This window comes from Scyliorhinus torazame, chromosome 11 (assembly GCF_047496885.1).
Source record: "Scyliorhinus torazame isolate Kashiwa2021f chromosome 11, sScyTor2.1, whole genome shotgun sequence".
In the NCBI taxonomy this organism is placed as follows: Eukaryota; Metazoa; Chordata; class Chondrichthyes; order Carcharhiniformes; family Scyliorhinidae; genus Scyliorhinus; species Scyliorhinus torazame.
This window is the reverse complement of record NC_092717.1, coordinates 85,956,591-86,028,679: the sequence shown is the minus strand read 5'-3', so window position 1 is coordinate 86,028,679 and position 72,089 is coordinate 85,956,591.

Here is a 72,089-nt window from a genome sequence, read left to right as displayed (position 1 = left end):
AGCAACATGGGGACAAGCACCGGCCCGTAGCATATTACTCTTCCAAACTCGACCCAGTGGCGTTAGGCCACCCTGTTTGCACCCAGATCTTGGCAGCGATATACAATAGTTTGCAGGCTGCTGCCAATATAACTCTCCAACAGGATATTACGGTGTATAGCTCCCACTCGGTAATCGCACTATTGGGGCAACTTCAAACTCAACATCTTACCGCAGCTCGTCAGAATAGGTGTGAGATATACCTTTTGAACAATCCACGTCTGACATTTAAATACTGTACCACTATCAATCCAGCCTGTTTTCTTAGCGGTCCCAATGTCCATGAGGACGCACCTGTTTCGCCTTGATTCAGGAAACTACCACAATAAGGGACGATCTGAGTGATATTCCGTTAGAACAACCTGACATGATTATGTATGTTGATGGCAGTGCATTAGTAAGCCCCACTGGCCGCAGATTGTCCGGTTATGCAATCGTAGAACAAGATGGTCTGATTCTAGAAGCGGCAGCTTTCCAGACCCCTTATTCAGCTCAACAAGCCAAACTTTTTGCCCTCACCCGTGCATGTATACTTGGGGTAGATCGTCGGGTAAATATTTACACTGACTCCCGATATGCTTTCGAGGTAGTTCATGACTTTGGACAACTCTGGAAGAATAGGGGATTCCTTACCTCGGCAGGCACGGAAATATCCCAACGGGGTTTAGTTAATGACCTACTGCAGGCCCTTCTTATGCCCGCGCAGATTTCCGTTATTAAATGCGCTGCCCAGACAAATGGTAAAACCCCAGTTGACGTTGGTAATGAACAAGCAGATTGTGCAGCGCGGACAGCCGCGCAAATTCAGCAAGTGATGGTGCCTAAAATGTTAAGTCAGACTAAACGATCTACTATAAATATGTCTGCTTCTGACAAGTCAATGCCAACCATCCAAGACGTCATAAGGTTACAGGAGGACGCTCCTGAGAATGATAAACAAATGTGGAAACGGTTAGGTTGTACATATGATTCTGTTTCCTCTTTATGGACCACGTCAGCACATCAGACTTGTATGTCTGATGTTCTGGCTTTATGGGTCATCGGATGTGTACACTTTGCAACTCATTGTGGGGCTCGGGGGACTAGTGATTTGTTGCTGGACACTTGGTGGCACCCTAAAATGCAGGGGTTGGCCCAGAGTATCAGTAATCGGTGTTTGATTTGTCAGCAATATAACACCGGAAAAGGTATCCCTTGTGGGATGGGGCAAACCCCGTTGCCCAGTGGTCCCTTTGAGACGCTCCAAATGGATTACATTGAGTTGGAAAGGTGTCAATGTTATAAATATGTTTTGGTCATTGTGGATGTGTTCAGCAGATGGGTCGAGGCGTATCCGACTATCGATAATAAAGCTGCTACTGTGGTTAAAGTTTTGATGCGGGAAATCATTCCCCGGTACGGTATACCAGCTCAGTTAAGTTCTGATAATGGGCCTCATTTTATTGGACAAATTAACAAGGAGTTTTGCTCCCAGTTGGGCATACGCCAGCAGTTACACTGTGCTTACAGACCGCAGGTGGCCGGGTTGGTTGAGAGACACAATCAGACCCTCAAAACTAAATTGGCTAAATTAAGAGCAGACACGGGACTGACATGGCTTAAGTTGCTCCCCGTTGCCTTCTTCTAGCTGCGGGTTACACCTGCGGGACCAGCCCATCTCTCTCCTGCCGAGATTCTTTATGGCAGGCCTCTTAGAACTCCCTGGGGCCTGCATGCTTCCAGACTGGTTCAGTTTCACCATATGACTGAAGAGATGACCACCTATGTTCTAGCCCTCACGCAGGTGCTCAAGGAGCTCCATGGCCAGGTCCGCGCGGCTCACCAGCCATCGCCCCCAGTACTTAGCTCACTTTCAGTCCAGCCCGGCAGTTATGTCATGGTCAAAAATTGGACGAGGAAGGGGTCGGAGCCGCGATGGGACGGGCGCTTCCAAGTTCTCCTTACCACCCCCACAGCAGTTAAAGTGGAGGGGCGAAGAGCTTAGGTCCACCTCCATCACTGTAAATTGGGTCCATCTCCACTACTGTAAAAGGTCGGTTACTAACCTGCCTCCCTTCTCCAGTGCCATTTTACAGGTGTGGAATATGATGGGGTGGCTACGCACCGCCTGTGTGATCTACGGCCTCACCTCGCTTGGAGTGTTATTGGCAACGGACATGGAAAAGGGGAATATTATCTAAATTTGTAACCCCAACCAATCTACAAGGATATTTCATCTATGCAAAGGGGATGTTCTTCGCTGCCCCCATATACGAGGACATGGTATCGACTCATGGAAGGTCGTCAAAGTTAAGGAGAATGCAGGACTCATGAAGCAATTGCACCGGTCCCGGCGATGGGAAGGGAACATTATATGGACATTGCCTTGTTTTTGGAATACATGTAAATTTGATTTTGGATGTGTTAAGATTGGTGCAATAAAGGTAACATCAGGCCGTCAGGAGAGCATAGGAAGAGGCTGTGAGAGAGAGAGAGGGACTAGAGAGAGGACGGGGCGTGTGAGAAGGGAAGTACAGCTAGAATGTAGGTATCGGGAGATACACTTAATTTAGTTAAAGGCCAAACTGAGGAAAACCTGGGTAGTATGAATCTCTTCTACCAGATTTACCACCGCTTGTATGGCCACGGACGGGTTGTCTGCGACCCGAACCCCGCAGCGGTGTCTAGGTTATTTTCTGTTTCACCGCTTTGGGGCACTCCCCAAACGGTGGTTCATTGTCAGCATTCCGAGCCACCGCCTGAGCAAGTCACTCTTCCTTACGATCCGGGTTCAGCACCACCGGCTATTTGCCTTCCCCTTCCTCGGGATAATTCCCACTCACAGTATGATAGGCTGCAACGGTGGAGGGCGTATATACCTAGCCATTTCACTCCCAATAGGGATTCCCGGCCGTACGAGAATTGTTTCAGCAGTGAAGGATACGGCTGTTTGCTGGTAGAGGTGGAAACGAAAATAACATGTCTGTTCCCCACCTGTACGGACAGGAGGTGTCATATCACCCAGGCGTCTGGCCAATGCGTTTGTTACAACACCACTTGCGTTCCATTGAACGCCGGCCTCCAGCTCCTTTGTGGCTGGGCGAATGTCTCTCATATCACTGTTGGGACTAGGGCTTTCCGCATTGCTAGGCGGCCCGAATGGGCGTTTCGAAGCTGGATAAACTGGGCTACTGGGGGATCCTTATGCAACCGATATACTGATTGTGATGCTAGCCTGCACACGGAGCAAGGATACTACTTTTTATTTAATGGCACAGCCACCAATGTTTTGTCACCCCCATTTCCCCGCCAAATTGCTATTGGGACTCTAGGCCCTACCACAGTCCCCTGCCCTTCGGCGTGGATGCTGCATAATCAGTTAGCACGCCGGGCAGTCTCAGCTGAATTTTGCGAGACCTGGAAAAAACCTCAGGTTCTCGCACCCAACCGGGGCCACTCAGCCGGATGGTGGGATTTTGAGCGTCTTGACACTGGGAGGTGTGAGGGGTTCCTTGGCTGTCAGCGATAGGAATTATTTTATTTGTGGCCTTACCATCTTGGGAAATGAAACCTTGGGAGCCCTCGGGGCAATAACCAAGGAATTGTCTCAGCTACGGTTGTTTGCAATGCAGAACCGGTATGCTCTTGACTATCTTCTGGCCCGTGAGGGTGGGGTATGCGCCATAGTACAGGGCAAGTGTATCATGGGAGTTCAGGACTTGACCGCGAACATCACTAAATTTATGGATCAAAACGGGATCACCTGGACGGAATGCAGGATCCTGACTCTTGGGGTAACTGGGGATTTGGAGGTTGGAAGGACTGGTTGATAAATATGGCCATGTATTTAGTGGTGGCTATCGGCTGCATCTTTGTGGGCCTAGCCATCCTTAAATGTGTGATGGGTAGAATGCGGGGTGCACTGGAACAGATCAACGCCCCAAAAATCTTAGCTGTCAAAATCCATGAGGGTGCAGCAGATGAAGGGGGGCTACGCCAGGAATTGGAAATGTAGCGACGGATCCTTTTAGATGAGAGACCATAGCTATGGATTGGATAGTTCGGTTATCATGGAATGATAATAGGAGGGAATGACGAATGTGATATAAAATAGTTACTTTAGAGATATTAATTAATGTAATGTAGAGATAGGCCAGTCTCATCCTGGTGAGTTCACAGACAAAGGATTTCAGACCGCATGGCAAAGCAAAGGAAGAGGTGTGTCCACCAAAGGAGGAGAAAAGGATGCTGGGTAATAGGGGCCAGAGGAAGGGATTGGAAGTGAGCTAATTAGAGTGTATGGATAGGTCAGGAGGGATATAGGATGACCTATGGGAATCGTGTATGTGAAACTTGATGCCAGTTGTGTGAGTAGTAGAGATCCCTTTGTTCTACGGACTCACTTGATTCCAGAGGTATACGAAGCAAGATGTGTTTTGTACCGCTGTGAACTGAGTCAGGCTTGCAAGTCAAATAAAATAACTAATGCTGAACCTGCAAATCCATCTCGACTTTTATTGAGGCCAGACTGACGGGTAAAGAAGTTTGGGATTTGTCACAGGCGCCCATCGTGTGGCGACAAGGGGATTTTCACAGCAACTTAATTGCAGCGTAATATAAGCCTACTTGTGACACTGCTAAAGATTATTTTTATGGTTCTGATTCTGTTAAAAACCCAAGCACAAATGTACATCATGTTCTTGTTTTGTATAACCCAAGACCAGGATGGCATCAACGGTGATTTCACAAGATTGCACTGCAAAGTGCTGTTCCATAGATCATTGGAAGACATCACTCCCAGAGGAGATACCAAAGGGTGTGTGGAGGAATCTGTATCTGCCCATCAGAGACATGAATATAATGAGCTTTGAAGAAACTTCACCCAGCGGGATTTGCCAAAATTCGCACTTTGAATACGGGATGCTAAATACCTCAGCATTGGGCATGTCGGCTATGACTTGTTCAACCATCTCAATAATAATAATAAACTTTATTGTTACAAGTAGGCCTACATTAACACTGCAATTAAGTTACTGTGAAAATCTCCTCATCGCCACACTCCGGCGCCTGTTCGGGCACAATGAGGGAGAATTCAGAATGTCCAATTAACCTAACAAGCATGTTCTTCTTGGACGATGGGGTCTCGGAGTGCTTTGTTTAGGTGAACTGGATTGATGCAGATCCTGACTGTGCCATCTTTCTTTACCACAACTACCGGCGCAGAAATCCACTCTGTGGCCTCATCTATGTTGGTTATAACACCCAGTGTTGTCGTTCTATCCAATTCATCCATTACCTTCAGTTTCATGGCGAGGGGTACTCTTCTTGGAGCACAGACTGCGGGCATTACCGAGTCGTCCAGACTCATGTGATATATGACAGGCAGTTTCCCAATAATATCACAGTTGAACAGGCCTTTGTACTCCAGCACCTCTGGGGCTTGGTGTTGTAGGATGTGTGCATCCAGCCCAAGATGGATTAGTCCCAGTACAATGCTTTCCTAGACACCCGGCAGTGGTTTGGCATCCTTATTGACATGATGTGGAGATGCCAGCATTGGACTAGGGTGGGCACAGTAAGAAGTCTTACAACACAAGGTTAAAGTCCAACAGGTTTATTTGGAATCACTAGCTTTCGGAGCACTGCTCCTTCGTCACCTGATGAAGGAGCTACGCTCCTTAAGCTAGTGATCCTTATTGACTACATGGAACTGGAACATGCCTATGTGCAGTGCAGGTGACTATACCTTCCATGCGTCTGGTTTGTCCACCATACGTAACAAGATTTACTTTATTGGTGCAATCTAGAACAGCACAGGACTTGATTTCTCACAGAACCGACTTCGACAATACATAACATTGGCATTGCTGTGAGCAATATTTAATGTTGTGAATATTTCACTTTTCCAGTGATAAGACCCACACTCGCAGTGGAATGGTTTAAGGGGTTTGATGCTCTGCTTGTTTTGATTTGCCTCCAGCTCATTCACTTTGCTCATCTTCTGAACTTCGGAATGGTAGCCGGGAGCAACGTGACTTGTGGTAGTGGCAAGTTGCTGTGGCTTTAACCTGCAACATTTGGCAAAGTGATTCAATTTGCCAGTTATTGCAACACTTATTAAATGCGAAGCACATGTTTCTTTTTGAAGCTCTGGCTTCTGCAGTTCGGGTAGGGTGTGTTCTCTACCGAGAAAATTTCCATTTCTTTCCTTAATTCCTTGATCTCCTCTCAGACTGCTCATTCAGCATGCAAATGCTCTTGCCGTATTCTCACGTGAGGTTTTCTTCTTGGAGCAACTGCTTGCGCACAGCATCACTGTGTATTCCACACATGATATAGTCTCTTACATGTTCATTGGTGAGAGTGCTGAATACACACTTTTTCACCAGACTTTGAGGCAAATGATTGTACCAATTCACTGAGTTTCTGGTTAGTGGTGTTAAAATGTGTCTGTCCATGATGACATTTTTTACGGGCACGCATGTCTGTTCAAAATATTTTAATAGTACCTCAGGATCCTATTGGTCTTCCTCGCTTTGGATGATGATGGATTGAGATTTTTTGACCACCTCCAGGCCCACAAGGATCAACAGCATTGTACGCTTGTACTCTCTTTGATTTATTGGAGAGAAGGGCATTGCAGTTCATGCACCATTCCTTTTCAAACTTCTTTCTAATCTCTGCGATGCTCTGGTTGAAGATAAGCGGGTCAATGCGCCAAAATCTTTGATCCATCTCGTCCAACTCCTGACATCATGTAAAGTTGCTGGGTTCTGCAGGAATGATGATAAAGAACTACAATTTAGTGGTTGACTATAAGATCCTCAGCCACTCTTACATGCCATGCTTATTGTCATACCGGTGAGAACTCCTGCGCTACCAACATGTCACTCCCTCTGTAAAGGTCATGGCAAGAAATATATTTATAGACATTCTACACTGACTTGACTACATTATCTACCCTCCTACATGATCTGACAAAAGGGATCACTAAACATGAGTGGACTACATCATTCCTGTATGCCAGATCAAACAACAGTTATGATTAATTGCTCAAACAGCGATTTCAGCCCCAAGAATACAACTCAGCTAGCCGTGATTACAAGCCTGCCTTGTTTATGTGCAGCTTTCTTGCAGAGGTTCAAGTCAGAAGGTCCATTAAGGTGACAAGCAGATCACTCATTCCCATGGTGCAGCATCATTCAAAAACAGAGAATGATGCACTCTCAATCGCATTGGGCATCTTATACTTCCATTTGTACTTGTATGGAAGCGAGGTTAAAGTACTAACTGATCATAGACCACTAATAAGCTTGATCAACAATCCACATGGCTAATTGTACTTGAATATAGTGTTGTGTTGTATCTGTCCAATTCAGGTACTTCAACCAGCTCCTTGATTAAAGTTTACCCAGATGTCTTTATTTATGAGTAGAACAAATTAGGGACACGAATATAATGCAACACACTTTATTAAATATCGTTAACCCGTACATTACTCACTATACATATATCCCTGAGTCCCTCTGGTTCCTCTTTGCAAAGGTGATTCTCAAAGAACAAAGAACAAAGTACAGCACAGGAACAGGCCCTTCGGCCCTCCAAGCCTGCGCCGACCATGCTGCCCATCTAAACTAATATCTTCTACACTTCCAGGGTCCGTATCCCTCTATTCCCATCCTATTCATGCTCGCTGGCTGTTTCTTGCTTGCTTGCTTCCTTCTGGTCTGGTCAGGGTCACCTCACACATCGAGTCTTTGCTTCGAGTCTTTGCTTCGAGTCTTCTGTTAGTCTTCTGCTTCTTCCGCTTACTCTGCTCCTTCTGCCTCTGGTGTCTCTGAGGTGCCTACTTTTATCCCCATTCGCTTTTCCAGAAAATTCTCTGGCTTCTGGCAAATGAGGTCTCAGGAGGGGAGTCCCAGCAGCCAATGGTCCCGTTGATGCTGTTTAACAGGCCACATGAGCCCGCCCCAGGTGTCCCATCTCTGGTGGTGTGGGCTGCACATGACTTGTTTCTATATAAGGTAACAATAGATACTCTCGGTGACGGAAGGTCTGGCTCGATCTGGGCTACGAACAACAGACTTCCTGAGGTTTACTGCTGTATGATTTTAAAATGACCACCGTTGGATATTCAAACTATATGAGTACGCGTTCCATGCTTAATGTCAATCAGGCAAGTAAAATTCACGCCACACAAGTGAAAGGCAATGACGCCTCAATAAGAGAGAATCTGACCATCTGCCCTTGACATTCAATGGCATTCCCATCACTAAACCGCCACTATCAACATCCTGGGTGATCAGAAACTTAACTGGACCAGCCATATAAATACGGTTGCTGCAAGAGCAGGTAAGATGCTGGAGGTTCTTGTGGTGGTATGTATTAAGGGTAATACGGTACACCACGTGCCGACAGGCTATTGGTGGAGGGATGCTGGGTCCTGATAGGATCTGCCACCTACTGGACTCCACCCAGAAATGCCGGTACAAGAACCCAGCTTTTCCCTCCATTTCCCTCAGCGGCTGCATTCTGTAACCACGCTGCTGGGGATAAAGTTCTGCTTAATAAAGCCTTCAATTGACATTACCTCAACCTGCCTCGCGTCATATTGACGGTGCTACAGTTCTCTGGATAATAACTCACCTTCTGACTTCCCAAAGTCTGTCCTCTATCTATAAGGTACAAGTCAGGAGTGTGATCGAATACTCTCCACTTACCTGGATGAATGGAGCTCCAACAACACTTAATAAACCTCAACATTTAATAAACCTCAACACTTTTATGCCTTGGAACTACATTGCCATTCATTCACTGTCGCTGGATATACCTACACCACATGGACTGAAGCAGTTCAAGAATGTGACACACTACCACCTTCTCAAGAGCAATTAGGGAAGGGCAATAAAAATGTTGACCTATTCAGTGACACTCACATCCATGAAATAATTTTTTAAAACTCAAATCAGTGGGCTGTCTTTCATGACATCCATTGTCGACAGTCAGTCTTACTTGTAGTGACGAAAATGTTGCCGAACAGCATCTTTATTATTCAAGCCAAAAGATGAGACACTGCAGCTATGGAAACATGAAACATGAAAGATGTGATCAAGAGAGCATCTACAAGCTCACATACTTCAAGGTCTTCACAGTGTTCCAAATGAGCTCACCATTGCAATCACACTGATCTTGTGATATGCAGCAACTGCATTTTCACTGTTTGGCTTGGAGGGGAGTTTGCAGATGGTGCTGTTCCCATTCATCTGCTGCCCTTGCTTTTCTAGATGGTAGAAGTCATGGGGTGGGATGATTCTGTTGAGGCAGACTTGGTGAGTTGCTGCAGTGCTTATTGTAAATTGTACACACTGCTGTCACTGAACCCCATCGGTGAGGATTTTATGTTGAAGGTGGTGGATGGAGTTTGTCATAACCCACAGGGGGCTTACAAGGTGGCAAAGGTTAAACTCTCTGTAAGCCCTGCCGAATATGAGCTCCCCTTGTTAAAAGGGGCGGGGAACACCAAACCATGTCGGCCATTTTGGTTAATGACAATGTTAGCACCTCTGACGGGGAGTCCACAGTACAGCTGCCTCCAGCAGAGAATCCGCCTCAAAATTCCAGTCGAAAGCGACATTTGCCTTCCCGTTACACACCACCTGATCCTGGGTACATGACGCACTGCCAGATAGGAAATGAGTCTAGCACCCTCCATATCTATAGTCGTCAGAGGGTTCTTTGAATTTTGGGGGAGAGGGGTGTCATAACGCGCACGGGACTTACGAGATGGAAATGATTAAACTCCCCGTGACCCTCATCAAAAACGAGCTCCCCAGTTAAAGTGGACGGGAACCCTAAACCATGTATAGTTAGCTTCTGTACAAAGTTTGATTACCGACAAGAGAGACCGGTTGGGATCTTTCGTGCTGTGTAAATAATAGTTAACGTAATAAACCTTTATTTCCTTTGAACATCTCAGTGTAGGCTCCTTCGTGGTCTACAAGAGTTCTAATCAAGCGGGCTGCTTTGTTCTGGATGGTGCTGAAGTTTCTTGAGTGTTTTTGGAGCTGCACTCATCCAGGTAAGTGGAGAGTTTTCCATTACACTCACTGAGAGAATGTGTTGGAGATATAACATATGTATGTTCCAGGGAAAAGAAAAAATTAAACTGCTCCTTTGGGATTGATATGGTTCAAGGGAATTGGCTGCATTGTAGAGCACAAAATAAATGTTTGACTAGTCAAGCAACCATTATGTCAAATCTTCGTGATCTTCTCAAGATATCTGAACTACCTTGAATACCGTGGATTGAATTTTGCGTTGATTTTACACATCTTCCCACTGGTAGACACTTGTTTATTGTCACTGATAACGACAGCAGATTTCCAGTCATGGAAATAGTTATGTATCCTCAACGAAAACTGTCATCCCAAATCTTGACCATATTTTTGTTTTGTTTGTCATCCCTCAAATGATGAGAAGTGACAATGGATCCGCATTCAGCAGTAATGAATTCAGTAAACTTGCGAATTACCTGGGCTTCACTCACCAAAGATTCTTACACATTAGGCCAAGAACTAATGGAAGAGTTGAGAGATGTGTCCGTACCTTTAAAGGAGTGATATGTACATTTTGTAAGGGCCACGAAGAATCCAGCATGAGTTTTAAGGATACAAAGTAATAACATTTATTTACTGTAACATATATACACAACAGTAGCAGTAACTTCCCTTGCTACATACTCATTCCTGCTGGTTCCTGAACTGGCCAGCTTATTTATACTCGGAGTTTACTAGTGGTTTCTCCGCCCCCCTCATTGGGGAAGCTCATACTCCCACAGGATTGTGGGATAGTCATTAGTCCCCAGCCAATGGTACGTAGGCAGGTTATAACATCCCTCCCCCCAAAGTCCAAGGAATCCACCGAAGACCCTGGCGGAGGAGGGCGGAGGACTCGTTTGGCCGCAGACCGGACACCATTTGCACATGGCGCAGGATCAGGCGGCGTGTAACGAGATGGAGACCGGCGCTTCCGTGATGAACGGCGCAACGGTTGTACATCCACGGTCCGTGGACCCGAGGAATCCCCCTCTGATGCATTCTGTGTCTCCATCTCGGAGGCAGAGTCTGCTGCCTCCGTCATGTCAGCGTCTCTATCTCCATTCGGTCCCGTAACGACCTGCGCAGGCTTCGAGTGAGGCACCAGTGGAAGATTGTGAGGACTACCTTCCCTTGTCTCTGGTCTCTGTGGCTGTTGAAATGAGCTCCGGGGGCGGGGAATCTTGCGAGGGGATGGTCTTCTGGACCGAACGTGGTCTACATGCTTTCGCTGGAGACGACCCTGGGCTTGCACTTGGTAAGATTTAGGGCCCGTTTGGCGAAAGATTACACCAGGAACCCATTGGGCACCACCAGCAAAATTCCGAACGAACACTGGGTCACCGGGCACAAACTGCCGAATCGGCCGATGCCGAGAAAATCCTTGTCCCTGCCGTTCTTGTGTGCGGCGTACTTTTGCGCCAATGTCCGGGAAAACCATACTAAGGCGGGTGCGAAGTCTCCGGCCCATTAGTAGTTCTGCGGGAGCTACCCCAGTCACTGCATGGGGGTGGTCCTGTACGTAAACAAAAAGCGAACCAGTCTCGTGTCCATTGATCCAGAAGACTGCTTCTTTAGGCCTCTTTTGAATGTCTGCACTGCGCGCTCTGCCAACCCATTTGAAGCCGGGTGGTAAGGGGCAGTACGGATATGGCGGATGGCGTTCATCTTCGTGAACCTCGCAAACTCCTCACTCGTGAATGGAGTGCCGTTATCCGTGACCAGCACCTCGGGGAGGCCATGCGTACTAAACGATAAACGCATCTTTTCAATTGTTGCGCAGGACGTTGTCCCCTGCATCTTATGCACCTCTAGCCATTTGGACTGGGCGTCAATTAGTAGAAGGAACATGGATCCTTGAAAAGGGCCTGCAAAATCTGCATGCAAGCGTGCCCAAGGCCGCCCTGGCCATTCCCAGTGATGTAGGGGCGCGGCCGGCGGAAGCTTCTGATGCTCCTGGCAAATGGAGCAGTTTTGGGCCACCTTCTCAATGTCGGTGTCGAGGCCTGGCCACCAGACATAACTCCGGGCCAACATTTTCATTTTGGTCACACCTGGATGCCCATTGTGCAGTCTGTTAGTATCAGCTCCTGGCCTTTTTCCGGGACAATCACACGCGTCCCCCACAAGAGGATGCCGTCTTCCACGCTGAATTCTGACAGCTTGGAGGAAAATGCCCACAACTCGCCTGGGAGCTGTCTATGCTGCCCACCATACAGGACCATGTGCCGACCCTTTGACAGGACTGGCTCCGCCTGGGTCCACTCACGGATCTGTGATGCCGTGACAGGCAAGGTGTCCATAAAATTTAGGGTTGCAACCACCTCACCGGTCGTGGGGGTCGACATGGGGCCGGTCGATAAAGGCAATCGGCTCAGTGCGTCGGCATTTGCTATCTGCGTACCTGGTTTGTGCTCCAGAGAATACTCGTATGCAGCAAGCAACAAAGCCCAGCGCTGGATCCGTGCAGAAGCAATGGGCGGTATTGGCTTATCCTCTCTGAAAAGTCCCAGCAGGGGCTTATGATCAGTCACGATAGTGAAATGGCGGCCATACACGTACTGGTGGAAGCGTTTCACCGCAAAAACCACTGCCAGGCCCTCCTTCTCGATCTGCGCGTACTTCTTCTCCGCTGCAGTCAATGTGCGGGAGGCGAAAGCTATCGGTCGTTCAGCCCCGTTCTCCATCTTGTGGGACAGGACGGCCCCAATACCATACGGGGATGCATCACATGTGACGAGCAAAGGCTTTCCAGGATCATAGTGGGTTAGTAACCCAGACAACGACAATTGTTGCTTTACCCGCCGGAAAGCGGTTTCTTGTGGAAGACCCCAAACCCAGGTGTGATTTTTCTTTTGCAGAAGGTGCAACGGGGCCAGCGTAGTTGCCAGATTGGGGAGGAACTTCCCGTAATAGTTTACGAGACCGAGAAAAGAACGAAGATGCGAAGTGTCAGTCGGGGCGTGGGCATGTTGAATTGTGCGCACCTTCTCTGCGACGGGGTGCAGACCTTCGCGGTCCACCCGATAACCTAGGTAGACAACTTCCTTTGCCTGAAATACGCACTTTGTGCGACGTAAACGGACTCCAGCCTCCGAAAGGCGTCTAAGGACAGCCTCCAAATTTTCCAAATGTTCCTGCTCCGACGTCCCTGTAATCAAAACGTCATCTAGGTAGACAGCCACATGTGGTAAACCTCTCAAAATGCCCTCCATAACACGTTGAAAAATTGCGCAGGCAGAGGATACTCCAAAGGGCAACCGTGTATATTCATACAGGCCCCGGTGTGTATTAATCGTTACATGGGGTTGGGAGGCAGGGTCCAGCTCCAACTGCAGGTAGGAGTGACTCATACCTAATTTTGTGAACGAGAGTCCACCTGCAAGTTTCGCGGAGAGATCCTCTATGAGAGGCATTGGATATCGGTCGAGTCGGGAAACCGTATTCACTGTAAGTTTATAGTTTCCACAGAAGCGAACTGTGGCATCTGGCTTCATTACAGGTACAATTGGTGCTGCCCAGTCAGCAAAACGGACGGGCCTGATAATACCCAAACTCTCCAAACGAGTGAGCTCCCCTTCTACTTTCTCGAGCAAGGCGTAAAGCACTGGGCGCGCCCGGAAATAGTGCGGCGTGGCTCCTGGTTCAACTTGGATATGGGCTACGGCCCCTTTTATTTTCCCCAAACCAGGCTGGAATACATCTGGGTATCGTCCTAGCACCTCAGTCAACCCTTCAGAAACTGTTTGGAGGATGTGCTGCCATTGCAACCGCAAATGGTGCAACCAGTCCCGACCCAACAGGCTGGGCCCATGGCCGCGCACCACGATAAGTGGGAAACGTCCCTCCTGGCGTCCATAGACAACAGGGGTCATTGTAGTTCCTGCAATGTCCAGTGGTTCCCCCGTGTAGGTGGCCAACCTGGCCTGTGAGTCAGTTAATGTAAGGGTCTGTATACCCTGCTTGATGCGGTCGAATGTCCTCTGGGCGTTCACGGAGACCGCTGCGCCAGTATCCAACTCCATCTCAAGTGGGTGGCCATTGACCCGTACTGTCACCTTAATGGGGGCCACACGGGGAGCTGCCACACAATGCAGCTGCAGGCAGTCGTCCTCCGTCTCCACGTCCTCAGGAGTAGTCACCACAGGTTCATCCACATGGAAGGTACGGCCTTTGGGCTGGTCCCAGTTACGGCCCCTGGGCTGGTCCCAGTTTCGGTCGGAATGATGGCGCCTCTGGCGCCCCAGGACCGCCGTCCGCGACGGGGTCGGCGCCTACAAGTCTGACACGGACATGGCTCCTCATCCATTGGCTCTGGAGAAGGCTCCCTTCGGGGAGGAATGTCCGACGGCCACTGGCGTCGGTCCGGACGTTGCCTCACCCAAGGTATCGCAGGAGTGCGGGGGGACATTTTCGGACGGAAGGGGTTGCGCCCCAAGGCATGCACTTCCATTCCCTGTAGCTCCTGTACTCCTCGCTCTGTGCTCTCTCGGGACAATACTATTTGAATGGCCTGTTGAAAAGTCAATGTTGGCTCCGCTAACAACTTTCTCTGGGTGGCCGCATTGTTAATACCGCAAACCAAACGGTCGCGTAACATTTCTGACAAGGTCTCACCATAGTCACAGTACTCCGCAATCCTGCGTAGCCGGGATAGAAAATCGGCAAGGGATTCTCCAGGGGTCCTCTCAGCGGTATTAAACCGGTAACGCTGGACTATCGTGGACGGGGTTGGGTTAAAATGTTGCCCCACTATATTCACAAGTTCATCAAACGTTTTGGTGTCCGGCGCAGCTGGGTACGTAAGGCTCCTAATCACCCCAAACGTATGCGGGCCGCAGGCGGTGAGCAATATGACCACCTGGCGCTCGTTTTCGGTGATATTGTTTGCCCGGAAATAGTAACGCATCCGTTGTGTGTACTGGTTCCAGCTTTCCAGCGCAGCATCAAAAACATCCAAACGTCCATACAGAGGCATGGTATAATAGAAAACAACTTCCAGCCTGTATCCAACAAAAATCCAGGGAGGTGGCTTCAGCAGTGTAGACAGCTATTCACTTTAACCTTCGTCACCAATTTTGTAAGGGCCACGAAGAATCCAGCACGAGTTTTAAGGATACAAAGTAATAACATTTATTTACTATAACATATATACATAACAGTAGCAGTAACTTCCCTTGCTACATACTCCTTCCTGCTGGTTCCTGAACTGGCCAGCTTATTTATACTAGGAGTTTACTAGTGGTTTCTCCGCCCCCCTCATTGGGGAAGCTCATACTCCCACAGGATTGTGGGATAGTCATTAGTCCCCAGCCAATGGTAAGTAGGCAGGTTATAACAGTACAGTTACAGCTGAGAGCAAGTAGTGAAAACAGGAATGGTATTGCCTTCTTTGCAATTACAGAGCAACTCCTGATTCAACTTCTGGAAAGGTTCCAGCAACACTCATATCCTTCTGCGCTATCCTGAGCTATCCCGCAGAGCTAACGATCAACATGTAATTGAGCACAACAAAGCACAGAAGGATCAAATGAAAGTAAATGCAGAGCGAAACATGAAATTTAAAGCCTCACTGTAAAGTTGAGATGAAGTGCTTGTGAAGCATAATGATCATGCTTGAAAGAAAATGACCCTCTGTGACAATCAGCCCATTAGTTGTGACCAACATATAATGATGAATGAACACTATAAGCATGATTCACACATTACCTCACAAAGCATTCAAAACACCATTGATATGCATTGGATCCATGGTTCATGCCCTCAGCCCCACACAGGGACCTCACAGTCACCCCCTGTGTTGACTGTGGATTCTTCTTCTCCCAGTCACTTTCGAGCTGACACTATAGAAGAGATATCCCTCATGGTGATATCGCCACAAGCCCAGCAAGGAGGACACAGGGAGCAATGCCTGCAGACAAGCTGCTGGACCCCTTTACATCTAATTCCTCATGATTAAGGATCAAGTGTGTTTGTTCAAATACAAGTTTATTACTTGAACACCAATAGTACAGCAACTATTATGGATATACAGTAGGTTCATCAACCTAGTTTCTTGCAGACTCAAGATTAGCAAACATGGCCACCTTAAATTCTGGACTCTGATTGTCATGGTACACAGGATCATAGAATTACAGAATTCCTACAGTGCAGAAGGAGGCCATTTGATCCATCGAGTCTGCACTGACACTCCCAAAGAGCCCCACACCTAGGCCACTCCCCCACCTACCCCCAGAATTCAACCTAGCCTTTGGACACTAAGGGGTGTTGCTCGTTTTAACCTTAGTCTATTTGCTCTGTTTATGTCACCTTTGCTCATGAGTCGCCAGGTATCTTTATGATACCGCCACGTGGTTCAAGTTCAGGTTATGATTAATAATACAGCACACTGCTTAGTAAGGATTAAAACAACGGTCATTTATTATATACAACAAGCAATATTAATACTCTAATACTACTTTCTATATAATAAACCTATCACTATTGGCCAATACTTAACTTTAGGAAGAGCCCACCAGGTCGGGGAAATGAATGGCTTGTCCAATCAGATCTGGCCCGCGGGATTCAAAAGGCTGCTACAGGTCAGTGGCTAGGTGTCTCTACCGGATAGCAATTGCGGGATTCAAACTTACTATTGCCGGTGGCTGGTCTTGCGAAGGTCTCGAGCAGGCGAAGAGGAGAGAGAGAGAGATCTGAATTTGGACCCTCACTTTTATAGGGCCCAGGGGCTTCCCGTCTCCCGGGGCGGCCTTTGACCCTGAGTCCCAAGTGATTAGATCTGTCCCCAATCTCTGGGGTCGATGTGTCCAATGGTGAGGCGATTCCTCGATCGGGGGGTGGTCGCTCACCTGTCTTTGTTTCGGCCACTGCAGGCGCCGACAGGTCTGGCCCGGTATTCAATTGCTAATATGTTGCAATTGTTCCCGGGGATAGCCGATTTAACTGTGGATGTCTGAATAGATGGGCTTCAAACAGTCCTGAATGCAACTGCAAATACCTGGGTTGATGGCTGTTGATAGCCCTGAGTATCGATCTGGGCTATCTTCCCAGAGCCGAATATGCAATACTGTCTGCAGCTGCCTGCTTGTGTCTTCTTAGCTGCTCTTCCCAGCAGTCTTTCGGGTTAGCCATTTTAAACTGGGTTTTGGCCAGATTAATTGGAACGCAGCCATTTTACGTGGCTACATACCCGCCTTGTGATCCTAACGCGAAGCGTGAAGGATCACATAAATTTTGTCCTCTTCGTTCCCTGACCGGGGGCAGGGGCACCTCCTACATGGCCACTACTCTGACCCTAGCTATGCACAAAAAGTTACCTGAACAATTCGGGTTAGACATTTTAAACTGGGTTTTAGCCAGATTAATCGGAACGCAGCCATTTTACGTGGCTACAGGGGCAATTCAGCATGGCCACTCCACCTTGCCTGTACATCTTTGTGATTGTGGGAGGAAACTGGAGCACCCGTAGAAAACACAAGCAGACACGGGATAACTTGAAGTTATTTCCTTCTTCTACAAACTCCAGATTTGACATATTGACTAACTTGATGGTTTAATTGTTAAGCAGCTAATATTACAAAAGTACAGCATGATCTAGAAAATACCAAATATTTGCATGATACCGCATTTCCTTTGTTCACCTAACATGGAATATAGCCAATATGTCTGCTATTTGCTATTCCCACTATTCTGGCTGTATTAATACTAATTCAAATTCTGATAATCACATTGAGATATGGTCAACTTTAGGACTCAGAGAAATTCTAATGTGCTCCATGGTGTTTGCGTTACATGTTTTTGACTTCAACACCTCGGACTGTACTGATTGATATTTGTCCCATGATTTCAGGGGCACTTTCAGGAAGATGGGCTGCATCCACATTTTAGAGCTGAATTTTCACTGTGATCTGGGGCGAAATTCTCCCCCAACGGCGCGATGTCCGCCGACTGGCGCCAAACACGGCGCCAATCAGACGGGCATCGCGCCGGCCCAAAGGTGCGGAATGCTCCGCAACTTTGGCGGCCTAGCCCCAACATTGAGGGGCTAGGCCGACGCCGGAGGGATTTCTGCCCCGCCAGCTGGCGGAAATGGCGTTTGTTGCCCCGCCAGCTGGCGCGGAAATGTGGTGCATGCGCGGGAGCGTCAGCGGCCGCTGACAGTTTCCCGGCGCATGCGCGGGAGCGTCAGCGGCTGCTGTCAGTTTCCCGCGCATGCGCAGTGGGGAGAGTCTCTTCAGCCTCCGCCATGGTGGAGGCCGTAGCGGAGGCGGAAGGGAAAGAGTGCCCCCACGGCACAGGCCTGCCCGCGGATCGGTGGGCCCCGATCACGGGCCAGGCCACCGCGGGGGCATCCCCCGGGGTCAGATCGCCCCGCGCCCCCCCCCAGGACCCCGGAGCCCGCCCACGCCGCCTGGTCCCGCCGGTAAATACCAGGTTTGATTTACGCCGGCGGGACAGGCAATTTCTGGGCGGGACTTCGGCCCACCTGGGCCGGAGAATCCAGCGGGGGGTCCCGCCAACCGGCGCTGCCCGATTCCCGCCCCCGCCCAATCTCCGGTACCGGAGACTTCGGCGGGGGCGGTGGCGGGATTCACGGCGGCCTACGGCCATTCTCCGACCCGGCGGGGGGTCGGAGAATGACGCCCCTGTTTGCAGCAGTGGGTGCCAGCAGCCGGTTTGGGAACACAGGGGTTTCAGCAGCATGTTTGTCAATGGTTTTTCAGTCCAGCCATAATCAGGCCAGGAACAGAAGTGGCTCAGCATGTACAGGCACAAGCCCTCTGACCCTGTCTCCCCCAGCCTTCGTCTGCACATCACTGCTCATACCAACTTACTCTGCAGGTGTACACTTTGTGTTTAAACACCTCCTTCCATTCGGATTGACAAGCCACCACTGACACTCACCATCATTACATTCCATTGTCACAACCTCAGATCAACATGGCAGTCATTCACATTGTTACTCTGAAACAAAGACAAAGATTACCAATGAAGCAGGATTGCCAGCACCCACAGGAGGTCAGCAGCTGCAGAGATGGCAACAACTGTGTTAGCAGCAACATTGCCAAAAGCAGCAGCATATGGTTCCACAGGAGGGAGGGGTTCACAGAGAGATGCAGCTCGCAGGAGGCAGTACACAGCACACAGGGTGTATAGGCAAAGAATATGAGCATGCAACACATCAGAACATCACTTTCTCAGAAGGCAGTATGTCACATCAGTTAATGCTTGACTTCTCAAGGTGCTGGAACAAGACCTGTTGCCAACTGAACCTGCTGGCAACATATTACCAGTTACATCTAATCCTGCTACAAGGGTGCACTGTGAGGCTGGAACACCTGCCAGTATATTGCATGTTTGCAGTTGCTGCTCAAGATGTTTCCTGTTCACCAAGGATCGCCTGAGGTACAACATTAGCATTCAAATGAGCAGCACATGGAGAGGCTTGTGGCCTCTGACAAGGAGTCCTCACTGTTGTCTTTGACTCTTCCATCTGTTCTCGCTTACTTGTGAAGTGCGAAACATCACACGAAAACTCAACTACCTTTCTAAATCCTCTCAGTGAAGTGTAAGGATCTGAGCTGGAGATGGTCTGCATGAACCCTGGGATAGTGAATCTTCAGTGGGAATGTCTGGTGGAGGCAGCAATGACCTGAACCACTTCCTGCTGAATAGGCAAAAACCAAGAAAAGACATGTCAGGGTAAGGATATTGAAGTTATCCTTCTGTGCATAATCATATTTCAGGGGCCGTTGACATCAAATCAACATGTCCTGTTGTTGGCTGATATCTAATCCTGCCACCAGGTAAACTGGCAAACCCCCAACTCTCCAGCTCCACCAGCCTGTCAAGTTGACTCTCTGCAGATCTCCATTGAAAGGTGACTTTAGTATCACCTCTGACTCTCTGTCTCCACCTCTTGTACTGTGCTCTCTTCTCCTCCCAGGAAAGAAAGAAGGTGCTTGTGATTGAGAGTCAGGTGTTCGTCTGATGGAAGGAGGACATTTCTTGAGGGGGAAACATGACATTGTGTTGGAATGAGGACAAATGGCAATGGTAGATGAGCAGATGAGGATGCAATGGAATGCACAGAGAGAGGGATGAGTACACCTGCAAGGTGTTCTGATGTGTGGAGTGAAGAACTGGAGAAGGCGCGAGAAGGCAGAGTTAGGGATGGGAGTGATTCGCACATCAGGAAATAAGTCAATGCGCCATTGTCCTCACCTTTCCCACCTTCCCACCTTACTGAAGATCATTAAATGACTTTCAGCATTTAATCCAAGAACATGGCTGCCCTTATGGGTAAACTCCAACTAGGTCATATTTGTTTCACCTGTAGGCTTTTTCTTCCTGTCACAAGGGAAGACCACCTCTCTCTAGCCCTTACAGACTAATAGAAAATCCAGGGAAGGTGTTACTGAAGATGTGTGCAACCTTTTTCGATGTCAACTCCATTCTAGCAGCTGTCCCACTCTAAACACCTTCAGCTTGTATATTTGGAGAGGCCCATTAAATATGGAGTTGAAATTACTTCACACACATTGTCATCACACTCACTGACATTAGCTGGATGGGAAACTGAGAAATGAATTAATAGGGGAGAGACGACACAGTGGTTAACACTACTGCCTTACAACACCAGGGATCCGGGATTGATACCAGCCTCGGGTGAATGTCTGTATTGAGTTTGTACGTTCTCCCGATGTCTGCGTGGGTTTCCTCCGGGTAATCCGGTTTCCTCCCACAGTCGACAGGTGTGCACGTTAGGGGGATTGGCCATGCTAAATTGCCTCTTAGTGTCCAGGGATGCGCAGGATAGGTTATTGGATAGGGCGGGTGAGTGGGTGGGTAGGGACTGGACCTGGTTAGAGTGTTCTGTCGAAGGGTCAGTGCAGACCCGATGGGCTGAATGGCCTCCATCTGCACTATAGGGATTCTATGATTCTATGAAGTGGATCAGTTAAAAAGCCAGTGGCATAAATGCTGTACTTTTGGGTTTCCCATTTACTCACAGCCCTCCCGCCCCGGCAACCATCACCCCCCTCACTATCACCACCCCTCACCGCTGCTCCTAACAAATCAACATATTTAAAATCCAAACTATAAGTCCATCAGTTGCCTTTCAATCCTTGGTTCACAGTCTATCTTCAGAGGAGCCAAGATAAGCTATTGACTTCTGTCTGATGTGTGGGTCAGTTTATTTGAGCAAACAGTTTTTCCAACATTCAGGATTAGTCATCTCTGCAAAAGAGCTTGCAAAGCTCAAATAATATCATGTTGATGTCTTATATTAAGCTTCTCAATAATAAGTCAATGTTCTGTCATCATTACCTTTCAAGTGAACACAAAATTGAAAAGCGTTATGAGCCGATATCATTTGATGAAATGTAAATATTGCCTGCAAGTTTCAATGAATATCTGTTGACCAAGTTACTTGGCTCAATCAGAAAACATGATCTGTAGCCTCAGCAAGATGATGTGTGACTCTTTAAAATTTTGTGCTTCTACAAATTTCTGATGGAGTATTAAAGGTAGTTCAGTGGAACTAAATTGCATGGTCCCCAAAAATGGGAATAAGGCTGGCAATGCATGATAAAAGCAAATTACTGCAGATGCTGGAATCTGAAACCAAAGAGAAAATGCTGGAAAATCTCAGCAGGTCTGGCAGCATCTGTAGGGAGATAAAAGAGCTCACGTTTCGAGTCCAGATGACCCTTTGTCAAAGGGCTTTCAACAAGGGTCATCTGGACTCGAAAAGTGAGCTCTTTTCTCTCTCTACAGATGCTGGTAGACCTGCTGAGATTGTCCAGCATTTTCTCTTTGGCAATGCATGATGATTGACATGCAGATTGCGAGCCAGCTTTGTGCTGCCAACTCATAATAATGATTTCTGCATGCAGCCAGCACTAACCGCTCTGTTCATTGGCTGCATGCATCAACAAGCTCTCTAAATTATAACTTCTGAGCACCACTTAAAGCTAGCCTGCACCTCTTTTTAAGGGAGTTGCATTGTGGCTAGAGCAAATGGTGGAAGTCAAGCACTAAAGTGAATCTGTCATGGGAAACGGTGAGAAATGGAATAACATGAGAGAAGAGCAGGTTTCAAAGTCTTCAGATTCTGTGCTGGAGACCTTGTTGGAGGACATGGAAAGGACCTCTATTCCTAGGGTTCCGGAAAGCTCTCCAGACACATGATCAAAGACAATGGGAGCAGATAAGTGTGGATGTGAATGCCAGAAGTCAAGCCCCATGGACCTGGATGCGGTGCCGTAAGAAGCTCAATGATCTCAGATGTGTAGTCAAGAACAGCGAATGTAATATCCTGCGAGTGAATGTCACATCCTGCCAGTTGCACCACTAGCTTCAGCCACTGTTCAATTAATCAAAGACTGCAACCCCTGCCGCTGATGGGTAGTACAGAAGGAACAACTGTACAGGCGCTTTCTAGTCACATTGTGGCTGCCAGTATATGTGCAGGTGGTCCTGACATCGGCAGCATCTAGGTACAGAGGCAGTTGTATCAATACAGGAACCAAACGGCCCACACAAAATGCCTATTCCACAACAAATCAGACCACAAAACTAAATGAGTTTACTTAAATGCTATGTTTCCCCCAACATGTGAAGGCTTTGAGCAGAGAGGCCCCTCACAGGCCAGATTGCTCAGTTGGATGAAAATTGGACTCTTAATGGACGTCGCTTCCAATCCAATATGAGATAATAAATTTCTACTTCAGTATTTTGTTCAATATACTTGTTTTAACTATTTTTACCAAAACAATCAATTCCCCAGAGTCTGAGTTAATTTGAAGTTGGGAATTCCATTGAACGAGATTTCCTGGTTATGTATTTTTATCATTTACTGAATTGTCCAAAACACCAAGGGAACAGTTGATAAATGATAGGTAAAGTAGATACAAGAACTTGCAATTTCTGAAGAACTGCAGTATTGTTCGTCTGATTCGAGTCAACTTATTTGTTTTCCTGCAGCAGCTGACATCGGCACTGAGACTGCCATTGCACATGCTACTGGAAATGCAATACAAATAAACACAGCCTTCCCCAAACTCACATCACTCACCAACTCAGAATATCTATCAATCAGGCCTCATAGCTGGCATGCATATGCTCCACTGCACCCTCAGTCATGGAGCACGGTTGCAAATTTCACGCTCACGTCTCAGGGCTTGTACATACTGGCAGGATATCAAACATGACAATGACAAATTGTACAATGCTCACTGACACGTTTCTTTCTCTTTTGCAGGAAATGTTAGTGCATAACCTGCAGCTAACTTGGAGTATAGTGTTCAATTCTGGTCGCCACACTACCAGAAGGACGTGGAGGCTTCAGAGAGGGTGCAGAAGAGATTTACAATGATGTTGCCTGGTATGGAGGGCATTAGCTATGATGAGAAGTTAAATAAACTCAGTTTGTTCTCACTGGAATGACGGAGGCTGAGTGGCAACCTGATAGAGGTCTACAAAACTATGAGGGGCATAGACAGAGTGGATAGTCAGAGACTTTTCCCCAGGGTAGAGGGATCAATTACAAGGGGGCATAGGTTTAAGGTGAGAGGGGCAAGCTTTAGAGTAGATGTACGAGGCAAGTTTTTTACCCAGAGGGTAGTGGGTGCCTGGAACTTGCTGCCGGAGGAGGTGATGGAAGCAGGGACGATAGTGACGTTTAAGGGGCATCTTGACAAATACATGAATAGGATGGGAATAGAGGGATACGGACCCAGGAAGTGTAGAAGATTGTAGTTTAGTCAGGCAACATGGTCGGCGCAGGCTTGGAGGGCCGAAGGGCCTGTTCCTGTGCTATATTTTTCTTTGTTCTTTGTTGTTCTAACCAGACAGGAACAAGGGGGCCAACCTGTCTTAGGTTATTCTCTGGCAACTTAGAATGAAATGGCCTAGCTGGTGTTGCCCACATCCCGTAAATTAATAATAAACATTTAAAAAGTTAGATGCCTTTCAATAGAGATGTCAGTAACCTCTCTTATGGAACAGTGGGTGGCAAACGTGAGATGCTGCAAATATCTCCAGTTCCATCCTGGGAGGAACAAGACCCATCAAATCTCGTTGCCAAGTCCGCTTTCAAAGCCACTGACAATACAATCCTTGCTCTCCTCCGAGATTATAGTTATGGCTACAGAAGTAGCAGGTTTCAGTGGAGCCACACTTATTAAAGTGCAAACATCCGACACATCGGCCATCACTAAGACTCAAGTAGCAGAATGGCTCCTTGCACATCCTTCATGGAAATGACCTCCTGCTGGATCCTCCCCTTCCTCCCTCTACTAGCAGCAGCTCTGCGCGGCCTCTGCTCATTCTCTCAGGCTTACAACATTCCAAAGGGAAATTATTACTCGATTGATCAATTGGGTTTGCTCAAAAAACTTGAGGTCACCACAAAGCCTTCAGCACCTGCCTCACCACTCCCAATAGACTTTTATAACTTGAAAAAGCTATCAAACATTCGTAGTAACAGCCAGAAGTAATAAAGCAATGACATAAGTAGTTAATGATCCCTTTAAATAACATTGATGGTGAGGTGTCCTTCACATTGGTAAGACGTGCAGAAACTTCAGGTAGATGTTCGCGAGCACCCTCACTAATATGGCATTCAGCACTTAAATCCCACAGATTTGCACAGACGCAACAGATCCGATTTTGAAGCTCCAAAGGGGTTCATAGCACTCAGGTAGCTGGGTCAATTTTCTGCCTGTGGAATTTGATCATATTTTCATGTCTTCCACAGTCTTGTACTGAATCATGCTGCTACTATCACTAGAAATCTAATGCAGGTTGATGTACAATATTACAAATTCTACAAGACAGCCGCATTTGCATTAATTATAAGACACCACATTATCACAAATCATGAAAATAGCTTTGGACTCAAAACATTTTTTAAAGCAATTAGAAATGGGCAGATATTCTGTGAGTTGATAGAATTATGAGGAGATTGCCAAATGCAGAGTTTTGAAGGACGATTTGGTGCATTGAATTATATACTTTCCTTTAACTTTGGTGTCACGGATAGAGCTCGCCACAGAGTAATTGAATTAAAGGCATCCACTGAAACACATTTGGACGATCCTCATCCAGTTCCTAATAGGAATGTCCCCATTGAAAAATAATGTTTATATTTCCGCATTCTTTGGTGTTAACCCAGCAATCCCATTCACAGGAATCAAACTGTTAGAGATCTGAGATAAGAATGTAACTGTGGCGTGATTGTGGGTACATTAAAACTTTGTTGAACAATAAAGCTTGGATTTTTATCAACTTGTAGAGAGTCCATGGTATATTCAAAATGGCGGACAGACCCCAGATCCAGAAGGCCCACCCTTTTTTCTGACAGATTCGATAGGGGTGGGGAACAGGGACAGGATGTGACTCCCTCATGTAGTAAACCAAAATTCAGCAAGGCCTTTTAAAAATTGTGCAATTACCTTGTTTTCTGCAGAGCTAAGAGCTCCATTTCCTGGCAGACCGGAATAGTGTGACAGACCGTACATGCTTGGTTCAGTATCTCAGGTTCATCAGGGCCATGTCAGAGATCACCGGGGTTCCTACAAGATGGTGGTTGCATTAAACCAGAAGATGGGTGTGTTGGGAGGCTGATGATGAGGCTTCAGGCAGCAAAGGTGCTGCTGTTGTTAGGCTCCAGGTAATGAGGGCTCAGAAGAAGTTCTACGAAGCCAACAAGGTGACAGAAGGTTTCTGGATTTGTGTCGGAAAGGGATACGGCACAGGGGAATTCCTTAGAGCCATTTATAGCTTGGTGTAGCTGGGAGACTGGAGTTCAGAAAAACCCAGGGGCATTGCTAGCTTAGTGAAGTGAGCGGTCTGCTAAAAAGCTGAAAATGCTCCAGTAATCAGATGCTGGAGTGCAGTTTTGTAAGTCCTGTGGGAAGTAGTCTCAGGAACAGAGATTGAACCATTGGGACGTGTGCAGTCATTATGGCATTCCACATCAGAGTAGCTTTCGTGGGAATTCTGAGGCTAAATTTTCAAAAGTGGAGACTTGCAATCTCCCATGAAGGAAACAGAATTTTCATTGGATGAGACACTGACACTGGGGTGCTGAGAAACCCATGGGATTTGTCTTGGTTACATCTGCAATTTATTGTGCAGTTTGGTGTATTTCATCCTGGTTTGTGTGTATATTCATATTTACCTCATGTTCATTCTGAATGTCAGAATATAAGATATATATTTTAAATTTTTTTACTTTTTTGAATTTGTAATGTTTGTTTGTTTAAACCTGTGGAATTTAGTGGCTTTATTCTCTTACTTTGACTACCTTAAACAAAAAATTTCAGGTCTCTAATTGTATGATAACAGGCTATTTGAACTCAGTGCAGAGTTCCAACAGATACAATTTTCACTGCAACAAAGGCCTCATTCTGTGATGTGTGAACTATGATTTCTTAAACTAAGCATAAATGCTCATAGAGTTGGTTTATTCTGTAAAAGAGTCAAGCTGTCAAGTGATTTAAATAATCAGCACTTTAAAAATTGATTCAAAAACAAACTGCCCACCTGCATCTTTAAGTTGAAAAAAAGTCTGTTCTAGCTATATTAATAACTGTTTGTTTGCACAACCCTAAATGCTATCATTATGGCCTTATTAATTTGTTGACTGCTTTCCACAGCCTACCATTATAATACTGGAGGCTGTAAGTGTACAGTTTGATTGACAGCTCTCAAAGTTTCTTAAAGGATTGGTGACTTTGATATAGAAATAGACATAGAATTTACAGTGGAGTTATGTGGAGTTTTGAATACAAATGTTTCATCGATTATCATAGAATTTACAGTGCAGAAGGAGGCCATTCAGCCCATCAAGTCTGCGCCGGCTCTTGGAAAGAGCACCCTACCCAAGGTCAGCACCTCCACCCTATCCCCATAACCCAGTAACCCCACCCAACACTAAGGGCAATTTTGGACACTAAGGGCAATTTATCATGGCTAATCCACCTAACCTGCACATCTTTGGACTGTGGGAGGAAACCGGAGCACCCGGAGGAAACCCACGCACACACGGGGAGGATGTGCAGACTCCGCACAGACAGTGAACCAAGCCGGAATCGAACCTGGGACCTTGGAGCTGTGAAGCAATTGTGCTATCCACAATGCTACCGTGCTGCCCTTTATTTTATTTTATAAGGGATTGAGGATTAGAGGGGACTTCAATGTATTTAATGGGTTTTCATGAATGGGAGTGCGTTTTTTCATTAGTGAAGCCTGTAATAAATATTTAGAGCTCCTTATTATTTCCCACAGCATGGCTGCTGAGGCCTGCCCATGGTCGATACCGTGTGAGTTGGTATGGAGGGAGTAAGGCAAAGGATGGTGGGGGCATGAGTTGGGGGTGTTGGCACTAAGGTGCGAGATAGGCCCTGTGTGGGGTTGGGGGGAGGAGTGGTTGGAAATCATGCGTTGGCATGAGATGGTATTTTGAGCAATAGGCAAAGCTAACCATTTCACCCTGCTCTGCAGTAGCAACACAAGTGATATTCTCCACCAACAGGATACTGCCTATAACACAAATGAATATTGTGCATATGAATTTAATGCCAGTGTGATGCCAGGTATATATATCGTACATCCTAATGACTGGCAGATCATATCAAATAGCATGCCCCTTCTGTTGTTCGCAACAGACAAAGTACTGACTGTGCTCACCCAGCCCGAGCTTACAAAACCCAGAATCTAGGGCGAAATTCTCCTACCCGCCCCGCCACATTTCTGCCCCGACCGGCCGGCGGGAGTCTCCGTAACACCAGCCGGTCAATGGGGTTTCCCATTGTGGGGCAGCCCCACGCCGTCGGGAAACCCCCGGGCGCCGGCAAAACGGAGACTCCCGCCGGCGGAGAATGACGCCTCTAATGTCCAGCATTTGATGTGGTTCTGTGATTAGACAGCATTTGCTAAACAATCTTGATTGTGCTAAGAATTTCACTGGCAACCAATTTAAGATTATTAGTTGGGCTCACAGTGTGGCTTATTTAGGCGTGCTCGAAGCTACATATATTCACACACAGGACCCGGTCCTTTGTAAACAGAACGAGCATGCTTCTACATGGTGTCTTTTTTCAACTAAATGAAAGCTTGGGGGACAGCCATTTTCTGATTCATTCCCCATAGCAATGCCTCGACCAATCAAGTTGACCTGCCTAGTTTGAGTTTAAACAAAAGCTTGACAGTTAGCTGTTTCCTGATACATTCTCTGCAGCAACACCTTTCAGTTAGAGTCGACTTGTCAAATAATCAGCACCCTCTTTTCGTGCAGTGTAAATTGTTGTTTCCTTTGGATTTTGTATTCTTGCAAACCTGTCCTTGGGAGCGGAAGACAGGAAGTTGTGACAGCATGTCCCTTATCTTCAGCAATATTATGACAATTCAATTCCTCACACCAGCCAAATTAAGGTTTCTGTAAGTGAACTTAACAATTCTTGATGTTGAATGGATCCAAATAATGGAGGTTGTTACAATTTGAAATTCTGATATTTCTGTATTATAAGCATGAGCTTAATGATTATACACCAATAGAAGATTCTAAAATTTCACAGTTAAGAACAAAGAGAGAGAACAATATCAAATCAGAGAATTATCTACATTCTGATTTCCCCTTTACGAACATGGTATTCAGCACCAACTTAGTACATTTCTTAGTTGAATATAAACTTTCCAAATGTGCTCACCAACGCCAACCTACAATCAGCCATAAATATTTTCTTATATTCCTGGGAACAAGTCGATCTCCCACTTGTCTACTTCACAAAGAAAGAACAACTCATATTCATCTAATGCCTTGCACCACCTTCGAAAACCCAAAGTACCTCACAGCCAATTAAATATTACTTAAAGTGTTGTTGCTGTAATTTAAAAAAATATATTATTTCATAAGATGTGGGCATTTAAAGGCAGCATTTAATTTCACCTCATTACCCTTGAAATAAGTTGCCATTTCAGAGAGCAGTTACTGTGGGTCTGGAGTCACATGTAATACAGACCAAGTAAGGACATCCCAAAAGGACATCAGTGAATGAGATGGGTTTTTACAACAAGTAATGATAGTTTCATTGCTGAGACTATCTTTGCATTCCATCAGCTGCCATTGTGGGATTTGAATGCCTACCCCCAGAGCATCAACCTGACCACTAGAACCACAATTGTGGGATAAAGCAAATGACCAAGTGAACTAAATCAAATAAACTGAGGGACAAATTAAAGGGACAGCCCCTTAAAGGGTTACTGTCTTAAACAAAAACAAATCAATTTTTTTTATGAGGGACATGGACAGGGTGGATAGGGAACAGCTGTTCCCCTTTGTTGAAGGGTCAGATACGAGAGGACACAAGTTCAAGGTGAGCGGGCCGGAGGTTCAGGGGAGATTTGAGGAAAAACGTTTTTACCCAGAGGGTGGTGACAGTCTGGACCGCACTGCCGGGGAGGGTGGTAGAGACGGGTTGCCTCACATCCTTTAAAAAGTACCTGGATGAGCACTTGGCATGTCATAACATTCGAGGCTATGGGCCAATTGCTGGCAAATGGGATTAGGATTGGCCAGCAATTGGCCCATGTGACGGTGCAGACTTGATGGGCCAAAGGGCCTTTTCTGCACTGATTCTGTGATAAATGAAACCTACAGCATTGTGGTAAACCACTGTGTTCTGATATTAGGGGCTGTACGGTAGAACCTGCACTACAGGTTCACCTGTGGCCCCTGCATGCTCGCTCCGCGCAGGAGGCGGGTTATAAATATACGTGGCCTCAGCTCGCAGCCATTTTGCCAGCTGCTGTGGGAGGTCACACATCTGATACTAATAAAGCCTCAGTTTGGATTCAACTTCGTCTCCAGTCAAATTGATCGTGCCTCAAGCATCAAACCAAATCCAGCATTACCACTGCCACTCCACCTTGTTGGAAATAGAGTAGTCAATGGGTACACAACAAGCTCTCACAAACAACAACGTGGTAATGATCACATAATCTGATTTTTTTTTTGTGATGTGCATTGAGAGATAATGGGCGAAATTCTCCGTTATCGGCGGAAAGTCCGCCGATCGGCGCAAAAAACAGCACAAATCCGACTTGCGTCACGTTGGAAAAATGGGTCGAAAGTCTCCGGCCAGAAATGGGCTAGCAGCGACGTAACGGGATCCGCGCTTGCGCACGTGGTTCACGCCGTGCAGCGTCATATGCGCCGCACGGCGTGACGGCTCATAAGGCCGCGCTACTCCCCCCCACCAGACCGTTACACCCGACCAGAACACCCGACTGGATGGCTGGCCGCCGCTCAGCCCCGAGGTTCGAGTCACGGGATATGGAGGCGCTCCTGGACGCAGTGGAGCAGAGGAGGGACGCCCTGTGTCCCGGGCACGGCCGCAGAGTTGCCCCACGCCACAGCCGGCGTCTGTGCAGGGAAGTGGCAGAGGCCGTCACCGCTGCGGCCCTGACACCACGGACAGGCACCCAGTGCCACAAGAAGGTGAACGACCTCGTCAGAGCAGGCAGGGTGAGCCTCCCCATATCCCCCCTCCCCCATATCCCCCCTCCCCCATATCCCCCCCGCCCAATATCCCCCCTCCCCCATATCCCCCCTCCCCCATATCCCCCCTCCCCCATATCTCCCATATCCCCCCTCCCCATATCCCCCTTCCCCATATCCCCCATATCCCCCCTCCCCATATCCTCCCCTCCCCAATATCCCCCCTCCCCATACCCCCCCTCCCCAATATCCCCCCTCCCCCATATCCCACCCTCCCCCATATCCCCCCTCCCCCATATCCCCCCTCCCCATATCACCCCCTCCCCCATATCCCCCCTCCCCAATATCCCCCTTCCCCCATATCCCCCATATCCCCCTCCCCATATCCCCCCTCCCCCATATCCCCCCTCCCCCATATCCCCCCTCCCCATATCCCCCCTCCCCCATATCACCCTCCCCCATATCCCCGAGTGAATCCAGCCCTAACCTTAACCTCTGCAATGCACGCGTAACTGATGGCGTGCATTCATATACCTGCCTAACAGTGTTGCCTTTTACCCCTGCCACCACCCCCACCCACCCCGCCCCCCCCACAGGAGAAGTGCGCACACAACAATAGGGAGCATGTGAGGACTGGAGGAGGCCCCGCTGATGAGAGGCCACTGACCGAACACGAGGAAAGGGCCCTGGAACTGGCTGGCGGACCTGACGACCGGGAGGTTGCTGATGCAGAGGTCGGGGGCGTACTAGCAAGTGAGCCACCGACAGCCCGTCCCCATATCCCCCCTCCCCTATATCCCCCTCCCCCATGTCACCTGATCACTGCCTGATGTCTAACCATGCATGCTTCATTGTGTATCGCAGGACCAAACGTCCAGGCACCCATCCCCGCAGATGCAGACCGCCCGCAGGATGCCCCTCGGAGGCCACAGAAGACAGGGAGACCCGGACCCTCCAGCATGCGACGCCCGCAGGATGCCCCTCGGAGGCCACGGGAGACAGAGAGACCCGGACCCTCCAGCATGCGACGCCCGCAGAATGCCCCTCGCACACCACAGGAGACGGAGAGACCTGGAGCAACAGGGAGACGACACCCCCGTCACGTGCGGGAGCCACCACCCAGCGACGAGGGGGGCAGCCACAGGCCCCCGTCACATCCGAGCCAGGACACCACTACCCAGGACACCACTACCCAGGACACCACTACCCAGGACACCACTACCCGGACAGCACTGCCCAGGACACCCCTACCCGGGACAGCACTGCCCAGGACACCCCTACCCGGGACAGCACTACCTAGGAAGACGAAATACCGGACAGTGAGTCAGAGTGGATGGGTGGAGACGAACCCCCACCCCAAAGTGCCATGGACTCAGAGTGGGACGAAGAGCACGACACAACGCCACTGCTGTCACCAACACCCTCCACCATCGCAGAGACACTCACCTCGGTTGGGCACTTTAGTGATGAGGCGTGTGCTACACTCAATGGTGCGCACAACACAGCCGTCCCGGTACAGGAGGTGGAGGTAGGAGCAGCAGAGGGGCCGGGCGGTCGGAGGGCAGCCCAGCCCATGCGAACATCTGCCGCCCAGATGGATCCCGGGTTCCTGGAGTTACCACACCCACACATAGATCCGATGCAATCATCGACCTGGAGACGAGCGAAGAGGGTGACGGCCGGCTTGCGGCGGCTGCAGTCGCAGGTGGAGTCCACCCGCGTCCAGGAGCTGGGAGTGGTGCCGGTCATGCGTGCCACCCAGGCCGACACCGCACGGGTGGCGTCCGCGGTGGAGGCAATGGGTGCGACGGTGTCAGACATGGGGAACGGTTTGCGAGGCCTGGGGCTTTCCGTGCAGGCGGCGTCTGTGGCCCAGGACATGGCTGCCCTCTCACAGGAGGCCATGAGCCAGTGCCAGCGCCAGATGGCAGAGGCGCTCAACACCATAGCCCAGTCTCAGCAGGCCATGGCCCAGTCTCTGCAGGCCATGGCCCAGTCTCTGCAGGCCATCGCTGAGGGCATCGGCGCCAGTGGCCATGTGCGAGCCGGCGTCGCACTGTCACAGACAGGGTTTGCCAACCCCCTGGGCTCCATGGCTGCAAACCTGCAGACCCCTGTCGATACCAGCACGGGCCTCCAGGACTGGCAGCGCCAGATGTCGGGGGGGCGTCGGATGGCCAGTCCGTTCGCATCCCCCAACCATGTAGAGGCCTGGGGGCCATCGGGCACCCCGAGGGAGGAGGAGGTGGTGTGGTCCGTCCCGGCTCCCCCTGTAGGGGAGGTCCCGGAACACCGCGACACCTCGGACTCCCCCCCTTCCGTCCCAGGTGCATCGGGTGGGCAACGGGCAGGACAGGCTGGCAGCTTACCATTCCAGTCGCCCGGGCCGCAGCCTGGCCCATCTAGGCCAGGACGCCCCAGGAAACGGCCGCCAAAGGGATCCAGTGTCAGAGGGCAGGAATCACAAGAGTCCACCTCCAGTTCTGCTGTACCGTCTGGGGAACCACGTAGACGTAGTCAAAGGGCCCGTAAGGCCAAACAATTAGACACTGAGTAAGTTGGCACGGGTGCAGGGCACAGATGAGTTTTAGGGGCTAGGGCACGTGCATGAACTCGTTTGGTTATTAAAGCCAATGTTACACCTACAGAAGCTGCCTTTGTGCTCTGTCCAAAGCGTGCGGGTGTGTCATGTACGTTGAGCGCAAGTGTGTGTGTGAGGGGTGGTGTTACCTCAGCCCCAGGTGAGTCTGCCCCCTTCCCCCTGGGCCGCCATCAACATCCCCCCGGGCAGAGGACGGGAACGTGCGCTGCAGTGTCACAGCCGCATGCAGGGATGGTCCGGGTGGATGGTGGTACTGTGGCCATGGGTCAGACATAGTCCATGATGTGGAGCCAGGAGCTCACCGCAGGGGGGGTTGTCATCATCCTCCATGGCCTGCAATAGACACGCGTCCACCCGCAACTGTGTGAGCCCGGCCCGTTGTGCCGCAGGTGGATCGGCAATGGGGGGGGGGGTGGTGTGCATGCGGGTGGGGTGGGTGGGGTTGGGGAGGGGGGGCGAGGGTGCTGGGTGGGTGGATGGGTGGGGGGTGTGGGTGGTCGGCTGTTGCCATGGTGTGCGGTCTGTGGCCATACTACCCGATTCCCACGCCCATCTAGTCAGTGAAGCGGGCGGCTATCAGTCTGACCCGTGCCCGCTGGGCCAGCCGGTAACGGTGGACAGCCACCCGCCTGTGTCTACCCCGTCTGCCCTGACCATTACCCCCATCCCCCTCATCTGGGGTGGACTGCGCCTCTTCCTGCTGCTCCTCCACTCCGCCCTCCTCTGCCTGCGGCACATCGCCCCTCTGCTGGGCTATGTTGTGCAGGACGCAGCACACCACAATGATGCGGCCGACCCTATCTGACCGATACTGGAGGGCGCCCCCAGAGAGGTCCAGGCACCTGAAACGCATCTTCAGCACGCCAAAGCACCTCTCGATCACTCCCCTTGTCGCTACATGGGCATCATTGTAGCAGTTCTCCGCCTCATTGTGTGGCCTCCGTATAGGTGTCATCAGCCACGATCGCAATGGGTAGCCCCTGTTGCCCAGCAACCAGCCCCTCAGCCGGGGATGGCGTCCCTCGTACATGCCGGGGATGGATGACCGCGACAACACGTATGAGTCGTATACACTGTGGTAGTATGCATTAGGGGTCATGTGGGACTGTGAAGCCATGATGTCATTGGCTGACAGATCCCGGGTCCTGGTTGGACGTTGACCTCTAGCTCCGCCCTGAAGGCGGAGTATAAGTACCTGGAGTCCTCCCCCGCAGGCAGTCTACTACCGAACTGCGGGGGAAACAGTCACGCTTAATAAAGCCTCATCGACTTCACTCTATTCGTCTCACGGAGTCTTTGTGCGCTACAATTTATTAAGCGTGCCTAAAAAGGACTATGGAGCTCAGGATCATCCCTGAATGCCTGAGGATCAGCCCCCACGCAGTGAACGCGGCAGCAGCTTTCAAGCATTGGCTGACTTGTTTCGAGGCCTACCTCAGAACGGCCACCGGCCGGGTCACAGAAGACCAAAAACTATAGGTCCTGCACTCGAGGTTAAGCATGGAGATTTTCTCTTTCATCGAAGACGCAGAGGATTTCCAGACGGCGTTTGCAGCACTGAAAAGTCTCTATGTCCGCCCAGTAAACCAGATCTACGCTCGCTATCAACTCGCAACGAGACAGCAAAGTCCCGGAGAATCGATAGATGAATTCTACGCCGCGCTACTAATTTTGGGACGAGCCTGCAGCTGCCCGTCGGTGAACGCAAATGAACACACGGACATGTTAATGCGCGATGCTTTTGTGGCAGGTATGAACTCCTCCCAAATCCGTCAAAGACTTCTAGAAAAAGAGTCGCTAGGACTCTCAGAGGCACGGGCCCTAGCAGACTCCCTAGACGTGGCCGCGCGTAATACCCGCGCCTACGGCCCCGACCGCGCGGCAGCCCATTGGGCTCCGTACGTACCCGTCGCGACAAACCCCCCCCCCCCGGACACCCCACAGGCTTGCGCGGTCCAAACACCAAGTCACACCGGGGGCGCCCGCTGCTATTTCTGCGGCCAGGCGAAACACCCCCGGCAGCGCTGCCCGGCTCGCGCAGCGATCTGCAAGAGCTGCGGGAAAAAGGGCCATTTCGTGGTTGTGTGCCGGTCCCGCGAGGTCGCCGCTGTCCCGGGAGAACAGGGAGCCCTGCACGCCGCTTACGCTCCCCAACCCCCCCAGCGCCCAATGTGCGACCTGCAGGCGCAGCCACTCTGGGTCCCGACCACCGCGGTCCCGGGAGAACAGGGAGCCCTGCACGCCGCTTACGCTCCCCAACCCCCCCAGCGCCCAATGTGCGACCCGCAGGCGCAACCACTCTGGGTCCCGACCACCGCGGTCCCGGGAGAACAGGGAGCTCTGCACGCCGCTTATGCTCCCCAACCCTACCCACGCCCCACGTATGACCCGCCGGCGCTACCAATTTGGGTCCCGACCACCGCTGTCCCCAGAGATGAGGGAGCCCCGCGCGTTCCTAACGCTCCCCAACCCCCCCAGCGCCCCATGTGCGACCCGCAGACGCCGCCATTTTGGGTCCCGGCCACCACGAGGGGAGGAAGGGCGCCGCCATCTTGGACCACCCCAGACCTGTACGACGCATGGGGGCGGCCATTTTGTCCACCCCCGCCGCCATCTTGTGAGCCCCCAGCCATGTGCGATGCATGGGGGCGGCCATTTGTTCATCCCCGACGCCATCTTGGACGGCAACAACGGACCCCAGTGTCGACGGCTCCACGGGGTTCGAAGAAGACGCTCCACTACTACAACCACGTCTCGCTTCAATAACGCTGGACCAAGCTCGGCCCCAGACACTCCAGACGACGACGACAACGGTGCTGATAAACGGGCACGAGACACCATGCCTAGTCGACTCCGGGAGCACGGAGAGCTTTATCCACCCCGACACGGTAAGACGCTGTTCCTTGACCACCTATCCCAGCGCACAAAAGATTTCCCTAGCTGCAGGATCCCACTCCGTACAGATCAAAGGTTTCTGCATAGTTACCCTAACGGTGCAGGGGAGGGAGTTCACAAACTACAGGCTCCACGTCCTTCCCCAACTCTGCGCCCCCACATTACTGGGATTAGACTTCCACTGCAATCTACAGAGCCTTACCTTCAAATTTGGCGGCCCAATACCCCCACTCACTATCTGCGGCCTCGCCACCCTCAAGGTGCAACCCCCGTCCTTGTTTGCGAACCTCACCCCGGATTGCAAACCCGTCGCCACTAGGAGCAGACGGTACAGGGCCCAGGACCGGACCTTCATTCGGTCCGAAGTCCAGCGGCTACTAAAGGAAGGCATAATCCAGGCCAGCAATAGTCCCTGGAGAGCACAGGTGGTAGTAGTGAAGACAGGGGAGAAGCAAAGGATGGTCATAGACTATAGCCAGACCATCAACAGGTACACACAACTAGACGCGTACCCTCTCCCCCGCATATCCGACATGGTCAATCGGATTGCCCAATATAAAGTCTTCTCCACCGTGGACCTCAAGTCCGCCTACCATCAGCTCCCCATCCGCCCAAGTGACCGCAAGTACACAGCCTTCGAGGCAGGCGGGCGATTATACCATTTCCTAAGGGTCCCATTTGGCGTCACAAACGGGGTCTCGGTCTTCCAACGAGAGATGGACCGAATGGTTGATCAACACGGGTTGCGCGCCACGTTCCCGTATCTCGACAATGTAACCATGAGGTCCAGGCACCTGAAACGCATCTTCAGCACGCCAAAGCACATCTCTATCACTCCCCTTGTCGCTACATGGGCATCATTGTAGCGGTTCTCCGCCTCATTGCGTGGCCTCCGTATAGGCGTCATCAGCCACGATCGCAATGGGTAGCCCCTGTTGCCCAGCAACCAGCCCCTCAGCCGGGGATGGCGTCCCTCGTACATGCCGGGGATGGATGACCGCGACAACACGTGTGAGTCGTGTACACTGCCTGGGTAACGGGCGCAGACGTGCAGGATCATCATGCGGTGGTCTCAGACCACCTGTATGTTCATCGAATAGGTCCCCTTCCTATTGGTGAACACGGCCCTGTTATCTGCAGATGGCCGCACGGCGACGTGCATCCCATCAATCGCGCCCTGGACCATGGGGAACCCAGCCACGGCAGAGAAGCCCACGGCCCGGGCATCTTGGCTGGCCCGGTCCACAGGGAAGCGGATGTAGCGGTGCGCCATGGCATATAGGGCATCTGTCACTGCCCGGATGCACCGATGCACCGATGTCTGCGATATGCCGGACAGGTCCCCACTCGGTGCCTGGAATGACCCCGTTGTATAAAAGTTCAGGGCCACCGTAACCTTGATGGACACGGGGAGAGGGTATCCCCCGCCAGTGCCACGCGGTGACAGGTGTGCCAGCAGGTGGCAGTCGTGTGCCATGGTTTCCCGCCTCATCCGGAGTCTCTTCCTGCATTCCCGGTCCGTGAGGTCCTGGTATGATTGCCGGGGCCGGTACACACGGGGCGCCCTCGGGTGCCTCCGTTGCCGTGGGGCCGCGGTCCTCCTCCCCCTCCTCGTCCTGTTGGTCAGGTGTCCCTCCAGCCTGGGCGGCTGCCCCCTGTCCCTCTGCGGCAGCCTGCGCCGCCTCTCTGGCACGCTCCTCCTCCTCCTCCTCCTCATCCAGGGCAACATAGACATTAGCGGCTGCCGCCACGGCGGCCAACATCGCTGGATGATCGGAAAACATGACGGCCTGGTGGGGGGGAGGGGAACGATGACATGTCATCATTGTCCATATCCCCTCCTCCCCCCAGCCAGGTGGCATGGACCGCATGGGTCCAACTGTTGGAGGCTGGCACCTCGCCAGGTGGACCAACTCACTTGCCCTCGCATCCCCCTCCCCGGCACGGACCCCCCCAACCTCCTCCCCGGCACGGACCCCCCCAACCTCCTCCCCGGCACGGACCCCAACCTCCTCCCCGGCACGGACCCCCCCATCCTCCGCCCTGGCACGGACCCCCCCCCAACCTCCTCCCCGGCACGGACCCCCCCAACCTCCTCCCCGGCACGGACACCCCCCTAACCTCCTCCCCGGCACGGACCCCCCCCAACCTCCTCCCCAGCACGGACCCCCCCAACCTCCTCCCTGGCACGGACCCCAACCTCCTCCCCGGCACGGACCCCCCCATCCCCCTCCCCGGCACGGACCCCAACCTCCTTCCCAGCACGGACCCCCCCCCATCCCCCTCCCCGGCACGGACTCCCCCCAACCTCCTCCCCGGCACGGACCCCCCCCAACCTCCTCCCCGGCACGGACCCCCCCAACCTCCTCCCCGGCACGGACCCCAACCTCCTCCCCGGCACAGACCCCCTCATCCCCCTCCCCGGCACGGTCCCCCCCTCAACCTCCTCCCCGGCACGGACCCCCCCCAACCTCCTCCCCGGCACGGACCCCCCCATCCCCCTCCCCGGCACGGACCCCCCCCAACCTCCTCCCCGGCACGGACCCCACCAACCTCCTCCCCGGCACGGACCCCAACCTCCTCCCCGGCACGGACACCCCCCCCAACCTCCTCCCCGGCACGGACCCCCCCCCAACCTCCTCCCCGGCACGGACCCCCCCAACCTCCTCCCTGGCACGGACCCCAACCTCCTCCCCGGCACGGACCCCCCCATCCCCCTCCCCTGCACGGACCCAACCTCCTTCCCGGCACGGACCCCCCCCATTCCCCCTCCCCGGCACGGACCCCCCCCAAACTCCTCCCCAGCACGGACCCCCCCCAACCTCCTCCCCGGCACGGACCCCCCCAACCTCCTCCCCGGCACGGACCCCAACCTCCTCCCCGGCACGGACCCCCTCATCCCCCTCCCCGGCACGGTCCCCCCCTCAACCTCCTCCCCGGCACGGACCCCCCCCAACCTCCTCCCCGGCACGGACCCCCCCATCCCCCTCCCCGGCACGGACCCCCCCCCAACCTCCTCCCCGGCACGGACCCCACCAACCTCCTCCCCGGCACGGACCCCAACCTCCTCCCCGGCACGGACCCCCCATCCCCCTCCCCGGCACTGACCCCCCTCCTGGCACTCCCCCGGAGCCCAGCCCACTCTAACCCCCCCCCCGCCGCACACACACACACACAACCCGAGACACACCTCTCCCCCACACATTCAGACTGCGGCCACGCCATCGCCTGCCCAGAGCCAACCCCCCAGGCCGTCACTCACCTCCACGCTGGTCGGCGTGAGCCTGGAGCACCGGGTCACGCCGATGAAAAGGAGGTTTAATTTATGTCGACGTGAACAGTCAACACGTCGACGGGACTTCGGCCCATCCGGAAGGGAGAATATCGGCAGGCCGAAAATCGGCTGCCTTGCGCAGACCCGTGCCATTCTCCGATGGCAGCGGCGCCATTAACGCCCCGCCAACTTTTCTCCCTTCGGAGACTTCGGCAACCGGCGGGGGCGGGATTCACGGCGGCCAACGGCCATTCTCCGACCCTCTGGGGGGTCGGAGAATGACGCCCCATGTTTGGACAGCAAATAAGGGAACATTCCCTAGTTCTCCTTCAAAGTCCTGCTGTGGATTTTTTTGCATGCACCCGAGAGGACAGAAGGGATCTTTGTTTAACGAATCACCTGAAATACAGCATCTGGGACAGTGCAGCCATCCTGACTACTGCACTGAAGGTTTGAATTATATCACTAACTAACTGCTAACATGTCACTTAGATTGAAAGTTTTCAAGAGGGAGAAACTAAATCCATAAAAGCAAACATAGATTGAATAAACTTTCAATTGGAGAAGTTACAGATGATAACATATAAGAGTTAAACAAATCTGGAATGACATGCAGTATCTTAGTAAGGGCAGAAAGGAACTGGAAGATATGAAAGAGCTACAGAAAAATTATCATGAGTGAGATGAACAATTGGCTAGACAGGAAATGAGAGATCATGGGCGTCATTCTCCGACCCCCCGCCGGGTCGGAGAATCGCCGGGGGCTGCCGTGAAACCCGCCCCCGCCGGTTGCCAAAGTCTCCGGCACCGGAGAGTCGGCGGGAGCGGGAATCGCGCCGCGCCGGTTGGCGGGCCCCCCCGCTCGATTTTCCGGCCCGGATGGGCCGAAGTCCCGCCGATAAATTGCCTGTCCCGCCGGCGTAAATTAAAGCACCTATTTACCGGCGGCGCGGGCAGGCTCCGGGGTCCTGGGGGGGGCGCGGGGCGATCGGACCCCGGGGGGTGCCCCCACGGTGGCCTGGCCCGCGATCGGGGCCCACCGATCTGCCGGTGGGCCTGTGCCGTGGGGGCACTCTTTCCCTTCCGCCTCCGCCACAGTCTCCACCATGGCGGAGGTGGAAGAGACTCCCTCCACTGCGCATGCGTGGGAAACTGTCAGCGGCCGCTGACGCTCCCGCGCATGCGCCGCCCCGACATGTCATTTCCGCGCCAGCTGGCGGGGCAACAAAGGCCGTTTCCGCCAGCTGGCGGGGCGGAAATTCCTCCGGCGTCGGCCTAGCCCCTCAATGTTGGGGCTCGGCCCCCAAACATGCAGAGCATTCCGCACCTTTGGGGCGGCACGATGCCCGTCTGATTGGCGCCGTTTTGGGCACCAGTCGGCAGACATCGCGCCGTTTCGGGAGAATTTCGCCCCATGGCTGGAATTTTCCAGCCGTTGGGATTTTCTTTTCCCGGTGGCAGCAGTGCACCCCCGCCTATGGGTTTCCCGATGGTGTGGGGTGGCTTCAATGTGAAATCCGATTGACAAGCAGCGGGAAGAGAGTATCCCGCAACCCACGTTGCCGAGAAACATGCTGCTGGGGAATGGGAGAATAAATAGTATGCCAGAGGTGACAGGTAATCTGAGCAACATTTGGTAGGAGGCTGTGAGGAAGATGGATAGCAGCGGTAAGAAATTAGCTGATGTATTTTGTGATCCCTAAATTCACGGACATTGGCGACGTGCTCCAGTTGAATATGATCACAGGTAATTGTTCTGCTCCTACCTCTCCTGATAAGGTTATAGAATAGAATTCCGACAGTGCAGAAGGAGGCCATTCGGCCCATCGAGTCTGCACCGACCCTCTGAAAGAGTATTCTACCTAGGCCAGTTCCCCCACCCTATCCTCTTAACCCCACCTGATGTGCACATCTCTGGACACTAAAGGGCAATTTAGCATGGCCAATCCACCTAAACTGCACATCTTTGAACTGTGGGAGGAAACCCGGACGAAACCCATGCAGGCACGTTATCGTGGAGAGGATTCAGCAAGACTGTGTCAGAATGATCTGATGGTGCCTTGAGGTCAAGAAATAGAACGCAGTTAAATCTCACTTCAAACAAATGAGTTAATTTTGAAACCATTAGAGCTCAAATGTCTTGAAGAATTTTGTTAAATATAAATCATTTTTAATCTGTAACATCAGATGTAAATTAAAGTACTTCTGTGAAATAAATAATGCAATTCCAAAATACCTAACTTTTTGTTTACTGAGTTTCTCATTCACATCCCAGTAGATCTTTAGATTTTTCATTGTGTCACACAATTTATCATCTCTTTTGAAAAACGTTTATTACAAAATTATTTTCTCTGTGGTTCGTCTCTGTGTATTTTTTCAAGGTGACATATGCTCACAGATAGCATTTATCCCCCAGAAGCTACAGAAAAATGGGTTCATGCACATGTCCCCTTTATGCATTGCAAAATATTGTGTGCAAGCATTGTGACAGTTGTGTCCGATCACCCTTTCTAAAGTAATTATGGATGATGGCAATATGCGCACCCCTGGCAGCTGCATTAACTTGTTTTTTGCTGCACTGTCCTCATTGCCAGCCTCCACCATCTGTCTGTCATTGTTGCTTTTTCACAAGCCAACTGCAATACCACGCAGTGTTGTCATGTAGTACAGGATGCAACATCGAACTAAGTATTCACAGGCCTTCCTAGTGTGGTCATCATCTGCCATCTGTGAAATTTAAGCAAGAATTCTAAAACTGCACATTATTTGGCTCACTTTTGAGGATTTGGAACTGGATTTGTGCATGACAGTTTAACTGTGGCTGGTTTAGCACACTGGGCTAAATCGCTGGCTTTTAAAGCAGACCAAGGCAGGCCAGCAGCACACCAGCCTCCCCGAAAAGGTGCCAGAATGTGGCGACTGGGGGCTTTTCACAGTAACTTCATTTGAAGCCTACTTGTGACAATAAGCGATTTTCATTTCAATTCATTTCAACTATATAGCCTTTTATTACCTGAAAAGCAAAGGCAAATAAATCATGGGCATTGTTATCCATTGACTAATGTTTTGTACACGACCAGTTGCCTTTCAATTTTCCATCTGTAATTCACTTGAGAAGTCCATAACTGGTTAAGATAATTAAATAATAGGTAATACGGGGTTAATTGATGCACACTTCCATCCATGGCAATATACTTGAAGCCATATAGCAAAGGCATATGAACAGAATGGGAGCTTTTTTTAATGTTAAACTAATAATGTATATTTACGTGACAGATTCAGTCTGGGCACACTTTCCACTGAGTCAGAAGATCATGGATACAAAAGAAGTTGTAATCTTGATTAAAACTTCAGTGCAGTACTGAGCGAGTACTATATTGTCAGAGGTTTCATTCTTCAGATGAGACTTTGAACTGATGCGAAGCAATGGAATTTACTGACACCACTCTGGAGGAGATCCGCGCCAAGCAGGTGAGCGGCAGCTTTTACGGTGTTAGTTGGTGCTGGGCAAGAGTGAGGTGTGATATCCTTTGCGGTTCTTATGTATCCCTCAGAGGCAACCCCTGCAAGGTCGTTTTTCCTTTATCCCTCAACCTTCGGCCTCTCAAACCCAGCCCCGAACACCCCCATCTCCCCTACCAGTTTGATGATACTTCAAACTTACCTGAAGTCGAAACTCCATAATTTCCTCTTCATTGGGGAAATTCCTGCAGTCCAGCAGTGGCCAACTCTTGGGCTGGATTCTCTATTTGAGCAACTAAGTGCTGGCGCCAGCGGAGCATGTCTTTTGCGACCAAAAAATCGGCGTGTGACCCTCACCATTCTGGCACCGGTGAAATGCACTCGGCCCATCGGGGTGGAGCATCATGGGTGGACCAGCCAATGATGCGCCAACGCCATTGAAATGGCGTGTGCCACGTGTCACGATGATGCCAGTTTTGAGGCGGCGGAACATGGTGGACCGGCGTCAAACCGGCGCTGACCCCGATTTCTGCGGGAAAATCCAATCTTCGCCCGATTGCCGAACATGATTTTGGCGTGGGGCTACGGAGAATCCAGTCCCTTGAATCTGGTTCTTGCAATCGAATTGTTCAGAAGACCTCTAAGGTGAAATTTACACCCAAGTAGTCTATCTCTGAGTCAATTAATGGTCTGCAAGAAAATAGCTGTGGGGAAGCAGGCATTTTCTCTGCTAAGGGACATTTTAGTCGAGGAGCGGTGGGGAATACAGCACTTGTAAAATCCAGCCCCAGGTCTGTCCAATCAGTTGGATTGGAAGGATTTCTTAGTATACTGAGCATAATTTAACAAAAGTTGCCCAATTACAGAATCACATCTTAAGTTGGACACGGTGTTCTGAATTTTGTAAGCAGGGGTTGGTTGGGTACAGTCTGTCCCTTGCCTGTTGTGGAATGGACATGTTTGATACAATCTGCCAGGTTTTGGGATGCTTGGTATATGATGTTAGGTATGTAGGCCATTATTCCAAAGACTGGTGGATCAGTTCAAACAGCGTGGGCAGGATTCTCCATTGGCTGATGCCGAAAATGCGAAAAGCGATTGGGCGGAAAATAGGTTCCAATGCTAACATCGCGGCGAGTGCCCATTTGATGCCAAATCGCTATTCCTTGTCACCTCGAAAGCAGTGTCAATGCGGTCCAGAACACACGTACAGGAGACACCATTTGCATGTCATTAGCGGGCCAGACCCGGTATTCCCCGGGACCTCCGCGATTCTCCGCCTCTGATGGGCCGAGTTCCTGATGGCGCTGTTCACTTGTGCTTTTAAAAATCATGAAATCGACGTCGTGGCTGCTGAGAGAGAGGGGGTTTATGGAAAGTGTCCAACCTCGCAAAGGTTTACTGACAGTTGTGCCGCTGGCCGGGGGCTTCTGCCAGGGCCGGGGGGGGTAATAGAGGGGGTGGCCAGGAGGTGAGCTGTGGGGTCCGGGTGGATGGACATGGAACACCATTGTTGCAGCTAGAAAGGCAGCCATGCAGCTGCTCACTCCTCTGACAGCCCACTGTGAACCTAGGGCAATGGATCATATAGGTTACCCCCAAGCCACACCACAAGGTGCCCTCTGACTCCAGCTGACTCATCAACTGTATGCGCGCACTCCAGCACAAGCATTGCCATTTTGTTGGCTGGGGTGGTGTGTGTGGAGATTGTAATATGTACGTGCGGCTGCAGCTTGTCAGTCTCCCAAGTGTTGCTGTCGTGAAAGTTCACAAATTCTGTGTTGGCATCAACACCTAGGGCGAGATTCTCCGAACCCCCGCCGGGTCGGAGAATCGCCGGGGGCTGGCGTGAATGCCGCCCCCGCCGGTTGCCGAAGTCTCCGGCACCGGATATTCGGCGGGGGCGGGAATCGCGCCGCGCCGGTTGGCGGGCCACCCCCCGCGATTCTCTGGCCCGATGGGCCAAAGTCCCGCCGCTAAAATGCCTGTCCCGCCGGCGTAGATTAAACCACCTACCTTACCGGCGGGACAAGGCAGCGCGGGCGGGCTCCTGGGTCCTGGGGGGGAGCGCAGGGCGATCTGGCCCTGGGGGGTGCCCCCACGGTGGCCTGGCCTGCGATCGGGGCCCACCGATCCGCGGGCGGGCCTGTGCCGTGGGGGCACTCTTTCCCTTCCGCCTTCGCCACGGTCTCCACCATGGCGGAGGCGGAAGAGACTCCCTCCACTGCGCATGCGCGGGAATGCCGTCAGCGGCCGCTAACGCTCCCGCACATGTGCCGCCCGGAGATGTCATTTCCGTGCCAGCCCGCACCTTTGGGGTGGCGCGATGCCCGACTGATTTGCGCCGTTCTGGGCGCCAGTCGGCGGACATCGCGCCGATACCGGAGAATTTCGCCCCTAGTCTCAGAAACGGAGAATCCCGCCCCATGTCTCTTCTGCTGTTCACAACGAACAAGGTACAGACAGCACCAAACCAACCCGTTCTTGCAAAGTTTACAACAGTGTCCAACATGAGATATGTCTCCGCGAATATTACTTTATGTGCTAAGAATTGCGTTGACAAAGAGATCTAGGAGTACAGGTCCACAGGTCATTGAAAGGGGCAACACAGGTGGAGAAGGTAGTCAAGAAGGCATACGGCATGCTTGCCTTCATTGGCCGGGGCATTGAGTATAAGAATTGGCAAGTCATGTTGCAGCTGTATAGAACCTTAGTTAGGCCACACTTGGAGAAGAGTGTTCAATTCTGGTCGCCACACTACCAGAAGGATGTGGAGGTTTTAGAGAGGGTGCAGAAGAGATTTACCAGAATGTTGCCTGGTATGGAGGGCATAAGCTATGAGGAGCGATTGAATAAACTCGGTTTGTTCTCACTGGAACGAAGGAGGTTGAGGGGCGACCTGATAGAGGTATACAAAATTATGAGGGGCATAGACAGATAGGATAGTCAGAGGCTTTTCCCCAGGGTAGAGGGGTCAATTACTAGGGGGCATAGGTTTAAGGTGAGAGGCGCAAGGGTTAGAGTAGATGTACGAGGCAAGTTTTTTACGCAGAGGGTAGTGGGTACCTGGAACTCGCTACCGGAGGAGGTAGTGGAAGCAGGGACGATAGGGACATTTAAGGGGCATCTTGACAAATATATGAATAGGATGGGAATAGAAGGATACGGACCCAGGAAGTGTAGAAGATTGTAGTTTAGTCGGGCAGTATGGTCGGCACGGGCTTGGAGGGCCGAAGGGCCTGTTCCTGTGCTGTACATTTCTTTGTTCTTTGTTCTTTGTTTGACAACTAATTTAAGATTGTCAGTTGGGCTTGCAGTGTTTGGCATTTGCTTGTACTCTAAGCCACATATCTTAATACACAAGCCCTGTTCTTTGCAGACAGAAAGAACATGTACATACATTGTGCTTGTTCAGTTAAACAAAATTAGGGACAGCCATTTGCTGGTACATTCCTTGGGGCAATCCTTGACCAATCAGTGTCGAGCTATCTGATTTAAAGTTCAAAAAATGCTTGAAAGTTAGCTGTCAGTCACCATTAACTGCCGCATTTTCCATGGCAACGCTGCTACCAACCACAGTCCACTTGCCAACAAGTCAGCAGTCTCATCTCATAGAATTTAAAATTGTTGTTCCCCTCACATTGGTATTCTTCTAAATTATCCTGCAGAATGCAAGATGACAGACTTCAATCAACAACAAAACAAGTCTCTTTTCTCTGAAACTGGTGTGAGTCAAGCTAATCTGTAAAACTAATGGAGCATTTGTTAAATCTGACAGAGGATGCTGCTCTTTCTACTATCTGCAACAGGGTGCCAACCAACTGTGTTAGCCTTCTGTGCTCTACTGAATGTCCATAATTAGACAATCTAAAAGTGATGCAGAGACTTTAATGTATTAATTTGATCACAATAGAATATTATCACTTTATATTTACTTTCATAACAACTCAATAATACACTTAAAATGAGTAGGATTGCAAAGTCGTTATTTATGTATCTGCTGAGTAATTCCAATGGCATGAGAGACTGCTTACTATTCATGAACAGCATGAAGGATGGTATTTATAATCTAACGCAATTTACTGATGGTACCAAGCTCGTGTGGCCTTGTGATGAAAAATGGCAGTAAATAAGGTCTGTTACAGTATTCCACAAGAGCATCTTGCGCCGTAGCATAAAATGAATGGGTAGACTGTTCTACACTCTGCCAGATATAGAACAGAATAATGGTCTACTGATTTTCTATCATCCATTTTTTGATGCCTCCCAAGAGGAATTTCACCCTCCACTGGCTCAGATGCTGGCAGATTTGGGGAAATGCTAACAAATACACTCACTCAGCAGAATCCTTTTTGTTTTGGCTGGTTCACGATGCGGAGCGATGCCAATAACACGGGTTCAATTCTTGTACCTGCTGAGGGTATCCAGGAAGGCCCCACCTTCTCAATCTTGCCCCCGGCCGAGGTGTGGTGACCCTCAGGTTAAATCCCACCAATCAGCTCTCTCTCAAAAGGGGAGAGCAGCCTATGCTTCTCAGGCGCGATGGCAACTTTTAATTCTGAGTTACCCTCAATAATGACGCTTAGAAATTAAACTGTAAAGAAGGCTTTATTAGACTAATAACTATGCTACAGCTATGGACGAGAGCTGACTGCTATAGAGACCATGAGGCAGCCCTTTAGGTATGGCTCCCAGATGGGCGGAGCCAGAGGCGGAGTCCCCAGGGTTCCAAGTCCGGTCTTAAAGGGGACATCACCTTACATGATGATAAGGCAGTAACCGTTCATCACATTCACCCCCTGTTTAAAAAGGAGTCCGGCGGGGGTGAAGTGCCATCATAGGTCCATCCGTCTCGGTGGCCGGATCGTCCTCCTCGACCTCCTCAATTCGGGCGGTGGTGCGGCGGGCACGGACGTCCCGGTTGAGGGCACATCCAGGAGCACAGCGGTCGGAGCTTCGGTCCGGGTCGGGGCAGAGGAACTAGGCAGGGCCGGGGGTAGCGGAGCCGGCGCCGGCGGGGTGTGTAAAGGGTGCAAGGGTATTTGCTGAGCAGGTACTGACGCAGTTCATCGCACGGTAGGAGCTCACCAACGGGAGGTAGGGCCGGAAGGGGGTGTGTTGTAGGGGGCGACAGGTCCTGCAGGGGAGCGGGGCGGGAAGGGGCGCCTGTGGTGGAGGATCCAGCGGGCGCCAGATCCCGGAGGGAAACCGTATCTTGCCTGCCGTCGGAGTACTCCACGTAGGCGTAACTGGGGTTGGCGTGGAGCGGTCGGACCTTTTCAACTAGGGGGTCCGTTTTATGGCTCCTCGCGTGCCTCCGGAGAAGAACAGGTCCCGGAGCCATCAGCCAAGGTGGAAGCGAGACCCCGGAGGTAGACTTCCTGGGGAAGAGAAACAATCAGTCGTGAGGGGTCTCATTCGTGGCCGTGCAGAGGAGTGACCTAATGAAGTGTAGGGCATCGGGTAGGACCTCCTGCCAGCGGGTGGTTGGGAGATTTCTCGACCGCAGGGCCAGAAGGACAGCCTTCCACACGGTCGCGTTCTCCCTCTCCACCTGCCCGTTTCCCCGTGGGTTATAACTGGTCGTTCTGCTCGAGGCGATGCCTTTGCTGAGCAGATACTGACGCAGTTCATCGCTCATGAACGATGTACCCCGGTCGCTGTGGATATAAGCAGGGAAAGCGAACAGGGTGAAGATGCTGTGCAGATCGCGGAGCGGGCTGGGCAGCGTGGGCGTGGGTGCTGGCCCTGCCCGCAGAAGTAGCAAGGTGTACCCCCATGGTGAGCGGGTCGCCGCGTGGCGCAGGCCTGTAATACGAGTGAGTCTGAGGAAGTCCGGGGGGGGGCTGGCAGAGTCCGCGGGGTACGTACCCGAGTTATGTCGGGCCACCTCCAGCGAGGAGGCGAGCGTTAGTGTCTCCTGGAGGTCTTTTGCCCTGTTTTCGAGCAGCCGCTGCCGGATGTAGGTCGAGCGGATGCTGGACACGAAAGCATCTCTGATATGCAGGTTCATATGGACTTCCCCTGTCACATCCTGATGGTCACAGTCCCTGGCAAGCACGGTGAGTTTTTCAACAAACATCGTCGAGCGATTCCCCCGAGCGCTGCCGGCAGGTAGAGAGCAGATGCCGGGCGTGCACCTCATTGACGGGTTTGACAAACCGCTTGTGACTCACCCGGGCGTGGAGTAGACGCAGCTTGCGTGGCCCTAGGATTGGAATCTCTGCGGAGTCCAGGTAGGCCTTGAAGCACCGCAGCCAGTATTAAAAAATTTCCTTTGCCTCCGGCGTTTGTGCTTCCAGATTGAGCTTTTCTGGTTTTAGGCCTGCGTCCATCCTGAATCTAGTTTAGTCTAATAAATTGAGGTACCCTCAATAATGACGCTTAGAGATTAAACTGTAAAGAAGGCTTTATTAGACTAATAACTATGCTACAGCTAGAGACGAGAGCTGACTGCTATACAGACCATGAGGCAGCCCTTTAGGTATGGCTCCCAGATGGGCGGAGCCAGAGGCGGAGTCCCCAGGGTTCCAAGCTCGGTCTTAAAGGGGACATCACCTTACATGATGATAAGGCAGTAACCGTTCATCACAAATTCATATCAAACTCATGAGCTTATAGCTTTTAACTGCCTGAGATAAAATAATTTTGAGCTAAAATGAACAATAGAAGAGAAAGAATAAAGGACTGGATTCTCCATTCCAGCGTCTAAGTGCTGTCGCCAACGATGGATCCGTGGTTTTCCACGATGGATAAATCAGCGGCACACATGCACCAATTAGGCTACAGGTGAGAGGGAGCACCGCCATTGTGTGAAACACCCGTGGAAACACCCGCGTCCATGCTGGACATACGCAGGGCTGACAAGCTGCAGCCACGCATACACTTACACCCCTCCACACTCGCACCGATCGTGCCTGAAAAGATGGTGGTGATTGTGCTGGACCGCGTGCCCTCCACCTTAAATTTACTGGCATCCACCACACTCTAGGTAGTTAATTCCACCCCCTGGAAACAGAAGTAGCAAGGTTGGTGGTGACTCAAGGGGCTCTGAAGGGGAGGTTGGAGGGCCAGGTGAACCGGTCGAGCCGCCAGAACCTCCGTGTTGTGGGCCTGCCGGACGGCACCAAGGGCAGGAACCCCACAGAATATGTAGCCCAGATGCTGGGTAACCTGGTGAGAAGGGAGAGCTTTCCCAGGTCCCTAGATATAGCCAGAGACCACAGATCACTCCAGCCGAAACCTAAAGCGGAGGAGCACCGAGGAGGTTAATAGTGAAACTGCTCAGATACTAAGATCGAGAGAGGATACTGAACTGGGCAAGGCACAATCGGCCCTGTCGGTGGGAGGGCCATTCAATCCACATGTACCAGGACATTGGGATAGCCACCTGGAATGTCAGGGAACTTAACGGCCCAGTGAAAAGATTCAGAGTCTTCGTCCATCTGAAAAATCTGAGAGCAGATATTATCTTCCTCTACGAGACATTTCTGAGGGAGAAGGACCGACTACGGGTTAGGAAGAGTTGGGGGGGGTCAGACGTTCCAATCGTGTTATGGGACGAGGGCTAGGGAGGTGGCTATACTACTCAACAAGACGACAGTCTTCACAGCGACAAAGATGGTTATGGACCTAGGCTACGGTGTGTCATGGTTAGTGTTGACCTGGAAGGGGCACCAGTGGTCCTGGTAAACGTGTACGCTCCGAACTGGGACAACACGGATTTCATACAGAAAACAATTTCAGAAATCTCCGATATAGACATGCACCGACTCATCTTGGGTGGTGGGGAGGACTTTAACTATGTACAGGACCCACGGATAGACAGATACAGCCCCAAATCGGGGAAACTAACGAATATGGCAAAGGAGGTGAACACCTTCAAGGAGCAGATGGGGGCAGTGGACCCTTGGTCATTCACACATGCAGGGGAGAGAGGATTGTCCTTCTTTTCCCAGGACCAGAGGGTCTGCTCAAGGATCAACATCTTTATAATGTGGAAATCAGCGCTTGTAGAGGTAATGGGAGCGGAATACTCTGCAATCTGCAAACATGTTCCACACTATGTGAATGTGAGGCTAGACAGGCCCACTTTGCCGATATGGCATTTTGTGATCGGGTATCACAGGCCATAGACGTGTATGTAACCAACAATCATAATGGGGAGGTCTCACCCTCCACATTCTGGGAAGCGCTGAAGGTGGGGATTAGGGGGGAATTTTTGCATTCACGGCATGCAAAGATAGGGACGAAAGGGCAGCCAGGCAACAGCTGGTCAACTCCATGCTAGAGGTGGATTGGCGATACTCCACAGCCCCAACCATGGAACTACTGGCGTAGAGGAAAATATTGCAAATGGACCTCCACCTTCTCTCCACTGGGAAAGCAGTGCACCAGCCCCACCAAACACGGGAGTTCTTGTATGAACATGGAAACAAAGTCAGCTGCCTGCTGGCTCACCAGCTGAGAAGGCAGGCAGCCACAAGGGAGATTGCTCAGGTTAAAAACAGAGGAGACAGACTAGTCTCTGCATCAGAAAGGAACAACAAAGCCTTCACAACTTTCTACCGACAACTGTAGCCCTCCGAGCCCTTGAGTTGGACTTGAAGATGAAGCAGTTCCTCGACGGACTGGACGTGCCGGTCGTGGGGGAAGATAAGAGGTGGAACTTGGAGTCACCAGTAGAACTGGGGGCAGTCATGGAGAGTACCAACTCCTTGCAGGTGGGAAGGCGCTGAGGTCAGATGGATTCCCGGTGGACTTTAAAAAAAACTCCGTGCGAGCATTGACCCCACACTTGTGGGAAGTGTTCGCAGAGTCGCTAGTAAGGGGCACCCTGCAACCAACACTGGCACGTGCCTCAATACCGCTGATACTCAGAAAGGACAAAGATCTGACAGAGTGCAGGTCCTACAGGCTCATCTCACTACTTAACATAGACACAAAGATCCCAGCAAAGGTCCTGTTGAGGCTGGAGAGCTGCATGAGGGTAGTTGCAGACAACTAGACGGTCTTTGTCAAGGTCAGGCAGCTGACTTTGAACATCAGGCGCCTGCTGAGTGTGAGAAAGACCCCATCCGGGGAGAGAACACCAGAAGTGATCATCTATCTGGATGCAGAAAAGGCTTTGACTAAGTCAAATGGAAATACCTCATCGAGGTACTGGAACGGTTTGGGTTTGGGCCAGGGTTCACCTCCTGGGTGAAACTGCTGTACAGCTCTCCCATCACGAGCATACGGATAAACACTGCCAGTTCTAGATCGTCCGGCTGCACAGAGGCACGAGGCAGGGATGTCCGCTGACTCCGCTGCTGTTTGTCCTGGCAATCGAGCCACGGGCGATTGCCCTCAGAGCGGCGAAGAGGTGAAGTGGCATCCAAAAGGGGGACAGAGGACATAGAGTCTCACTCAATGCGGATGACCTGCTCCTCTATATCTCAAGCCCCGGAACAGCATGGAAGGGATAGTGAAACTCCAAAAGGAGTTCGGAGCCTTCTTAGGTTACAAACCTAACCTGACCAAGAGTGAGATCTTCCCTGTGAACCCGCAGGAGGGAGGGAGAGTGCTGCGGGGATTGCCGTTTAACCAAGCCCCGACCAAATTCCGCTACCTGGGGATCCAAGTAGCCCATGACTGGACACGGATCCACAAATGGAATCTGATGAGTCTGGTGGAAGAAGTCAAAAAGGACCTGCAGAAGTGGGGCTCACTCCCACTCTCCTCACAGGGAGAATAGAGATGATCAAAATTAACAAGCTTTCTAGGTTCCTCTTTCTGTTCAGAACCATCCCGATCTACGTCCCAAGGCCTTTTACAACAGTTGACAAACTCATCATGGCGTTTGTGTGGGGGAGAAAGAGCCTGAGAATCCAAAAGAAGATCCTATAAAGGAGAAGAAATGTGGGAGGCTTGGCCCTCCCTAACCTACTGTCCTACCACTGGGCAGCCACCGCAGGAAGAGTGAGGGGATGGGTGATGGAACTGGGAGCAGACTGGGTGAAGATGAGGAAGAGTTCCTGCACAGGGACCTCCCTCCGAGCCGTATCCACAACTGCTCTCCCATCCCCTCTGGCCAAATACCCGAGGAGCCCAGTGGTAGTAGCCACGCTCCAACGTGGTATCAAATGGGGGAACACTTCGGCCTAACCGAAATGTCCACCATGGCCTCTCCATCTACAGCAATAACAGGTTGCTCCTGCAATAATGGACCCCACTTTTAAAAGGTGGAGACCGGATGAGGGGGTTCTGACAGTTAGGGACATGTACACGGACAATAGAGTAGCTATCCTGGGGAAACTCATGGAGAGGTTCCAGTTATCAAGAAGAAATGACCTGAGGTACATTAAGGTCAAAAACCTCCTCCACAAAGAAACATCGACGCACCCCCAGATACCAGGACACTCGTCAGTAGAACTGCTGGAGTGACCTAGGGAAGGGAAAGACATGTAGGTGCGACTGTTGGAGGAAGTGCATTCCTTTCTGGACATGACAAGGAAAAGATAGGAGGCAGAACTAAGCAGAGAGATAGGGGGAGGACTTTGGATCGAAGCACTGTACAGGGCGAACTTCACCTCCACGTGTGCAGGTCTGAGCCCAACATAGCTAAAGATGGTGCACAGAGCGCACTCAAATGAGTGCATTTTTTCTGGAGGCGGAGGACAAATGAAATGAAATGAAAATCGCTTATTGTCACAAGTATGCTTCAAATGAAGTTACTGTGAAAAGCCCCTAGTCGCCACATTCCGGCGCCTGTTCGGGGAGGCTGGTACGGGAATTGAACCGTGCTGCTGGCCTGCCTTGGTCTGCTTTAAAAGCCAGCGATTTAGCCCAGTGTGCTAAACCAGCAACCAAATGCGAATGGTCCAGGTTTCTGGAAGTGAAGGTGGAGCCTTGCCCAAAAGTGACGGTCTTGGGGTATCAGATCATCCAGAACTTTTTATGGGAAGGTGGGGCTGATGCCCTAGACTTTGCCTCACTGATCGCACGTCGGAGAATCCTGATCGGCTGGCAATCGCCAGCACCACCCAAGGCTGCAGACCTGGCGGAATTTCTCAGGCTGGAGAAAATGGAATTTGCCATCCACAGGTCAGAAGAATGCCACAGGATGTGAAGGCCATTCACCAACTTGTTCCAAGACCTGTTTCTAGTCAGCGACTAGTAGAGCAAGAGAGGATGAGGGGGGCGGGGAGACACGGGCAAGCCACGGGACAGAAAGGAAAAGGATAGGGGGCGAGGAAAGGGGCAGGTGGGGGAGGAAGGGTACGCGAAGGCACGCAAAAAGACGCGAGGGATCAGCGGGAGGGAAAAAGCATCTAGCGACTGATCCGAGGGCTAGCTAAGGCCCAAACCAAATGCTTGTAAATACGTGTTTTGACCATATTGGGGAATGTAAAATATGTATGCTGACTAAAAGGAGGGGTCACTGCCACAGTTATAGTGAAGATACTTGCTCATGAATATATGTGTTAGTTTTTTGGCTTGATTTTATAATTTAGAAATTGTTGGATATAAAATATGAAAACTTAGTACACACATTAAAAAAAAGTAGTGGGTTGAAAGGTTATGGAAAATGAGCAGGAAAGTATAGTTGAGGCTGAGAGATGAGCCTTCATCATACTGAATGGCGGAGCAGGCTTGAGGGGCTGAATTGCTTACTCCTGTTCCTAGATGTTATGTCCTTAAAGAACATTTCAAACTAAGGCCATCAATAACATTATAAGGTTAACTCTGCAGGAAGAGACTATGAAGAGTCTGTCTCAGCCTTCATAGCCAAGCTTTGCCAGCTTGCTGAACACTGAGAGTTGGGACCGCGCTGAATGACATGTTGCGCGATCAACTGGTTTGTGGGATCCATAACTTTAATATCCAGAAGAGACTTCGGGTGGAGACCCCAGTTGCATTGGAAAAAGCGATCGAGATTGCTCAGGTGATGGAATGCGCTGAAAAATGTGCCGCTGAGCTTCAAAGTGTGGTTAAAGGGAAGGTTAACCAAGTATAGGGTGGTGTGGCTGTGAGGTCTACGGTAGGATCAATAGGCACAGCGCAGAACCAGAGACAGTCCTTGGGACAGGATCGGAATCTAAGGAGTAGAAGGAGTTGGGGAGGTCAACCTGAATCTGAGGTGGACTGCTATCATTGCAATGGGGACAATCCCCAGGAGACCTGCCATGTCTGGGAGTTTGTGTGCTTCCAATGCAATTGAAGGGGCACATTCAAACATGATGCCACGTGAGACAATGCGCACAGTGCAAGAAACATTTATAAAACAACAGCAGCAGCAGTCCACAGCGCCACTGAACATAGTGGAGAGGAGCTCAGAAGAAGAGCATTATCTCAGACCAGAACCCAACAGTGAATCATAGAATTTACAGTGCAGAAGGAGGCCATTTGGCCCATCGAGTCTGCACCGGCCCTTGGAAAGAGCACCCTACCCAATCCCACTCACCCACCCTATCCCCGTAACCCCACCCCACCTTTTTAGACACTAGGAGCAATTTAGCATGGCCAATCCACCTAACCAGCACATCTTTGGGCCGTGGGAGGAAACCGGAGCACCCGGAGGAAACCCACACAGACACAGGGAGAACGCGCAGACTCCGCACAGACAGTGACCCAAGCCGTAAATCGAATCTGGGACCCTGGAGCTGTGAAGCAACCGTGCTAACCACTGTGCTACCATGCTGCTAGGATACTGGACAGAAACCCAAATATTTTATTTTAAATTTGTAAGACTGTAAGGAAAGAATACTTCGCTCCAGGAGTGGGTGCACTAAGACTGTATTTTAAAACAAACTTTATTACCTATATAGTTTTAAAATAGCTTACATTACCTCTTAAACATTGCGGCTCAACGCAGTGAATACAATGCCCTTAACTGCTATCTCTATTCCCACTTAAAAAGCAAGAATAAAACCCATCTCGGCTCTCACTCCTCTTTAGTTGCCAATTGGCGGGCCCCCCCGCTCAATTCTCCGGCCCGGATGGGCCGAAGTCCCGCCGATAAATTGCCTGTCCTGCTGGCGTAAATTAAAGTAGGTATTTACCGGCGGGACAAGGCGGCGTGGGCGGGCTCCGGGGTCCCGGGGGTGCCCCCACGGTGGCCTGGCCCGCGATCGGGGCCCACCGATCCGCAGGCGGGCCTGTGCCGTGGGGGCACTCTTTCCCTTCCGCCTCCGCAACGGCCTCCACCATGGCGGAGGCGGAAGTGACTCTCCCCACTGCGCATGCGCGGGAAACTGTCAGCGGCCGCTGACGCTCCCGCGCATGCGCCGCCCCGAGATGTCATTTCCGCGCCAGCTGGCGGGGCAACAAACACCATTTCCGCCAGCTGGCGGGGCGGAAATCCCTCCGGCGTCGGCCTAGCCCCTCAATGTTGGGGCTCGGCCCCCAAAGATGCGGAGCATTCCGCACCTTTGGGGCGGCGCGATGCCCGTCTGATTGGCGCCGTTTTGGGCGCCAGTCGGCGGACATCGCGCGTTGGGGGAGACTTTCGCCCCAGATCTCACTCCTGTCGGACCCATGCAGAACTTTGGCTGTATCTCTTCAGAAGCTGTTTCAGCTGCTTAGTCACTTTTCTAACCACACTGTTCTTCTGTCTGCAGGCATATATTTTAACTGAACTGCAGAGAGCAAGCTGCGAAATTTGTGGCCACAGCTTCAGCTGGAACTGCACTGAACTGCTTTTCCTGCAAAATGTCTGATACCTTGGCTCCAGGCATAAATGACATAATTTACCAAGCTGAATTCTAATTAACACAATAGGGAATCCCTGTAGTCAAAACAACATTCTATTAACCCAAGCTTTTTAACGACGGTTTAATTGCATAATATCTCCCAAAATAAACTTACCTTTCAAACTAGGATCTATTTTAAAACATGATTGCAGCAGTCATGCACACACTAACTCAGGCTTTTAACCCTTACTGCACCAAATACCAATATTACAATATGTCTGAAATTCCTCATTTTATCACTGCATGCAGCGTAGCGGCTGAATGCAGTTCAATTGAATAAGATGGCCTCGATTGAAATTATCTTCAGGGTAAATGGTAGCCCCCTTAAAATGGAAGTTGAACCGGGGCTTCAGTGAATGTAATGGATGAGCAGACTTTCCAATATCTTTGTGCAGGAACGCAGTCTTTAAGCTTGAAGAAGACAAGCTTTCAACATGCGTCAGGTACATTTTGAAGTTCCTCAGAATAGCCAATACCCCAGTGGCATATAAAGGGCAGGAGGCCCATGTGTTGGGAAAAGACTGGCTACAGACAATTGGGCTCAACTAGAAGGAAATATTTAAAATATTTAACGGCATCCTTCAAGATGTCTCAAGGAGGTATGAAGACCTCTTCCACAAGAAATTGGGCTGGATTAAGGCTGGAAAATCCAAAATATATGTCAATTCAGATTGGATACCCAAGTTCTTCAGAGCCAGACCGGTGCTATACCCATTGCATCAGAAGGTTGAAGCAGAGATAAAGAGATTAGAAGATCTGGTTATAATCAAGCTGGTTTAGTTTTCAGACAGGGTGGCACTGATACTCCCTTTCCTTAAACCTGATTGTTTGATAAGGATTTGTGGGGACTATAAGCTGACCATAAATTAGGCTGCCCCAGTTGATTGGTATCCGATTTCCCGAATTGAGGACCTCTAGGCTAACCTGATGGGGTAGGGGGGGAGGGGGGGGGGGCTCAACAATTCAAAATTGGACTTCAGTCACACCTATTTGCAGCTAGAATTGGATCAGGAGTCTCAGAATTTTGCTACAATTAATACCCACAAAGGTCTCTTCCAGTATACCAGACTGTTATTTGCCATCGCTTCAACATGTGCTAGCTTCAGTGTATAATATAAAGTCTCCTCCAGGGAATCCCCAATGCTAGTCACCAGCACTACACCAGAAGAACACATGACCAGCCAAGAGGAAGCATTAAAGCAGTTTTGTGATGCAGAGGTCTTCCTAAAACGTGAAAAATGTACTTTTCTTGCCTTAGAAGTGATATACCGAAGATTGTGTTTTGATACAACAGGGATGTACCCCTTTGGAAGAAAACATCAACGCCTTGCGAGATGTCCCTGCACCCAAAAATGTCAGTGAGCTGAAATCCTTCCTTGGTATCGTCAGTAATTAAGGAGTATTTATTCTGAATTTAGCCACAACATTGGCAACATTACATCAGCTGTTAGGGAAGAATCAGCGGTGGCAATGGAGGGAGCCCCAAGAGCAAGCCTGCCGAGTCATGGAGGAAGTCTTGCAATCTGAAAACGTCTTGCTGCATTTTAACCCGGGGAAACCAATCGTGCTGACATATGATGCATCCCCTTACGGGATAGGGGTAGTTTTATCCCACAAAATGGGAAATGGTTCTGAGCGACCTATCACCTTTTCGTCAAGGTCCCTTTTTGAATCAGAACAAAACTATACCCAGATTGAGAAGGAGGGTTTAACGGTTATATTCGGTGTGAGGAAATTCCACCAGTATGTATATGGTCGATGGCTCGGCATAGTGTCTGACCATAAACCATTGCTGTGACTTTTAAGGGAAGCAATGCCATACTGCCCAAAGCCTCAGCGAGGGTGCAGCTTTGGGGCTTGTTGTTGGCAGCCTACAACTGTGTTTTTCAACACCGGCCTTTGGAGCAAATTGGTAATGCGGCTGTATTGAGTCGTCTGCCCGTATCTAAGAGCATTCCATCACCACCAGTAACCCAGGGGATCAATCTAGCTTTAAAATTCCTAGACACTCTGTCGGTGTCCATGGACCACATCCACAACTGGAAAAAAGAATTCTTCCAAAGGTTAAGATAATGATAGTCTGGCTGGCATTACAAGAAGCCCGAAAATCCCTACTTCACCCTTCATCCTTGGCAATGGCCAGGTATCTCATGGGCCAGAGTCCGTGTTGACTATGCAGGTCCGTTTATTGGCTAGCAGTCCCAGCAGCGACGGAGCTCAATAGTGCAAGGACTGCAAGATGAAGTACACAGGAGAGTGATGGCTGCCACAGAAGGTAAGTCCCAAGCTATTCGTTTGGCAGGTATTTGAGAACCTGGTGAGAGCATGAGGGTGGGGCGTGGGTGTGGGGAGTGTTGCTGAGTTATGGAGGAGAGATGTGAGAAAGGCAGAAGGGGTTTGCCATCTTTTGAAGTGGGGATGCCACCAATGCACACAAGGCAGTTCCCAAATGAGGCAACCCCTTTCCTTCCCACAGTTTTTCATTTAGGTCACAAAATGTCCTGCCCACATCAATTGTATTATGGCCTACTTGGCATTTAAATATTCATTTAAATATGGCAGATGGGCTGCTGATCTGAGCATCTGCCTACCTGGCATATTATGAGGGTCAAGTTCTAGGGTGGGTAGGATGGTAGTGGGCTAGCTATCCAATATACTTTATGTGCCACTCTGCCAAAAACGTGTCTTGTTGGGGCTGGCTATAAATCTGATCCATGGTGTTGGTTATGCAACACCTAGATTATTTTTTTGCAGACATGCAAAAATCATCATCTTGAAATGAAATGAAAATCGCTTATTGTCACAAGTAGGCTTCAAGTGAAGTTACTGTGAAAAGCCCCTAGTCGCCACATTCCGGCGCCTGTTCGGAGAGGCTGGTACGGGAATTGAACCATGCTGCTGGCCTGCCTTAGTCTGCTTTCAAAGCCAGCGATTTAGCCCTGTGCTAACCATTCAAGTCTGGAAATGCCATTATGGGTGGTTTCAGAATTTGGCTAGCGACATCTCTGTTTGAGAATGTGTCCTCGTGTCTTTTGGGCACAGTGTGGCAGTTTCTGAATTCTCAGACAAAGTGTCAGGTGATCTACAGCAGCCATCTGTTGCAGCCCATCAGTGCCTGCTTTGGAAAAAGTCAGTTCTAGAAGATTCTATGCTTAGTTTATATTTTAAATGTTATGAAAATGATATATGCCTTTCCTGGTCAAGACAGTCCACCTCAACTTTAAAAGGATAATTTGAAACATCAATCTGAAGCATACAGAACATAAAACATCGAATCCCTTCAGTGCAAAAGGGGGCCATTCATCCCATTCAGTCTACACCAACCCTCCGAAAGAGCACCCTACCTCGATGCACTCCCCCACCCTACCCCCATAATCCCATAACCTAACCTACACATATTTGGACACGAAGGGGCAATTTAGCATGTCCAATCCACCTAACCTGCATGTTTGGACTGTGGGAGGAAACCAGAGCACCCGGAAGAAACCCATGTGGACACGTGGAGAACATACAAAGTCCACACTGACTGTCACCCAAAACGGAAATGGAACCGGGATCCCTGGTGCTGTGAGGCATCAGTGTTCACCACTGTGCCACCCCTTGCACACTTTTATACAATTTACTGCTAAATTATGCTCCATTTCATCTTTGAACAATGTTCAGGTTACCAAACTGAATTCCAAATGGAATCCTTACAACCATTGGGATGGGTATTTGACTGATGCAAGTCTAAATTTTAGTATTTGAAGGACAATGGTGTAATAGTGTAATACTCAGTCACTGGCTGTTACATTCTTAAGCTTTCAGGAGCACTGTAGCTGAGTTCTGAAATAAAGTTATTGTGGCGTATTGAACAACACTAACTAAAGAGTTTCACTGATTTGCAGCACTGTTGAGTTATTGCTGTGTAAGTGTTGTGACATTAATATTTTTCGAAAACACTGCTCCAAGAAATCTATTAAGTAATTACTGAAAGCATTTCACTCTCCTCAGCACTTTTACAGCTTCCAGTATTCCTAAACCTTGAGAAAATGCAGAAATCTGATTATAATGAGTCAATTGTTATTTGTTGCTCTTGTTCTAACTGCGTAATTAATGTAAGTGTAGAATGCGAGAGACCATGGTCGCGATTCTCCGCTCCCGCGACTAAGTGCCCACGCCGTCATGAACGGCGTCAATGTTCACGACGGTGCGAAACGGCCCCGGTCTCGACCGATTCAGGCCCCGACAATGGGCCAGGATAGGGGCCGCAGGAAACTCGGGGGGCGTGTCGCTAAAGCAGCATCGTCAGCATAAAAGCGGCGCCGCGTCATCCGACGCCTAACTGGCATCACCCGTGCATACGCGGGTTGGCCGGCGCTAGCCAGCGCCAACCCGCGTATGCGTGGTTGCCATCCTCCACGAGGCCGCCCCGCAAGAAAATCTCGGATGGATCTTGTGGGGCGCGGAGGAAAGGAGGTCATCCTTCAGAGAGGCCGGCCCGCTGATCGGTGGGCACCGATCGCGGGCCAGACCCCTTTTGAGTCCTACCCCGGTGAAATAACCCCCCTCGCCCCCCCCCCACAGGCCACACCCCCCAGTGTTCCTGCGCTGTTCCCGCCGGCAGCGACCAGGTGTGGATGGCGCAGCTGGGAATTTGTTGTTTTGGGCAGGCCGCTCGGCCTATCCGGGCCTGAGAATAGTGGGGGTGGCGGAGAATCGCCATTTTGGGTGTCTCGGGCGATTCACCAGACTGTGCCGCGCAGAACTAGATAGTACCGATCTCGCCGCTTGGGTGCATCGCGGGAAAAAATGGCGCCCCAGGCGATTCTCCCAAACGGCGCGGCATCGGAGAATCGCGCCCCATGTTTGGCATCCATACAGAAAAAGTAAAGAATACACAATAAATGATAAAATAAGCATACTTATTTTCTTTCAATTATTAGTCACATCAATAAATAATTATCAATTTCTTTTCATTAATATCAGAATGAAAATTAATCAGAAGCTTGCAGAAAAGTATAAAAAGTGAAAATAAATGCTAAGGCAGTCTTCCGTCCTTATATTGGCAATCTAGTCATCGGAGGCCCCTTGGGTATGAGCAACCACAAGATGATAGAATTCTTCATCAAGATAGAGAATGATGTAGCTGATTATAAGATTGGAGTCCTGAACCTAAATTAAGGAAACTATGAAGGTATAAGGCACGAGTTGACTGTGATGAATTGGAAACATTACATAAAGCGATGAAGGTGGACAGGCAACAGAAACAGTCAAAGAATGCATGGGTGAACTGCAACAATTGTTCATTCCTGTCGGGCACAAAAAAATAAAACAGGAAAGGTGGTCAAACCATGGCTAACAAGAGAAATTAGGGATAGTATTAGATCCAAAAAAGAGGCGTACAAATCGGCCAGAAAAAACAGCAGACCTGAGGATTGGGAGCATTTTCGAATTCAGCAAATGAGGACAAAGGGATTGAGTAGGAAGGGGAAGGTAGAATACGAGAGAAAGCTTGTGGGGAACATAAAATCTGACTGTTAATGCTCCTCTAGGTATGTGAAGAGAAAAAGATTGGTGAAGACAAATGTAGGTCCCTTACAGTCAGAAACAGGGTGATTTATAATGGAGAACAAAGAAATGGCTGACCAACTAAACACATACTTTAATTCTGACTTCATAAAAGAGGGCACAAAGAGCATACCAGAAATGTTGGGGAGCATAGGGCTTAGTGAGAGGAAGGAACTGAAATAAATCAGTATTAGTAGTGTATTGAGATGGGTAGAAAACCCGTTTGCCAACAGGAAACAAGGAGTTGGAATAAATGGGTATTTTTCAAATGACAGGCCATGGCTAGTGGGGTACCGCAGGGATCAGTGCTGGGACCCCAGCTATTCACAACATATATTAATGATTTTGATGAGGGAATTAAATGTAATACCTCCATATTTGCAGATGACGCAAAGCTGGGTGGGAGGTTGAGTTGTGAGAAGGATACAAAGATATTTCAGTCTAATTTGGACAAGTTGAGTGAGTGGGCAAATGCTTGGCAGGTGCAGTAAAATGTGGGTAAATGTGAGATTATCCAGTTTGGGAGCAAAAACAGGAAGAATGGCAATAGATTGAGAGAGGGAAATGTGCAACGAGACCTGGGTGTCCTTGTATACCATTCGCTGAAAGTAAACATGCAGGTACAACAGGTCTAATCAAGACAAATGCTGTGTTGGTCTTCATAGTGAGAGGATTCAAGTACAAGAGAAGGGATGTCTTGCTGCAATTATACAGGGGCTTGGTGAGGCCACACCTGGAATATTGTGTGCAGCTTTTGTCCCCTTATATGAGGAAGGATGTTCTTGCTATAGAGGGAGTACAGCGAAGATTTACCAGATTGTTTCTTGGGGTGGCAGAACTGACGTATGAAGAGAGATCAAGTTGGTTAGGAATATGCTTGCTGGAGTTTAGAAGAATGAGGGGATCTCATAGAAACCTATAAAACTCTAACAGGACAAGACAGGATAGATGCAGGAAGGATGTTCCCGATAGCAGTGGAGTACAGAACCGGGGAACACAGTCTAAGGATGTGGAGTAAACTATTTAGGACTGAGATGAGGAGAAATTTCTTCATTCAGAGAGTGGTGAGCCTGTCGAATTTGTTCCCACAAAAAGCAGTTGGGGCCAAAACATCGTGGGTTAGATTCTCCATTTGGGAGACTACGTTCTCCCGCCGGAGCTGAGTTGCACCAGTTTTACGATCCCCTAGGGGTCGTAAATTGGGATGTAATTCCGTATTTCTTGCCATGCAAATATATGCATGGTGTGGAATATGAGAGATTCCGAGGGAATCCCAATTTTGGGGCACCATCTTTAGTGGGCGGCCCGACAACGAGGTCCCGCGGTCGGCCACCCCCTCATCAAAGAGAGGTAAGTGCAGTGAAATCACATGCTTGAGTGATTGAAGTATACTTAGTGCTTGGAAGACACTTAATTCTATTTGATGTGATCAATGCTTACAAAACATTGGAGGTTCATCACTTAGACCACTGAACCTTGAAGGGGGATGAATGAATCAAAGCTGCAGTAGCTTTGCCGAAGCTGTCAATCACAGACCACTACCAGAAAGCTATGAATGGCTTGCAGCGAATAGATCTGTGGGGGTCCCTCTGTTACAGGGGTCCTTTGAGGAGTCTCCCTATTACAGAGGTTCCTTTGGAGGTCCCCCTAACACAGTTGTCTCTGAGTGGGGTCCCCTGTTACAGGGGTCCTTTGAGGGGTCTCCCAATTACCAGGGTCCCTATGGGGGTCCCCCTAACACAGGGGTCTCTGTGGTGGGTGGTTCCCCTATCACGGGGTTCCCTATGGAGGAGCCTGGGAGTGGGGGATTGGTATAGGAGCCGTGGGCAGGCAGTGCATTGTTGGTGCAGGGGTGGCCCTCTGATGGGCTTTGCATTTATTTACATCCTCCTCTGGTGTGCATTGTGGGCCTCGTTCACACCGCCAGCGGGGGATTGGAGCATCGCGTTCACGGATCCCGATTTGCCCCCAATGCTCGATTTTCCGTCCCATCGGGGAAATTATTCCTGGTGTTCCCGGTCGGAGAACTACAGTCTGTATGTTTTCAAGACGAAGTTGCATATATCTCTTGGGGCAGGATCAAAGGATATGCAGGGAAAGCGGGAACATGCTACTGAGCTGGATGATCAGCCATGATCATAAATGAATGGCGGAGCAGGCTCTAGGGCCAAATGGCCAACTCTTTCTCCCATTTTCTCCATTTCTATGTTTCTGTATTCAAAACAATGAGATCGAAAAAATGAAGAAAACAGGGACAATTTATAAATTATTTATTAGAAGACTTGGAGAGGTACATTGGTCATGGTCATGTATGCAGAGAAAGTGCTAAGATATTATGAATAGCTGAGAGGTAGACCAATTATAATTACAGTACATTTCTAAAATAGTTCACTTTACAGCATGTGTCCTCAAGAGTGTGTTATCTCAGTGTTTACTTTCGGTGGTAGTAAGTTTTCTCATGTTCCGGGGTATTGCCAGACTGGGAAAGGTTTGGATAGAATATAAACACTGGCACAAACCAGTTGAACCGAGTAAGCCCATGTCTGTGCTGCAGATTGCGTGAAAATGGTTCAAAATGTATTGTGTGTTTTGAAAATACTATTTTAGCAATTATACTCCTAACCAACTCAATCTCTTCTCATGCATCAGTCCCACCATCCCAGGAGTCAGTCTGGTAAACCTTCGCTGCACTCCCTCTGTAGTAAGAACATCCTTCCTCAGATAAGGAGTCAAAACTGCACACAGTATTCCAGGTTTGGCCTCACCAAGGCCTTGCATAATACAACAAAACATCCCTGCTTTTTGTGGAAATGAATTCCACAGGCTTACCACTCTCTGGATGAAGAAATATCTCCACATCTCAGTCCTAAATGGTTTACCCCGTATCCTTAGAATATGATCCCTCGTTCAGGACCCTCCTGCCATCGGGAACATCCTAAATCCTATTTAAATTTTCACACTGATATTATCTCTCCTGATTTTAAATGTTGATTAAGAATCATTCATGCATTTACCAGCAAACCTTTAGCACATTATCTCGCTTTACCTACACTGCTTCCCATTCATTTGTTTTAGACAAATTTCTTTGCTCAATAGTTTTCAAAGCTAAACTGATCTTTGATTTATTACAATTTAGCAAATATTCCCATTGAAAGAACTAATTGACTGAGTCAAAACAAGCTCATTTAAATCCTGCACAATCGAGAAATGTTTCTGCATTGTATTCCATGGTTACCATGGAAACATGACTTTACTCCAGGCTTATTTGTAATTAATGTTTTTTTTAATTTAGAGTGCACAATTGTTTTGTCTTCCAATTAAGGGGCAATTTAGCGTGGCCAATCCACCTAACCTGCACATCTTTGGGTTGTGGAGGTAAAACCCACGCAAACACGGGGGAGAATGTGCAAACTCCACACGGACAGTGACCCAGGGCCAGAATTCGAACCCTGGTTCTCAGCGCCGTAGGCAGCAGTGCTAACTACTCGACCATCTGTCGTCCTATTTGTAATTAATGTTTACCTATTTTTATCACCTGCAGTTAATTTTTACCTATTTTTATCACCTGCAGTTAGCTAATGCATTCATACTGCCTGCCTGGATCTGAAGGATGAGGCGGTCCAACGTCAAATAATTCCATATATATTATTGTTAAAGTCTACCAATACTTTTATATTCAGTCGGAGCCCCACGCACAAAATTCTAACTTTAAAGGACTCTCATATGAAGATCAAAATCTTCACTTTCTGGAATTCCCCACAGAACAGAGGAACGGGAAGAGCCAATTTCAGTCAATATTGTGGGAACGTTTTAATTCTAAACAGAAATTTATGAGATATGTGAATATGCAGGTTTAGGATTTGGCTTTTAACCACTTGCCGTACAGAATTAACATTGACAGCAAATACAGAAGGTGAGCTCCTCTACACATATAACACAAACACAATAGAAATCATGTCTGCTTTATGTACACAGGGACAAGTGTGACTAGATATTGGGTAGACCCATTCAGATTGAGTTGGATAACAAACAAACCTTGTGTGTCCTCTTCATCTGAATAATTATAATGTTGGCTTGAGTGGCCATGTTTTTGTTTATTCTTTCATGGGATATCAGTGTAGCTAGTTTTTATTGCCCATGACACAGTAGAGTTATAGGGGCTAGGGTACAGACTGCATATACTTCTCCACAATAAACACCTGTTAACACCCTCAGAACCTGCCTTGGTGATCTGTCTGATGAGTGTAGGGGTGGGCTCATCAGTGCTGGCCGGGGGAGTGAGGAGCCAGTGCAGGCCCTGTGGTTGGACCGTGCTCACCACCCTCCCACCTCCCCTCCCTACCCAGATCGTTCTCAGCACTCCCACCCCAGGGATTTGACAGGACCTTGTGATGGACTAGCCAGCTCGCATGCAGGGATCACCCAGGTGGGAGGCGCTCCTGTGGGCATGAGTCAGACATTGTCGTACAATGTGGAGCACCGGACCTCCTCGCAGAGTGGGTTGTCATCATCCTCCATCCCATGGACTAGACCCGCTGTCACTGCCAACCCAGTGCAACCAGGTCATCGCACCGCAGGTATGTGTCATAAGAACATAAGAACATAAGAACTAGGTACAGGCATAGGCCATCTGGCCTCTCGAGCCTGCTCCGCCATTCAATGAGATCATGGCTGATCTTTTGTGGACTCAGCTCCACTTTCCGGCCTGAACACCATAACCCTTAATCCCTTTATTCTTCAAAAAACTATATCTTTATCTTAAAAACATTTAATGAAGGAGTCTCAACTGCTTCACTGGGCAAGGAATTCCATAGATTCACAACCCTTTGGGTGACGAAGTTCCTCCTAAACTCAATCCTAAATCTACTTCCCCTTATTTTGAGGCTATGCCCCCTAGTTCTGCTTTCACCCGCCAGTGGAAACAACCTGCCCACATCTATCCTATCTATTCCTTTCATGATTTTATATGTTTCTATAAGATTCCCCCGCATCCTTCTAAATTCCAACGTGTACAGTACCAGTCTACTCAACCTCTCCTCATAATCCAACCCCTTCAGCTCTGGGATTAACCTAGTGAATCTCCTCTACACACCCTCCAGCGCCAGTACGTCCTTTCTCAGGTAAGGAGACCAAAACTGAACATAATACTCCAGGTGTGGCCTCACTAACACCTTATACAATTGCAGCATATCCTCCCTAGTCTCAAACTCCATCCCTCTAGCAATGAAGGACAAAACTCCATTTGCCTTCTTAATCACCTGTTGCACCTGTGAACCAACTTCTTGTGACTCGTGCACCAGCACACCCAGGTCTCTCTGCACAGCAGCATGTTTTAATATTTTATCATTTAAATAATAATCCCTTTTGCTGTTATTCCTATCAAAATGGATAACCTCATATTTGTCAACATTGTATTTCATCTGCCAGACCCTAGCCCATTCCAAATCCCTCTGCAGATTTCCGGTATCCTCTGCACTTTTTGCTTTACCACTCATCTTTGTGTCGTCTGCAAACCTGGACACATTGCACTTGGTCCCCAACTCCAAATCATCTATGTATATTGTGAACAATTGTGGGTCCAACACTGATCCCTGAGGGAAACCACTAGCTACTGATTGCCAACCAGAGAAGCACCCATCAATCCCCACTCTTTGCTTTCTATTAATTAACCATCCTCTATCCATGCTACTACTTTACTCTTAATGCCATGCATCTTTGTCTTATGCAGCAACCTTTTGTGTGCATCTTGTCAAAAGCTTTCTAGCAATCCAGATATGCCACATCCATTGGCTCCCCGTTATCTACCGCACGAGTAATGTCCTCAAAAAATTCCGGTAAATTAGTTCGGCATGACCTGCTCTTTATGAACACATGCTGCGTCTGCCCAATGGGACAATTTCCATCCAGATGCCTCGCAATTTCTTCCTTGATGATAGATTCCAGCATCTTCCCTACTACCGAAGTTAAGCTAACTGGCCTATAATTACCCGCTTTCTGCCTACTTTTTTAAACAGTGATGTCATGTTTGTTAATTTTCAATCCGCCGGGACCAGCCCAGAGTCTAGTGAATTTTGGTAAGTTATCACTAGTGCATTGGCAATTTCCCTAGCCATCTCTTTTAGCACTCTGAGATGCATTCCATCAGTGCCAGGAGACTTGTCTACCTTTAACCCCATTAGCTTGCCCAATACTACCTCCTTAGTGATAACAAGGTCCTCACCTGTCATAGCCTCATTTCCATCAGTCACTGTCATGTTATTTGTGTCTTCCACTGTGAAGACCGACCCAAAAAACCTGTTCAGTTCCTCAGCCATTTCCTCATCTCCCATTATTAAATCTCCCTTCTCATCCTCTAAACGACCAATGTTTACCTTAGCCACTCTTTTGTGTTTTATATATGTGTAGAAACGTTTACTATCTGTTTTTATATTCTGAGCAAGTTTATTCTCATAATCTATCTTACTTTTCTTTGTAGCTTTCTGTTGCCCCCTAAAGATTTCCCAGCCCTCTAGTCTCCCACTAAACTTTGCCACTTTGTATGCTTTTTCCTTCAATTTGATACTCTCCCTTATTTCCTTAGATATCCACAGTCGATTTTCCCTCTTTCTACCATCCCTCCTAATTGTTGGTATAAACCTTTGCTGAGCATTGTGAAAAATCGCTTGGACAGTTCTCCACTGGTCCTCAACTGTTTCACCATAAAGTCTTTGCTCCCAGTCTACCTCAGCTAGCTTTACTCTCATCCCATTGTAATCTCAATTGGGGGGGGGGGGGGGGGGGGGGCTGCACATATCCATACGGCCTGTGTCACTGAAGCAACAGGGGCCAGGGTATGTGGCCAGCAAGGTGGCCGCTGTAATGGCAGTCAGTGCCTGGTGTTGACTTCTTTATTTCTATGTGAACCACAAGCTGTTTCTTATATTGACCGAATGACCACACAACCAGTATATTAGTTCTAAAGAGAGTTTGTTAATAAACACAATACTTATTTCTATATGCAATGATACATGCGGCAACGCACTAAACTAGACCTAATAACTAAGATTACCTTTACTTACGGTCGGGTTGACTGGCTCTGTGTGGGAGATAAGGCCTTTTTCTGTGTCCACGTGGGTCGGTTGTATGTCTTCAGGTTCGTCTCGGCTGGGCTCGTCCTTCAGGTAGCGATCGCGGGTCCTTGAACTTGGCTGGTTGATATGCTGCAGTTGATCGCACAGTGGCCGGTCCAAAAGAGGCCAATCTCTCGGTTTGCAGTTCTTCTTATTCCCTTGGGTTTTTGCGTCCTTTGGGGTGGTCCTAACTCCAGATCCAATGGATCAATAGGGTTTCAATCACCCTCATTGATCCTGGCCAATTAATGGGCGGATACCTCGATGGCTGGGCGGGTCCTAGCTGTCATTGTCTCAGGCACATATGCCTTTCCAAATAAGGGGAAGTGGCGCCGGTTAGTCTGCTACTGTTGGCGTTCCTTGATTTGAGTTCTATTGTCCTGGGGGAAATAGTGATTGACCTTTAATGGGTGCAAGTTTTTGTCAGGTCTGGCTTCTTTGCAGAATACACAGAGGCTGTGTACTTGTCTGTGCCCCAAGTTGACCACAATTCCCATGGTCCTTCGCAGGTGACCATTTGAGATGGCTACATTGGGCACCGCCCCAATCCCGGAGGAGGGTACCCCGGTTGCTCGGCCTGCCCCCCCACTCCCCGTTCCCTCCCCCGGCCCTGACTGGGCCCCTCACACCCCTGCCCCCCCTCTCCCCCCCCCCCCCCCCACCGCAGCCAGCACAGCCGCTGTCCGGGCCAGCAGCCCGCAATCACTCCATACCATATCCTACCTCCTCTCTCTCGCTCAGCAGCCAGGTTTACAATTTGTATAACCACAATTAACCACGCCATCAGGAAATCGGCTCATTGGAGGTGGAGAATCGCGGAGGCCCCAGAGCATTGGTCATCAGGCCTGCTCGTGATATGCCTACTGTACTTTACCGCTACCTGGCGAGCGACGCATTTATGCTATTTTCGGGGTGCCGGAGCATCGCGATTTGGCATCAAACGTCGGATGCTATTCTCCTCCCAATCGTGTTTCCCGATTTTGCCGTCCCTTGCCGTCCCTTGTCTTTCCAGGTAGTAGGAGTTGAGGTTTTGGAAGGTGGTATCAAAGGAGACTTGCTGAGGCTGCAGTGTATATTTGGTGTTCACTGTTGCGGTGGTGGACCAGTGGTGGAGGAAGTGAATGTTTAACATGATGGATAGGGTTTTGACCAAGCAGGCTGTTTTTAATTGTGAGATGTAATAATAATAATGATCACTTATTGTCACAAGTAGGCTTCAATGAAGTTACTGTGGAAAGCCCCTAGTGGCCACATTCCGGCGCCTGTTTGTGGAGGCCAGTACGGGAATTGAACCCGCGCTGCTGCCTTGTTCTGTATTACAAGTCAACTGTTAAACCCACTGTGCTAAACCAACCCCAGCTAAATGAGCTTCTTGAGTGATGTTGCATTAATTCAAGCAAGTGGAGAGTATCCTATCACACTCCTGGCCTGTGTGTTGTCGATGGTGGACAGGATTTAGGGAGTGAGGTGTGAGTTGCTTGCCACAGAATTCCTAGGTTCTGACCTGCTCCTGTCGACACATTCATTATAGAGTTGGTCCAATTATGTTTCTGGTCAATAGTAACTCCCAGAAGGTTGATGGTGGGAGATTCAGCAATATAAATGCCATTGAGTGTCAAAGAGAGATGATTAGATTCTCTATTGTTGGAGATAGTTATTGTCTGGCACTTACGTGCACAAATGTTACTTACCACATATCAATTCAAGCTTCAATGTTGCCCGTGTTGCTGCAGGCAGGTTTTAGTACCTGAGGAGTTGCAAATGTAAATTGTGCAATCATCAGTGAATATCTCCATTCTTGTAGGAGGGAAGGTCATTGATGAAGCAGCTGAAGATGGTTGGGGCCAGGACAGTACCCTGAGGGACTCCTGTAACAAAGCCCTTGAGCTGAGATGATTGACCTGCAACAACTACATCCACCCTCCCATAACCTTCGTGAGATATCATTCAGTCAAAGTGACTCAGAGCAGGTATTTTAGCATTCAAAGGGCAATAAACCTGTTCTAAATACAAACGTGCTTCAGAAAGGACCTGCAGTGTTTTCCAGCATTTTAGTTTTTATTTCAGAAAGGAACTGTGCTTTTCCCCTCCTTTTTTGCCACAAATGAGGATTGTGGTTTGGAACTGAAAATCTCCCACTTCAGATTTGTTAAGAATGACAGATCAGCATTAGTGCCACCTCTTTCCCTTCGTGCAACCTAGGATGGACGGAAAGAAATCTTGATTCAGTCAATTCATCTTGTCTTCCTCAACCAGTCATTGCTGCCTTCCAGAATGAATTTGGTGAATTTCCTCGGATAAACCTGACATTCAAACTTGGTTCTTTCAGTTAAGAGCGCAATGCCCAAGGGTTAGAACAACCTTTTCAAAGCACATCGAGAAATTAACTGGAACACGCATCTGATAGTTGCAATACAACAAAGTTGAAATCCTGACAGGAAGAGTTTTGTTCAAAATTGTAATCCCAGATTCAGTTAATATTTCTCCTCTAACGAGTCACCAGTTTGGGTCAGGCGGTCTGGGAGAGAGAAAGATGGTAATATTTTGAGCACCTTCCTTCACAGTTCAAACATACTTGCTGGGAAAATAAAATAAGAGGAGCATAGATGGCAAGTGTTTTCACTGAGCAACCGGCCAAATACTGATGAAGGAGGGAGGCCATTAATAGTAGTCATAGAGTCATAGATGTTTACCGCATGGGAAGAGGCCCTTCAGCCCAGCTTTTCCATGCCGCCCAGTTCCTATCATTAAGCTAGTCCCACTTGCCTGCATTTGGCCCATATCCCTCTATACCCAACCTGCCCATGTAACTGTCTAACTGCTTTTTAAAGGCCAAAATTGTA